Here is a 71,520-nt window from a genome sequence, read left to right on the forward strand (position 1 = left end):
GTCTTACCGCCAGATACAGAAGAAGGCCCTGCCAGCCATCCCTGACCACGACCGTGACCTGGAAGACATCCCTGACCTCCATCATCCCTCGTCCTCCTCTCAGACCCGTCGCCCCACACGCTACCAGCACCGCCGCAACCGCAGCATTGAGGAGGACCATCATCATGATAATAACAGCAGGTCGCCAGAAACACCTTTAGACTGACTGTGTGTGGAGGGGAGTGGGGGTTGTGTGTGTGTGGAGGGGAGTGGGGGTTGTGTGTGTGTCTTCATAGGGGTTGTGTGTGTGTGTCTTCATAGGGGTTGTGTGTGTGTGTCTTCATAGGGGTTGTGTGTGTGTGTCTTCATAGGGGTTGTGTGTGTGTGTCTTCGTGTGTGTGTGTGTGTGTGTGTGTCTTCATAGGGGTTGTGTGTGTGTGTGTCTTCATAGGGGTTGTGTGTGTGTGTGTGTGTGTGTGTGTGTGTGTGTTCTGCATGTTCTAAGTTCCTAATGAGATGTTATGTCCAGGTGGAACCCTCGTTCAGAGCACCTGCAGCGTAAGGCCTTCCTCCTGGGTGGGAAGTCAGGCTCTCTGGATGAGCTGGAGGAGTTTTCCCAGTGCTACAGACAGAGAGGCCCCAGGGAGGAGCTCACTGTCAGGGACATCAGAGACACCGACCAGGAGTACGAGAGACTGGAGCTGCGGGAACGAGAAGGTGACCGGGACAGGGATCGGGAATACTGTCCGCCTTCTTACCGGGACAAGACGACGAAACGTGGTTACCGTGACAACAGAGATCGCGATGACCGCGCAGAGACTTGGCGAGAACGAGATCGCCAAGAGGATTGCCATGGAGATCGTCAGGGAAACCGACAACGCAGTCCGCCACCCTCGCCCAAGAAGAGACGGGGCACGTGGGACAACGAGCTGGAGCAGCGCCCCCCTAAACCCCCCGCCCCTCCTCCCCCTCCTCGCCAGAGCCCCCGGGGGCGGGACTACGATGACGAACTCCTGAGCACTCTTTTGGAGCGCAAGACCAGACGGGGTGGGGCCAGTGACAGTGGAGGTGATAGGGGCAGGGGAGGGGGGCGCAGCGAAGAGGACACGCCCTCAGACACACCCTCTAAGGGTTCTAAAGGCTCTAAGAAGAGCAGCGGCAGTGGCTGCGAGCGTCACCATAGCCGTTGTCCTAGCAACAGGGAGGTGGAGTTGGTATTAGACTCACGGGGAGAAGACTCTCTACCCCCGTACTGCCAGACTGCGTTAGAGCGGTTCAGAGCCGCTGAGCGCCCCTCCCCCTCCCCTCGCCCCTCCACCCATTCTTCCCGCCCCTCCAACGGAGGCTCCACCCATAGCCACGCCCATACCCTACAGCAGGAGAGCGGAGAGGAGCGGGATAAGCCCCGGAAAGTGGTGAGCTACATTTAGGGTACACCCAGTATGGGTTCACTTCATCCACATTAGAAATACACTGAAGAGATACTGTACTATAGTTGAGACTACTGATTTAGGGCAAAGATATCCTTATGCTCATACAGTACTGTAGCTAAGACTGCTTAAAGGAATACTTCAGGATTTTGTCAATGAATCCCTTTATCTACTTCCCCAGAGTAAGATTAACCTGTAGATACCGTTTTTATGTCTCTGCGTACAGTTTGAAGGAAGATGCTAACTAACGTTAGCACAATGACTGGACGTCTATGGTAACTGCTAGCAATGCTAGTTAGCATTGGTTTGCAAAACTACTGAATGCAGAGACATAAAATTGGTATCCATGAGTTAATCTGACTGGGGAAGTAGATAAAGGGCTTCGTTGCCAAAATCCCCAAGTATCCCTTTAAGGTAAGACAAGAGATAAGCTTTATGCCCATTTTTCTCAGGTATGGAGGCTCACCTTAACAGATATACTGTGACTCAGGTGAGAAAGGAATCTGTTTTAGAAGTCATTGCACCTGTGCCTCTTTAGCCAGAGAGATAAGCAGAATCAGACCATAATAAGAAAAGCTGGAAAACTATCGTCAAGATCTGAACCTGAACCACTGCTTACCTTTTATATCGTTCCATTCTGGGGGGGTTCTTATTCCCTGGGTTTGTTTTTCTAATCTAATGGTTTACAACTGTGTTTATATGGACTTTTATGGATCTAATTCCATTTGTCTGCAATCAGTTACAATTAAAAGGCACAGGTGATTAGATATCACATTTGTTCAACTTAACATATTGACTAGCACTACTACTACTACAACTACTACTACTACCACCACTACTACTACTACTACTACTACTACCACTACTACTACTTGGCTAATGCCAGCGTTGTGTTCAGCCTTCTAACAGTTTTTTTGTTTTACCTCAGTTGAAATGGCAGAGCCAGGTCAAATCTCTTTGTAACCTTTGTGCCCCCAATGTGACCCCAGAACCTGACGTCACTTATCCTTCTTATTCTGCCTGCTTGCTGCTCCTCTCCCAACTAACTGACAGAGCTTGGCTTGCTGCCCCTCTCCCAACTAACTGACAGAGCTTGGCTTGCTGCTCCTCTCCCAACTAACTGACAGAGCTGGGCTTGCTGCTCCTCTCCCAACTAACTGACAGAGCTGGGCTTGCTTCTCCTCTCCCAACTAACTGACAGAGCTGGGCTTGCTGCTCCTCTCCCAACTAACTGACAGAGCTGGGCTTGCTTCTCCTCTCCCAACTAACTGACAGAGCTGGGCTTGCTGCTCCTCTCCCAACTAACTGACAGAGCTGGGCTTGCTGCTCCTCTCCCAACTAACTGACAGAGCTGGGCTTGCTGCTCCTCTCCCAACTAACTGACAGAGCTTGGCTTGCTGCCCCTCTCCCAACTAACTGACAGAGCTTGGCTTGCTGCTCCTCTCCCAACTAACTGACAGAGCTTGGCTTGCTGCCCCTCTCCCAACTAACTGACAGAGCTTGGCTTGCTGCTCCTCTCCCAACTAACTGACAGAGCTGGGCTTGCTGCTACTCTCCCAACTAACTGACAGAGCTGGGCTTGCTGCTCCTCTCCCAACTAACTGACAGAGCTTGGCTTGCTGCTCCTCTCCCAACTAACTGACAGAGCTTGGCTTGCTACTCCTCTCCCAACTAACTGACAGAGCTGGGCTTGCTGCTCCTCTCCCAACTAACTGACAGAGCTGGGCTTGCTGCTCCTCTCCCAACTAACTGACAGAGCTTGGCTTGCTGCTCCTCTCCCAACTAACTGACAGAGCTTGGCTTGCTGCTCCTCTCCCAACTAACTGACAGAGCTTGGCTTGCTACTCCTCTCCCAACTAACTGACAGAGCTGGGCTTGCTGCTCCTCTCCCAACTAACTGACAGAGCTGGGCTTGCTGCTCCTCTCCCAACTAACTGACAGAGCTGGGCTTGCTGCTCCTCTCCCAACTAACTGACAGAGCTGGGCTTGCTGCTCCTCTCCCAACTAACTGACAGAGCTTGGCTTGCTGCCCCTCTCCCAACTAACTGACAGAGCTTGGCTTGCTGCTCCTCTCCCAACTAACTGACAGAGCTTGGCTTGCTGCCCCTCTCCCAACTAACTGACAGAGCTTGGCTTGCTGCTCCTCTCCCAACTAACTGACAGAGCTGGGCTTGCTGCTACTCTCCCAACTAACTGACAGAGCTGGGCTTGCTGCTCCTCTCCCAACTAACTGACAGAGCTTGGCTTGCTGCTCCTCTCCCAACTAACTGACAGAGCTGGGCTTGCTACTCCTCTCCCAACTAACTGACAGAGCTTGGCTGAGACGAGCGGGGTATTTTCACCATTACACTGGGCCAAATGAGCACAAAGCACAGCTTCCATCACTCTGCACACACGTGACTAACGTGAAGCTCTCTTGCTGTTTTCTTTTAACAGAGCACTCTTCTTAGCAGAGACTCTCTCATAGTTTGATGCCTGGAGAGGACACATACAGACTCTGGGAAAGACACTGGGGATCATCCTCTACCCTCCCCATCACCCCACACAGGGGATCATCCTCTACCCCCCCCATCACCCCACACTGGGGAGGAGAGAGGTTCTCAGAGCACACTAGGCAAGCAGAGAACCCCATGGAGAGGTCAGTGACCAGCAGAGGGAATGGCTACCTCTGAGTGACAGGCAGTACAACAACTGGACTGACCATGGCACAGGACGTGGGACGGTCTGATCAGACTTTAGATACACATCAATCACCATGACCTAAGAAGAAGCGTAATGTTCAGAGCTGTGACAAAGACCTCTGGATGCACAGGACAAATAGCACTGTGTGTGTGTGTTGGTGGATGTGTGTATTGGTGTGTGTGTGTGAGACGAAGTATGGTGCTTATTCCTGTCTGCTCTTTTGTGTGTGAGAGTGAATAGTTTCTCCATCTCCCTCTCCATTCTATTCTCCTCTCTCACTAACAACACACACTGAATGACGATGTCATTCCGGAGTTTCTGTCACTGCCACCTCTACACAGTGCAACGCTCTCTCTGTGAAGTCGCTGAATGATGATGTCACTCTGGAGTTTCTGCCACAGCCTGCACCACCACTGCCCAGTCAAGGTCGAAGGCCGCCGTTGAGACAACGTTTGGATTCTGTTGTGTGAATGGTGTGGATCCCTCATACCATTGTGTTTGTCAGTGCCATTGTAAAGCACCTGTTGGCCTTGCTTGGCCTTGACTCTGTGGATAGAGGACACAGTGTTTCTGAATCATTGTGTTTAATGCAATGATACAATGTGGGTTATACCCAGTAAGTTTGGACTAGAGGGTACTACTAACAGAGCCGGGGAGAGAAACTGGAACTTTAGGGACGGCAGGTAGCCTAGCGGTTAAGAGCGAAAGGTCGGTAGTTCAAATCCTCGAGCCGCCTAGGGTGAAAAGAAATGTGTTGATGTGCCCTTGAGCAAGGCACTTAACCCTAGTCGCTCTGGATAAGAGCGTCTGCTAGATGACGTAAATGTACTGGGTTGTGATTATGTGCCATCTATCCTTCGAAGACTGTATTTGGTTTATAATAGTTTTATACATAGTTTATCAACTCTGCCTGTCTCTGTGTTAAATCATGTTGTGATTACAATGCAGTAAATGATTGTGCAAGTGTAACTGAAAGCACTTGTGGGTATGTCTGTGTGTGTTTAAGATAAGATAACCAAGGTGTGTTTAGTTTTCTTATCATTGTTGTGTAAACCGCTAAACACACAACTTTATCTCCACTCATTAGCACTTGCACACACACACACACACACACACACACACACATTTACTGACCTTCATGCAAACATACTGGCTGTCAACTTACCACAGCTCTTTCTCGCGCCTTGTAGAAGGATTCGTTACAATTGTTCATGTTTAGTGTTGTTTTTTTCCACTTCTTTCAGTGTAGTTATTGTTCATAGCTTTTGTGCTTTTCTATGTTATTTTCTTTCTATGCTTGTTCTACGTCATCGTGTTCCTGTGTTCCATTTATCTGTCTGTCAATGAGACGGTTGTTTCACAGCCCAGCTCCCTGTCTGTCAATGAGACGTTGTTTCACTGAGTTGAAGTCATAGGCGACAGGCAACAATGGCTTTGTCTATTTATGATCATCACCAACTGACTGTTACTCTAAGAGATCTGGTAATCACACACACACACACACACACACACACACACACACACACACACACACACACACACACACACACACACACACACACAGTATCTTGGAAAGTGCATGTTGGTGAACACTAAACGGCGGCAGGGTAGCCTAGTGGTTAGAGTGTTGGACTAGTAACCGAAAGGTTGCAAGTTCAAACCCCCGAGCTGACATGGTACAAATCTGTCGTTCTGCCCCTGAACAAGGCAGTTAACCCACTGTTCCTAGGCCGTCATTGAAAATAAGAATGTGTTCTTAACTGACTTGCCTAGTTAAATAAAGGTAAAATAAATAAACACTTAAGTTGTATTTCTCCTGTTATAATAATTTATAACATAACTGGGGCTTTTTGCAATAACACTTACCGTCCGTTTCAAACTAATGCCTAATTAACTATTTATTATTTACCTCCAGAGTTTAACCACAGCCTTTACCTCAAATACTGTTGACCAGGCAGCTTCAATCTCATTCAATAAAGTCTACTTAATCTACACATCTTCTCCACTGTCCTTCATTCAGTTTATAAGGACCTTTTGTCATCCTTCAGGTGTTATGTCTTTATGGTAGTAAAGTATGTCTTATAAATCACTGTAGTAAAGTATGTCTTATAAATCATTGTAGACTTGTAAACTGTGGTATGTTTTATAGACTATTTGTGAATCAACAATTTAGTTATTATGAAGACTATATGAATGCTCTAGAAAGTCTTGATATAAGTGGGTCAGTTAATTGTTCTGTTTTCTGATACACATGTCCTCTGTTGTGTCTGAGGCGCTGGCTGTTTTCCGCCCGGCGACTCATGATGTGGCTTGGGAGGTTGGGGAGGGGCTGACCACTCAGCTCAGGGTTGTATGTGAGGAATGTGGTTGAGCAAGTCCTTCCTAGGCCTGAGAGTCTCAGAGCTTACACACACGCTAGCCTGAGGGGAGTGATGACATCACTTCTATGAGAGGATAACAACAAATATGTCAGCTAGATAACAACTATGTCAGCTAGATAACAACTATGTCAGCTAGATAACAACAACTATGTCAGCTAGATAACAACTATGTCAGCTAGATAACAACAACTCTGTCAGATAACAACAACTCTGTCAGCTAGATAACAACTATGTCAGCTAGATAACAACAACTATGTCAGCTAGATAACAACAACTATGTCAGCTAGATAACAACAACTATGCCAGATAACAACAACTCTGTCAGCTAGATAACAACTATGTCAGATAACAACAACTATGTCAGCTAGATAACAACAACTCTGTCAGCTAGATAACAACTATGCCAGATAACAACAACTATGTCAGCTAGATAACAACTCTGTCAGCTAGATAACAACTCTGTCAGCTAGATAACAACTATGCCAGATAACAACAACTCTGTCAGCTAGATAACAACTATGTCAGCTAGATAACAACAACTATGTCAGCTAGATAACAACAACTATGCCAGATAACAACAACTCTGTCAGCTAGATAACAACTATGCCAGATAACAACAACTATGTCAGCTAGATAACAACAACTCTGTCAGCTAGATAACAACAAATCTGTCATCAGATAGATAACAACAACTATGTCAGCTAGATAACAACAACTATGTCAGATAACAACAACTCTGTCAGCTAGATAACAACAACTCTGTCAGCTAGATAACAACAACTCTGTCAGCTAGATAACAACAACTCTGTCAGCTAGATAACAACAACTATGTCAGATAACAACAACTCTGTCAGATAGATAACAACAACTCTGTCAGATAACAACAACTCTGTCAGATAGAAAACAACAACTCTGTCAGATAGAAAACAACAACTCTGTCAGCTAGATAACAACAACTCTGTCAGCTAGATAACAACAACTCTGTCAGATAGATAACAACTATGCCAGATAACAACAACTCTGTCAGCTAGATAACAACAACTCTGTCAGATAGAAAACAACAACTATGTCAGATAACAACAACTCTGTCAGCTAGATAACAACAACTCTGTCAGCTAGATAACAACAACTCTGTCAGATAGATAACAACAACTCTGTCAGATAGAAAACAACAACTCTGTCAGATAACAACAACTGTCAGATAACAACAACTCTGTCAGATAGATAACAACAACTCTGTCAGATAGATAACAACAACTCTGTCAGATAGATAACAACAACTCTGTCAGATAGATAACAACAACTCTGTCAGATAACAACAACTCTGTCAGATAACAACAACTCTGTCAGATAGAAAACAACAACTCTGTCAGATAGAAAACAAAAACTCTGTCAGATAGAAAATAACAACTCTGTCAGATAGATAACAACAACTCTGTCAGATAACAACAACTGTCAGATAACAACAACTATGGCATCAGATAGATAACAACAACTCTGTCAGATAACAACAACTGTCAGATAGATAACAACAACTATGGCATCAGATAGATAACAACAACTATGTCAGATAACAACAACTCTGTCAGCTAGACAACAACAACTCTGTCAGATAACAACAACTCTGTCAGATAGAAAACAACAACTCTGTCGTCAGATAGAAAACAACAACTCTGTCGTCAGATAGATAACAACAACTCTGTCAGATAACAACAACTCTGTCAGATAACAACAACTCTGTCAGATAACAACAACTCTGTCAGATAACAACAACTATGTCAGATAGATCATAACAACTATGTCAGATAGATAACAACAACTCTGTCAGTTACACCAGTAGCACACAAGGGGTCTGGTTCCTGGACACAGAAGCAGCATGCTTTTAGTCTAAGACTAAGCCCAAACTGGTTCCGGGAAACTGGTCCAAGAAGTCAAACCGCTTCGGAGGTTTTATTTCCATTACAAATAATAACATCTGGTCCATATTGGAAACCCAGGGACAGGATACAACTGAGTACTGAGTAGGAAAGATAGAGTAGCTGCTGTCATCCTCTGTGGATGAGAATACAATAGCAGGAAACCACCAGTGGTAAAGCTGGGCAGGTGCAGAGTAGAGTGGGTGTGCTCATGGGAGAGAAACAATCTGTTAAGGAATTCCTAGATCCACATACCTTACCTACACAGACAGAGACACAGACGTTTGCAAGCATGCACGCACAAAAACACACACACACACTTCCATTTGTGGACATGTCTATGAGTACTACCAAGTGGTGTAGTGAGAGTGGTTGGTTGGTCTGGGTGAGAGACAGAGAGTGCGTCTCAAATGGCACCCTACTTCCTATATAGTGCACTACTTTTGACCAGGGCAAATAGCAACCTATTCCCTGTATAGTGCACTACCTTTTAATGAGGCAAATTGCACTCTATTTCATATATAGTGCACTACTTTTTACTGGGGCAAATGGCACCCTATTCCCTACATAGTAAATTATTTTTGACCAGAGCCCAAAAAGTAGTGCACTACATAGGGAATATAGGATGCCATTTTGGGGCAACCTGGCTCCGCCCTAAGTCCTGTCGTCTCCTCAGAGTTGAACAAGCAGCCTGTCGGTCTCTGGCTGGGGGGGACCAGGGGGCCGCTGGCTCTGCCCTAAGTCCTGTTGTCTCCTCAGATTTGAACAAGCAGCCTGTCGGTCGCCGGCTGGGGGGAACCAGGGGGCCGCTGGCTCTGCTCTGAGACCTGTTGTCTCCTCGGAGTTGAACAAGCAGCCTGTCGGTCGCCGGCTGGGGGGAACCAGGGAGCCGCTGGCTCTGCTCTGAGACCTGTTGTCTCCTCGGAGTTGAACAAGCAGCCTGTCGGTCGCCCGCTGGGGGGAACCAGGGGGCCGCTGGCTCTGCTCTGAGACCTGTTGGCCCCAGGCCTGTGGGGCTTTATAGGCTTTACATTCACATGGTAATGTTCTGGGGTTGCATGCTTTGTCCATTGGGAAACTATGTTCACAGGGCACTAAAACATTGCTAAGAGGTCTACACAAGACAGTGCCAGATAACACACAAAACAGGGGGGAGGGGAGGGAGGGAGAGAGAAAGAAGGGGGGGAGGGAGAGAGAGAGAAAGAAGGGGGCAGGGAGAGAGAGAGAAAGAAGGGGAGGGAGGGAGAGAGAGAGAAAGAAGGGGAGGGAGGGAGAGAGAGAGAAAGAAGGGGAGGGAGAGAGAAAGAAGGGGGGGAGAGAGAAAGAAGGGGAGGGAGAGAGAAAGAAGGGGAGGGAGAGAGAAAGAAGGGGGGAGAGAGAAAGAAGGGGAGGGAGAGAGAAAGAAGGGGAGGGAGAGAGAAAGAAGGGGAGGGAGAGAGAAAGAAGGGGAGGGAGGGAGAAAGAAGGGGAGGGAGGGAGAGAGAAGGGGGGGAGAGAAAGAATGGGAGGGAGAGAGAGAGAAGGGGAGGGAGGGAGAGAGAAGGGGGGGAGAGAAAGAAGGGGAGGGAGAGAGATGCTAAGCCACTGGTTGCTTAGTTTACAGGTGTTAGGCTGCTACACTGTTTGCTTAGTTTACAGGTGTTAGGCTGCTACACTGTTTGCTTAGTTTACAGGTGTTAGGCTGCTACACTGGTTGCTTAGTTTACAGGTGTTAGGCTGCTACACTGGTTGCTTAGTTTACAGGTGTTAGGCTGCTACACTGTCTATCATCAAACAGCTAGAATGGGATTATTTCCATCAAATGAATGAACAAGTATTATGATGTGGACTGAATGGATTCCCACCCTCGTCTACAACCGCCACAAAGTCAGCAACGTTCGCGTCAGCACAGGGTCTAGGCTACTGGGAACATCCAGTGTTTTAATACTAGGCCTCCAGTCCCCTGGATCACTTCACCTCTTGTAGGCTACAGGGTCTAGGCTACTGGGAACATCCAGTGGTTTCATACTAGGCCTCCTGTCCCCTGGATCACTTCACCTGTTGTAGGCTACAGGGTCTAGGCTACTGGGAACATCCAGTGGTTTCATACTAGGCCTCCTGTCCCCTGGATCACTTCACCTGTTGTAGGCTACAGGGTCTAGGCTACTGGGAACATCCAGTGGTTTAATACTAGGCCTCCTGTCCTCTGGATCACTTCACCTGTTGTAGGCTACAGGGTCTAGGCTACTGGGAACATCCAGTGGTTTCATACTAGGCCTCCTGTCCCCTGGATCACTTCACCCGTTGTAGGCTACAGGGTCTCGGCTACTGGGAACATCCAGTGGTTTCATACTAGGCCCCCTGTCCCCTGGATCACTTCACCTGTTGTAGGCTACAGGGTCTAGGCTACTGGGAACATCCAGTGGTTTAATACTAGGCCTCCTGTCCCCTGGATCACTTCACCTGTTGTAATCTACAGGGTCTAGGCTACTGGGAACATCCAGTGGTTTCATACTAGGCCCCCTGTCCCCTGGATCACTTCACCTGTTGTAGGCTACAGGGTCTAGGCTACTGGGAACATCCAGTGGTTTCATACTAGGCCTCCTGTCCCCTGGATCACTTCACCTGTTGTAGGCTACAGGGTCTAGGCCTTTTAAATTATATTCATTCTAACATTAAAAATGAACCTTTTGAATGAATGTATTCCAAACGAAGTAAAAACATCTCACTGTAGGCTAATTATTGCCTAACAATGTCATGTGTAAAAAAAAAAGACCCTAAATCACATTTAAAAAAGGCTGAATATTGATGTATGTATTAAAGTAATTATTTAAATATCGAATGAATTAACATATTACAGATTTACCGTCGCTTTCATTCTGTATTCTCATAGCGGCTTCCTGTCATTCTGCGGTAGGAAGCACCTGTCTACGTCACATACAGCACCTGTTTCGGGGTGGGGTCTGTCTGTCTCCGCAGCCAGCAAACCAAATTCCCGAAAGGTGTCGGACAAGGAACACAAAACACAAGACAGACAGAACAATGGGGAGTCTGTTTAGGAGGATAATTTAGGTCTTTCCTTTTTTTTAATAGATAATAAATTGGGCGAGATAATATTTATTAGTTTAATGGATCAATCATCAACGATGAGGAGGTTGATACTGGCCGCGTTCGTCCTCTCTTCCCTACCGACAGGTGAGTTTTTGTTGATGAAAATGAGCAATTTATATTTGAATCGTTAAATGTTGTCAATTCGTCCTGTTCTTGCATTAGAGCTTCGTTTCATTAAGTCGCGTCAAAAGTTTATGCTATTCTAATATCCATCCACAACCCAAAAAGTTCCAATGACTAGCCAGTTAGGCAGGAGCCGGGGTATCGGTCACATGATGGACAGATACCGATGAGTTCTCACGATGACTCGCACTGTCGTCCTGTCAAGTTACAGATACTGATCCTTATCTAGATTTAGACCTACTCATAATGAAATACTGTAGATTGAAAATGGAATTCACCTTTTTTTTAGAGCAAAACTCCTGTTGTTTTGGCTCCAGCTGGGGGGGGGGGGGGGGGGGGGGGGGGGGAGAATGGGTGTTAGTTATCCTGACATTGCACCTCAATAATAGTAATTATGTAGGGTATTTAAGGACATAGACCCCGACAGTTACAGAGTAACCTGACTAACCTAAATGGCAACCTGGTCTCAGAGCATTTCGTATTATTCTGTACGTAAATCCGGGACACTCCATTTAGTGTGATATGTTATGTTTGGTATGGTTACAGAAGACAAACTGTTACTTAAGGCAAAAACGAAAGTAGGGTGGATGGGTGGGTGTATAATGCAAACGTCTAGCTCTAGCAACCCAAAGGTTACGAGTTCATCACAGACAACTTCAGCATTTTAGCTAATTAGGAACTTTAACTACTTGCTACTTTGCATCTACTTAGCATGTTAGCTAACCCTTCCCCTAACACTAGCCTTAATCCTTTAACCTAACTCCTAAACTCAACCTTAACCCCTAGCCTAGCTAACGTTAGCAAGCTGTCTAACGTTAACCACCTAGCTAGAATGTAACATATCATACTGTTTGCAAATTCCTAACATATTGTACTTTTTGCAAATTCGTAACACGTAATATGAATTGTAAGTTTTAACATATCATAGGTAATGTGTGATGGACATACACAAATGTAATACATACCATATGAAACTTAACATATGATACTAAATGGAGTGTCTCGGATTTACATACAGAATAATACGGAATGCTTTACAACCAGGTTGTAAAGGGTGGTCTATTGCCGATATCCCTCAACTCTGGACCTCAACGCCAGTTCCACTGCGTTTTGTCAGGGCTCTCCAAAACTGTCCCTGGGGAGAAACCGTCCCGTCGGTTTTCACTCTAACCTTAATCTAGCACACCTGATTCTAATAATTAGCTGCTTGATAAACTGAACCAGGTTAGTTATACTTGGACTTAGAATGAAAACCTACAGGAGGGTAGCTCTCCAGGAACAGGGTTGGAGAACGCTGTCGTACGGTAAGAGTTGAATACACCTGGCCTATACTGTAGAGGTGTTTTTACAATCAAAATGGAAGTTGAGTCTATTTGAATCAAACTGTTTCCTGTGGCAGGCTGTCTCTTGCTTTCAGTCACTAGTTTTTCTGGTTGAACCACCTTCAGCAGGGCTCTGTCACACACACGTACACATACTCTATCCCATTCTTTTATTCTCTCTATCTCATTCAATATGTTTTAACCCAATGATTCCCACCGGAACGCCAGCGCATTTTGGTACCAACGATTCGTCTGTGATTTAACGGGGGCTGAGCTAGAGCGGTGTTTGTGAGACCAGGGCAGTCCGAATGGATTGAGCTACAAACTATTTAAAGCGATCTCTGAAAAGCTGAGGCTCTCAGGAACACGCACGTGTGACATGTTTAGGTCCATGACCTCACAAGCTACAGAAGAGTCGTTAGAAGGTAAGGTTCTTCTACATAGATCATAGGAAATCCCAGGACATAGTGTCTCTAATACTGTAAGGGGTTCTTCTACATAGATCATAGGAAATCCCAGGACATAGTGTCTATAATACTGTAAGGGGTTCTTCTACATAGATCATAGGAAATCCCAGGACATAGTGTCTCTAATACTGTAAGGGGTTATTCTACATAGATCATAGGAAATCCCAGGACATAGTGTCTATAATACTGTAAGGGGTTCTTCTACATAGATCATAGGAAATCCCAGGACATAGTGTCTATAATACTGTAAGGGGTTCTTCTACATAGATCATAGGAAATCCCAGGACATAGTGTCTATAATACTGTAAGGGGTTCTTCTACATAGATCATAGGAAATCCCAGGACATCGTGTCTATAATATTGTAATAAGCTGACATAGTTGCTGTCACAAACTCCACCCAGTTGTCACTGACTAGTTGGATATTTCCCAGTGAGCAAACCATTTCTGTACTTGTTTTTGCTTTGGTGGACCTTATGTTTTGTATTGGCATTTGTCAATAAAACTCATGAATACAACTGTTTATGTCAAATAGTTTTGTGTTCTACTTGTAGCCCTGGTTGTCCTGAAAATACAATGTTAAAACACTTCATGGTGAGAATAAATATAAGGGCTGGCCGTGCAGAAAGTCAGATCAATGAGAAGCTGATTTTTGCTGTGGCCTCGGGACTGATGGAGTTAACGCACATCTGAGCAAGAGAACAAGGACATTAGAATGTCTAGTTGTAGAAACCGACGCCTCACAAAGCAGCTTCATTAAATAGTACCCACAAAACACCAGTCTCAACGTCAACACTGAAAAGGCGACTCCGGGATGCTGGCCTTCTAGGCAGAGTTCCTCTGTCCAGTCTCAGCATCAACAGTGAAGAGGCGACTCCGGGATGCTGGTCTTCTAGGCAGAGTTCCTCTGTCCAGTCTCAGCATCAACAGTGAAGAGGCGACTCCGGGATGCTGACCTTCTAGGCAGAGTTCCTCTGTCCAGTCTCAGCATCAACAGTGAAGAGGCGACTCCGGGATGCTGGTCTTCTAGGCAGAGTTCCTCTGTCCAGTCTCAACTTCAACAGTGAAGAGGCGACTCTGGGATGCTGACCTTCTAGGCAGAGTTCCTCTGTCCAGTCTCAACTTCAACAGTGAAGAGGCGACTCTGGGATGCTGACCTTCTAGGCAGAGTTCCTCTGTCCAGTCTCAACATCAACAGTGAAGAGGCGACTCCGGGATGCTGGCCTTCTAGGCAGAGTTCCTCTATCCAGTGTCTGTGTTCTTTTGCCCATCTTAATCTTTTATTTTTATTGGCCAGTTTGAGATATAGCTTTTTCTTTGCAACTCTGCCTAGAAGGCCAGCATCCCGGAGTCGCCTCTTCACTGTTGAAGTTGAGACTGGTGTTTTGCGGGTACTATTTAATGAAGCTGCCAGTTGAAGACTTGTGAGGCGTCTGTTACTTAAACTAGACACTCTAATGTACTTGCCCTCTTGCTCAGTTGTTCACTGGGGCCTACACTGATTTAATTTAATGTTATTTTAATGGACAAAAATCGACTTTTCTTTCAAAAACTGTACATTCCCCCTTTCTCACACACACACACACACACACACACACACACACGCATACACGCATACACACATACATACATACATACACACTGACATGATGTATTCTCTCCTATCAGAGGTGCAGGGCGTCCAGGTGAATGTTCCTCAGACAGAGAGGAGTACAGCTCTGTTTGCCTCCGTCATTCTGAAGTGTGATTACTCCACCTCCGCTAACCAGCAGGATGTCCAGGTCACCTGGCGATACAAGTCCTTCTGCAAGGACCCCATCCTGGAGTATTACTCCCAAGGTTAGTTATGGACCCTTTCCTAGTCTCCAGGTTAGTTATGGACCCTGTCCTAGTCCCCGGGTTAGTTATGGACCCTGTCCTAGTCCCCAGGTTAGTTATGGACCCTGTCCTAGTCCCCAGGTTAGTTATGGACCCTGTACTAGTCCCAAGGTTAGTTATGGACCCTGTACTAATCCCCGGGTTAGTTATGGACCCTGTACTAGTCCCCGGGTTAGTTATGGACCCTGTACTGTCTCCAGGTTAGTTATGGACCCTGTACTGTCTCCAGGTTAGTTATGGACCCTGTCCTAGTCTCCAGGTTAGTTATGGACCCTGTCCTAGTCCCCAGGTTAGTTATGGACCCTTTCCTAGTCCCCGGGTTAGTTATGGACCCTGTCCTAGTCCCCAGGTTAGTTATGGACCCTGTCCTAGTCCCCAGGTTAGTTATGGACCCTGTCCTAGTCCCCAGGTTAGTTATGGACCCTGTACTAGTCCCCAGGTTAGTTATGGACCCTGTACTAGTCCCCAGGTTAGTTATGGTGGAAGTGAAGGGAACTGGCCTGGAGCTGGGTTTGGGAGTTGGGCTACATGTTAACTAGTTGGGCTACAGTTTGTCGGTGTATATAGGCAAATTCTAAGGTTGTTAGTGGTTGGGTAGATGAGTTTGCTTTAGTGTTTTCTTCAGGTTTGTAGTGAGGCCCAAACTTCCTGTCTCACTCTAGAACCTGAAATATGAATTCAATTACTGGTAATGTACAGTTACTCACTTCTGAATGAAACATATCGCCCTCTATAGCGTACCAGAATGCTCTGCAGCTGGGTCAGGACCCGGCCAATGACTGCCCAGACCGCCAGCGCACGGTGAGGATCATCGTCCAGAAGAGAGGCTCCAACGAGGCCATACTGGGCACAGAGTACCGGGAACGCAAGATCTCCGTCCAGAACAGTGAGTCTAGACAGCCTTGTGTTGCAACATTCCAGTAACTTCCCCTAAATCCCCCAGTTTGATAGAAATCCTGGTGGGAGAATTCCAAATTCCCTGCTTAAATCCCTCCTGATACCGGAAGTCATCCAACCTGGGCATTTCTGGAAAACCTGGGATTTTTAGGAACGTTACTGGAATTCTGTAACTTTAATCCAGTCACAATGTCACACCTGCGTTAACTAATCCAAATAGTGGTGGAATACAACAACAATGTGAAATGACTGGAGGTTCCCAGAAGAATGGATTGAGAAACAACGTGTGAATGTGTGCTGTTTGTTGCTAAGCTGACATGTTTTGACGTTGTTGGGCCTGTCTTCCCCCACAGAGGCTGACCTGGTGATCAATGAGATCATGTGGTGGGACAACGGAGTTTACTACTGTTCTGTGGAAGCCACGGGAGACACCAGCGGCGGCTTGGATGGCGTGATCCAACTCATGGTCTACAGTAGGTTGACCACGACCACAGCTATGACCACAACCTGGGCCGTGTTCATAAAGCGTCTCTGAGTCAGAGTGCTGATCTAGGATCAGGTCCTTCCTGTCCATGTCATCTGATTCGTTAAGATGTCTTTCCTGTCCATGTCATCTGATTCGTTAAGATGTCTTTCCTGTCCATGTCATCTGATTCGTTAAGAGGTCCTTCCTGTCCATGTCTTCTGATTCGTTAAGAGGTCCTTCCTGTCCATGTCATCTGATTCGTTAAGAGGTCCTTCCTGTCCATGTCATCTGATTCGTTAAGATGTCTTTCCTGTCCATGTCATCTGATTCGTTAAGATGTCTTTCCTGTCCATGTCATCTGATTCGTTAACTTCTTACGGCTGAAATCCCGTTAACGGGATCGATTTGACAACAGCCAGTGAAAGTGCAGGGCGCCAAATTCAAACAACAGAAATCTCATAATACTTGAATGTTTGAGGAATTTTAAATATCTTCTTATGGCTGTTGGCAGTATTGAGTAGCTTGGATGAATAAGGTGCCCAGAGGTGCCCAGAGTAAACTGCCTGCTACTCAGGCCCAGTTGCTAATATATGCATATTATTAGTATATTTGGATATAATATAAAACACTCTGAGGTTTCTAAAACTGTTTGAATGATGTCTGTGAGTATAACAGAACTCATATGGCAGGCAAAAACCTGCGAAAAAATCCAACCAGGAAGTGGGAAATCTGAGGTTTGTAGATTTTCAAGTATATGCCTATCCAAGATAGTGTAAATTTGGTCCGATTGCACTTCCTAAGTCTTGGGGATGAGGTAGTTGGGTGTGCTATTTACAGATGGGCTGTGTACAGGTACAGTGATCGATCGGTAAGCTGCTCTGACAGCTGATGCTTAAAGTTAGAGAGTGAGATATAAGTCTCCAGCTTCAGTGATTTTTGAAATTCATTCCAGTCATTGGCAGCAGAAAACTGGAAGGAAAGGAGGCCAAAGTAGATGTTGGCTTTGGGGATGACCAGTGAAATATACCTGCTGGAGCGTGTGCTACGGGTGGGCGTTGCTATGGTGACCAGTGAGCTGAGATAAGGCGGGGCTTTACCTAGCAAAGACTTATAGATGACCTGGAGCCAGTGGGTTAGGCAACGAATATGTAGCGAGGGCCAGCCAACGAGGGCATTCAGGTTTCAGTGGTGGGTAGTATATGAGGCTTTGTTGACAAAACGGATGGCACTGTGATAGACTGCACCTAGTTTGCTGAGTAGAGTTGGAGGCTAATTTGTAAATGGCATCGCCAAAGTCAAGGATCGGTAGGATAGTCAGTTTTACGAGGGTATGTTTGGCAGCATGAGTGAAGGATGCTTTGTTGCGAAATAGGAAGCCGATTCTAGATTTAATTTTGGATTGGAGATGCCTAATGTGAGTCTGGAAGGAGAGTTTACAGTCTAACCAGACACCTAGGTATTTGTAGTTGTCCACATATTCTAAGTCAGAACCATCCAGAGTAGTGATGCTAGACGGGGGTGCAGGCAGCAATCAGTTGAAGAGCATGCATTTAGTTTTACTAGCATTTAAAAGCAGTTGGAGGCCACGGAAGGAGTGTTGTATGGCATTGAAGCTTGTTTGGAGGTTTGTTAACACAGTGTCCAAAGAAAGGGTAGATGTATACCGAATGGTGTCATCTGCGTAGAGGTGGATCAGAGAATCACCAGCAGCAAGAGCGACATCATTGATGTTTACAGAGAAAAGACTATGCCCAAGAATTTAACCCTGAGGCACCCCAGAGGTCCGGACAGCAGGTCCTCCGATTTGACACACTGAACTCTATCCGAGAAGTAGTTGGTGAACCAGGCGAGGCAATCATTTGAGAAACCAAGGCTTATTGAGTCTGCCGATAAGAATGCGATGATTGACAGTTGAAAGCCTTGGCCAGGTCGATGGATACGGCTGTACAGTATTGTCTTTTGTCGATTGTGGTTATGATATCGTTTAGCACCTCAAGCGTGGCTGAGGTGCACCCGTGACCAGCTCGGAAACCAGATGGCATAGTGGAGAAGGTACGGTGGGATTCAAAATAGTCGGTGATCTGTTTGTTAACTTGGCTTTCGGAGATTTGAGAAAGGCAGGGCAGGATGAAGCTAGGTCTATAACAGTTTGGGTCTAGAGTGTCTCCCCCTTTGAAGAGGGGGATGACCGTGGCAGCTTTCCAATCTTTGGGGATCTCAGACGATACAAAAGAGAGGTTGAACAGGCTAGTAATAAGGGTTGCAACAATTTTGGCGGATCATTTTAGAAAGAGAGGGTCCAGATTGTCTAGTCCTGCTGATTTGTAGGGGTCCAGATTTTTCAGCTCTTTCAGAACATCAGCTGTCTGGATTTGGGTGAAGGAGAAGTGGGGAGGGGGGCTTGGGAAAGTTTCTGCGGGGGGTACAGAGCTGTTGGCTGGGGTAGGGTTTGCCAGGTGGAAAGCATGGCCAGCTGTAGAAAAATGCTTATTGAAATGATCGATTATCACAGATTTATGTTTTCATGTCATCTTATTCATTAGGAGAAGCCATAGCTTATATCAGCACTAGTCCTACTGTGAAGCACTTTGTAAATACGGACCCTGGTGGGAATGGACTCTAAATGAAGTGACATGGGTATAAGTGCATGTCTGTTTCCTGACCTAGTAAGTATCATCTGATGTAATGATTTCCTGTGTTGTTGTCTCCAGACTGGCTGACGGTGCTGTTCATAGTGATTGGAGCTCTGCTCCTCATCCTGCTCTTCTGTATCTGCTGCTGCCAGTGTTGTCCTCAGAGGTGCTGCTGCTACGTCCGCTGCCCCTGCTGCCCACAGACCTGCTGCTGTCCTGAGAAAGGTAGGGAAGGGCCTCTGTCTGTCCCTGCTGCCCACAGACCTGCTGCTGTCCTGAGAAAGGTAGGGAAGGGCCTCTCTGTCTGTCCCTGCTGCCCACAGACCTGCTGTCCTGAGAAAGGTAGGGAAGGGCCTCTCTCTGTCCCTGCTGCCCACAGACCTGCTGCTGTCCTGAGAAAGATAGGGAAGGGCCTCTGTCTGTCCCTGCTGCCCACAGACCTGCTGTCCTGAGAAAGATAGGGAAGGGCCTCTCTTCTCTCTTTCTCACACACTTAGGCTCCATCTCACCTCTTCCTCTGTGTCTCTCTCTCTCCAGCGGTGATGCAGCACAGGATGATGAAGGATGCCCAGAGGGCCATGGGTCCATGGATGGGAGGTCAGCCCATCTACAGCCCCATGAGCCACGGATCCTCACAGATGAACCCTCTGCTGTATGCAGGTTAGTCTTACACACACACAGCAGAGCTATGCTTCTGATCTTCTAAATGTGTTTTAAACAAATCCATATTTGTCACTTATCATGGTTTTCTCTGTCCCATCAGGCTCCCAATCAGGGAAGAGCATCGCCATGGCCCCCATGCCCCTACCCCCTCCCCCATCTGGCTACAACATGCCCCCCAGTGTCCACGCTGCCAGCATCTACGGCAACCAACATCCCGGCAACAAGCAGATGCTGGACTACCTGGAGAGCCAGGTGAGGGGCATGGATGGGACCAGCCCCATGATGCAGCCCCAACCCCACCACCAGCAGCTCCAGATGATACCCCCTCCCCCTCAGCACATGATGCCCCAGCACGTCCCCTTCTCAGCGGGTCCTCCCAGCATGCTCTCTGGCCTGGACGACGGGGCCGTGGAGTACCGGGGGATCATCCAGATGCCTCCCATCGTAGAGCAGCCTGGACGAGGAGGTCGGAGAGGGGGCCAGCCGCCGCTTGCTCCTAAAACACGTCCACCCAGCTCCAGAGGAAGCAGCCGCAGCGAGAGTCGCTTCACCAGTCACCGTGACGACCGCAGCGAAGCCAGCGGGCGCCGTTACCCGTCGCCGTCAAGGAGCCGTGGCATGCCAAGGAGCTACAGTGAAGACTTTCTGGACGGGGAGAGCCGGGGGGCGCGGGGTCGAATGGGTTCACGTGACGACCTCAGCGACAGGGTCCCTCGATCCCGCTCCAGAGACGAGCTGTTCGAGGAGCAGCGTCGCGCCCCGCCTCCCAGCAACTACTCCCGCTCCCGCAGAGGGTCGTTCAGTTCAGATGAGGATGAAAACAGCAGGAGAGGAGAGGGCAGAGGTCACAGGAGAGGAGGAGGAGGAGAGATGTATTCAGACATTCCGCCCAGCTATTCTGAATACGAGCCGGGACAGAAACCACCAAGGAGGAATGAGCGTTACTCTGTTAAAACTCTGCTTTAGTTAGTACACTGAATACACACTCCTAAACACACACACACACACACACACACACACACACACACACTCACACAACCCCTTCAAAAACATTTGATTTGATCCATGCCTTCAATTACACATAATCATATAATCACGCAGATATGAAAGAATCACTCACAAAGACACACTGGTGCACACTACTTGGTTTCGTCACTTCTTCCATTCAGGGAGCCTTTAATTAATGTGTCCCGCTACAGGGCAAGAGTTCTGGCAGGGGCACTGTGGTCATCTGATCTGGGCTCTCACTGGCTACCTCTCCTCTCCTTCTGCTGAATGGCATTACAACAGCCCCCTCTGCTGGTTGAACGCTCTCAGTGCAGATAAGTGCCCAATCTTAACAATCTGTTGTGCAAACAAAAGCTGTGTGTGCAGTACAGTAGTCAGCCAGTGAGTCAGCCCTCAACAGTAGATGAGCAGTTTGAAAGGCTCAGCGTTGGGAAATCAGAGACTGTAGAAAGAGCTGAGGTTGGGCAATTTTGCAGAGCTAAGCAACTGTCTCAGGTCACACTGTCATGTCCTCCTCCACCCTCTATCTCCTCATATTGTGCTATTCTAATTAGAGGTTGACCGATTATGGTTTTTCAACACCGATACCGATTATTGGAGGACCAAAAAAAGACGATACCGATTAATCGGCCAACTTTTATTATTTATTTTTTTATTATTTAAAATTTTTAAAAGTTATTTATTTGTAATAATGACAATTACAACAATACTGAATGAACACTTTAACTTAATATAATACATCAATAAAAATCAATTTAGCCTCAAATAAATAATGAAACATGTTCAATTTGGTTTAAATAATGCAAAAACAAAGTGTTGGAGAAGAAAGTAAAAGTGCAATATGTGCCATGTGAAAAAGCTAACGTTTAAGTTCCTTGCTCAGAACATGAGAACATATGAAAGCCGGTGGTTCCTTTTAACATGAGTCTTCAATATTCCAAGGTAAGAGGTTTTAGGTTGTAGTTAATACAGTATTTATAGGACTATTTCTCTATACCATTTGTATTTCATATACCTTTGACTATTGCATGTTCTTATAGGCACTATATATTGCCAGTGTAACAGTATAGCTTCCGTCCCTCTCCTCGTCCCTACCTGGGCTCGAACCAGGAACACATTGACAACAGCCACACTCGAAGCAGCGTTACCCATCGCTCCACAAAAGCCGCGGCTCTTGCTAGGCAAGGGGAATAACTACTCCAAGTCTCAGAGCGAGTGACGTTTGAAACACTATTAGCGCTAACTAGCTAGCCATTTCACATCGATTACACCAGCCATTAGGCTGATAGGCTTGAAGTCATAAACAGCGCAGTGCTTGCGAAGAGCTGCTGGCAAAACGCACGAAAGTGCTGTTTGAATGAATGCTTACGAGCCTGCTGCTGCCGCCTACCATCGCTCAGTCAGACTACTCTATCAAATCAGACTTAATTACAACATAACACACAGAAATACGAGCCTTTGGTCATTAATATGGTTGAATCCAGAAACTATCATTTCGAAAACAAAACATTTATTATTTCAGTGAAATACGGAACCGTTCGGTATTTTATCTAACTGGTGGCATCCATGAGTCTAAATATTCCTGTTACATTGCACAACCTTCAATGTATGTCATAATTACATAAAATTCTGGCAAATTAGTTCGCAACGAGCCAGGCAGCCCAAACTGTTGCATATACCCTGACTCCGCTTGCAATGAACGCAAGAGAAGTGACACAATTTCACCTGGTTAATATTACCTGCTAACCTGGATTTCTTTTAGCTAAATATGCAGGTTTAAAAATATATACTTCTGTGTATTGATTTTAAGATAGACATTGGTGTTTATGGTTAGGTACAGTCGTCCAACGATTGTGCTTTTTTCGCAAATGCGCTTTTGTTAAATCATCCCCCAGCGTTGCATCGATTACATGCAACGCAGGACACGCTAGATAAACTAGTAATATCATCAACCATGTGTAGTTAACTAGTGATTATGATTGATTGTTTTATAAGATAAGTTTAATGCTAGCTAGCAACTTACCTTGGCTTCTACTGCATTCGCGTAACAGGCAGGCTCCTCGTGGAGTGCACTGAGAGGCAGGTGGTTAGAGCGTTGGACTATTTAACGATAAGGTTGCAAGATTGGATCCCCCGAGCTGACAAGGTGAAAATCTGTTGTTGTTCCCCTGAACAGGGCATTTAACCCATCTTTCCTAGGCCATCATTGAAAATAAGAATGTGTTCTTAACTGACTTGCCTAGTTAAATAAAGGTATAAAAAATACATTTAAATCGGCAAAATCGTCACCCAAAAATACAGATTTCCGATTGTTATGAAAACTTGAAATCGGCCCTAATTAATCGGTCAACCTCTAATTCTAATGGGGAAAGAGAGGGATGAATGACAACATATGAAAGAGATTAAGTTTGGCAATTATGTAGAACTAAGCAATTGTCTTTGGTCATCGGCCATGTTGTCCTCCTCCTTCACTTTCGCCCTCTGTTTTCCTCCATCCGCCCTACATCTCTCCATCTTGTATTATCCTAACGGGGAAAGAAAGGACTAAACGAGAGAAATGAATGACTACATATGAAAGACTTAGAAAGCACGAATGATAGCTGTCGGCATGCAATTCGACATGTCGATCTGATTTTCCAGATTCATACTCTAGAACGTTTACAATTTCTTTAACGTTTTTGAAGGTACTACACACACCATTTTATTTGTATCATTGCCATAACATTAACAGATGAGAATAATACATAATATGCCTTATTTAATTGTTTGTCAAAAGTAAACCAGAAAACAAAATGTGTTTCCTGTTTGTTTTTAGCCATAGCCTATGTAGGCTTGTACTCCATGATCATTCAGGTCCCTTTTCTACATGTTGTACATGTAAATAGTTTTGAATTTTGTGCTCTGTCTGGACATCTTGACTTGTGAATATTCAGTTATGTATGTATCGATATGGCTCAGGATATTTCAAATGTGAGAAAAATGAGCAAAAACGATGTGCTGTTACGTGAAGTCAGTTTGCTTGGGGACTTATCCTATTAGAGAAAGCAAAACCACCACCATCTCCTCAGGGTGAACTAGGCTTTGATGTGAAGATCACAGCTGTATGATTTGATGTCTCTGGATAGAAAATGGTGTTGGTGTAAGTTACTCCCTCTTAGGGACAATGAAGGAAATGTTTTCAATAAAGTTATTTTATAGATACCTTTGTGTACAGGTGTCTTCTTCACCCAACTGGTTTCCATTTCAAACATGCTGGAGGCAAATTACACTCACACACTGACACCCAACAGGCTGGCCTATAGGACACACAGACACTAGGAAGCTCCTCTATTGTCCAGTAAGTTACACAGACAGTGAATGCCTGCTTCAGACCTATATATGATCACCTTTGTGTTGTGATCAGATTAGCTCAAGGCAAGGTAAAGACAAATTGGCAGAATTGATTTGTCAAATTACATTCAGGGTCAAAGGCCATCCATATAAGATGTGTGCCATGGGATGTCATACTCGCTTGTGATTAATTTATTCAATATAACAAAGTTAGCAGGAATTAAATGCATATTTTTTTTATTTAACATTTACCCTGTGTTGAAAATGTTAACTTGAAAAGCCAGTGCTTTGCAAGAGGATTGTACAATTTGTGTAAATATTCGTCACCAAATTCGTGTGCGGCTGCGTGGCTGAAGAACACGTCGCATGAATGATGACGTTTTGGCAAAACAGGCATCGCTTTGCCACGTCGGTCTCTGTGTGCTACTAGTGACTGTAGCTAGCTACTGTTGCACTGCAAACAGACTCGTTTTTAACCGTATGTTTGTTGTTGGAGGTAAACCGATATAACGTCCTGTGTGTTTATAAGTAGCACACAACCCCCGTCCCCGCTCAAACCTATGAATATATTCCCTTTTAAGACGAGAGAAATGTTCGCTCCTGTCTCGGCTTGTCAACCCACAATTGACTGATGCATCCGTGTCCATACCATCCGCTTTTTGTCAATGTTGTGTGAGTATTCTGTTTAATTCCTGCACGAGTAGCTAATTAGCTAGCTGTTTTTGTATACGATGCATACTATTAAACATAATATACCTAGGCTAGCTAACTTCCCCCATTTGAAATGATGAATCCTGTGCATTGTCTCGTTTCTCTATAATAACAAATAACAGGTCGATCATGTCCAATAACACACAAAAACTAGCTAGCACCGTTCGTTAGGTAGCTCGACAATGTTACTGAAAATATCTAGCTAGCTACAAATTGCTTATACATATCTAGTTAAATGTGTAGTAAGTACAATATGTGTTTAGCTAGCTAACTTTAGCTACGTGTCTTGAAAATACAACTTTTCAACTTCTATGAGAATGTTTCATCTTCTTGAATGTTATAAAGTAGTTAGAAATTCGATGTTCTGCCATTTGGGAATATTGCACTCTTAATACAAGTGTCAGACTTGTGTAACAGTTGCCTATAATATTGTAACAGCTTCTATCAGCCACAGTTTACCACGAACTGTCATAAAGCCGTTACTTTATTGCGCATGCCTTCTGATCTGATTTCCGCATTTTGCAAAGTTGAAAAACTGCAGTTTCGATACAACACTACATACAGTACAGTCATGCTTAAGAAAGTATTGCCTGAGAACAGTAGCTAGCTATGTTTGCAGATAGGCTACTCTGATCTGATGCGAGCATGGCTAAAGTGGATGTTTCTAATGCCGTTATCACTCATCATCACCAGCAACATTAGTACATTGAAGGACAGCCTAGCTAGTCTAAGTTGACTGGCACCTTTGCATCCCTTCCCTGCTCCTCCAGTAGTCAAGGTTGTAGTGTACTGGACTAGCCAGCTACCTTTGTTTTGTGGTTGTGGGCATTGTCTCTCTCCCTAACTCCTTTCTGTTCAGTCTCCCTTAGTGGAATGGCTGTGTGTGGATTGTTCCAGCAAACTATACATTAGCCTATGTACAGCCACTAGGAAGCTCCTCAATTATACACACACACACACACACACACACAGACACAGACAAAGGTAATTGCGATAACCTGGTTTGCTTATCTCTTGTTCTATAACCGTGGCATCTACAGTAGCTACGGTTGTTGTCTCACCTGGCTGCCATTGTAAAGTGTGTTTGGTGACTGTGTGCTTGTACATGCATTCGATACCTGTCTGTGTGTGTTGCCTGTCTGTGTGTGTTGCCTGTCTGTGTGTGTTGCCTGTCTGTCTGTGTGTGATATTTGCCTGTCTGTCTGTGATGTTTGTCTCTGTGTCTGTGTGTGATTTTTGTTTGTCTGTCTGTGTGTCTGGTCTGTTTGTCTGTCTGTGTGTCTGGTATGTCTGTCTGTGTGTGTTTGATGCCTCTGTCTGTCTGTCTCTGTCTGTCTGTGTGTGATGCTTCTCTGTCTGTCTGTGTGTGATGCCTCTCTGTCTGTCTGTGTGTGATGCCTCTCTGTCTGTCTGTGTGTGATGCCTCTCTGTCTGTGTGTGTGATGCCTCTCTGTCTGTGTGTGTGATGCCTGTCTGTGTGTGATGTCTGTCTGTGTGTGATGCCTCTCTGTGTCTGTCTGTGTGTGATGCCTGTCTGCCTGTCTGTGTGTGTGTTTGCCTGCCTGCCTGTCTGTCTGACTGTGTGATGCCTGTCTGTCTGACTGTGTGATGCCTGTCTGTCTGTGTGTGTGATGCCTGTCTGTCTGTGTGTGATGCCTGTCTGTCTGTGTCTGTGATACCTGTCTGTCTGTGTGATGCCTGTCTGTCTGTCTCTGTGTGTCTAATGTCTGTCTGTCTGTCTGTCTGTCTGACTGTGTGTGATGCCTTGTCTGTCTCTGTGTGTCTGTGTCTAATTCCTGTCTGTCTCTCTGTCTGTCTGTGTGTGAAGTCTCTCTGTCTGTCTGTGTGTGATGCCTGTCTGTCTGTGTGTGTGATGCCTGTGTGTGATGTCTGTCTGTCTGTGTGTGATGCCTGTCTGTGTGTGATGCCTGTCTGTCTGTGTGATGTTTGCCTGCCTGTCTGTCTGTCTGTGTGATGTTTGCCTGCCTCTCTGTCTGACTGTGTGATGCCTGTCTGTCTGTCTGTCTGTGTGTGATGCCTGTCTGTCTGTCTGTCTGTCTGTCTGTCTGTGTGTGATGCCTGTCTGTGTGTGTGATGTTTGCCTGCCAGTCTGTCTGTCTGTGATACCTGTCTGTCTGTGTGATGCCTGTCTGTCTGTCTCTGTGTGTCTGTGTCTAATGCCTGTCTGTCTGTGATGTCTGTCTGTCTGTGTGTGATACCTGTCTGTCTGTGTGATGCCTGTCTGTCTGTCTCTGTGTGTCTGTGTCTGTCTGTCTGTCTGTCTGTCTGTCTGTGTGTCTCTGTGATGCCTGTCTGTGATCAGTCTGAGGATGTCGTCTTATGTAAAGTTGCATGACCCTGGGTGCTAGACTGTGGTGATGTTGTCCTACCAGTAACCCAGGACCTATTCACCCACCTCTGTTCTATTGACTCTGACCTAGTCTGGCCTTGTCTTGTCACCATCTTCCCCAGGGCTGCGTTCAGTAGGACACCATGTTCTGGAAAGTTTAGACAGAAATACATTGTTTATCCTACGTCATATCATCCTACGTGCCTCTCCGATGAGAAGAGTAGCGACTCATTCATGGCATGTTTTTTTCAGGAGACGTCTATCTGCAACGTGTGTGTGTACACATTCTGTCCTCTATTGGGACTGTTCTTTATTGCACCTGGGTTGTGTTCATTAGAGCACACACTATAACAAAATGGGTTGCAATGTGCACATGTTCAGATCGTATTCTACCTCCCTGTTTGACTCTGTTTTCTAACGTGTTGTGCCTAATGAACATGACCCTGACGTTGTTTTCTCTCTCTGTCCGTCTCTCCAGTGGCCTGGCTGTGTTGGGCCGGGCTGTGAGGTGGTGCTGGTCTCTGGGTCTAGGTGGAGAGGCAGTAGCAGGGGGTGTTGAGGTGGTGCCTGGCCATGCCCGGGGGCCGCAGGGGGCCAAGTAGACAACAGCTGAGCCGCTCTGCTCTGCCCTCCCTGCAGACTCTGGTGGGGGGCAGCCTCGGCAACGGACTCAGAAACAGGTTAGGATAAGAACACAGATATTGTCCACACACACACACACACACACACACACACACAGATGGGGTAAAGTAGTGTACTACAACAAGCAGACATAACCCTCCTACCCCACCAAACACAAACAGGCCTACATGATTTATTGAGCCAAGCCTTATGGGAAGTTAAATGTGTAGTTCTAGGCTATTTGATCACACCTTCTGTTTTTAAAATGTTACTGTGTCTCCATCTACCATGAGACGGTCACAGCTTCTTCCTTCCCGTCCTGACTGTGATTTAACATTCAAACATAATTAGTGTTAGTCCTGTAGATGATTGGTGTGAGTGAGGGGGGTGGAGTCAGATTATTAATACCACACCTCCTCTGAGGAGGAAGAAGGTATGCCAGCTCAGATCAACACCGATGAGGAAGAGGCATCGAGATCATTTCACTTCCTTTGTTCTGTTCTTTTCTCGCCACAACATGTTCTCCTTTCCCTGACTGTTAATCACATTCCTGCGTTCTCCAGTAGTAGCCTGGTGGACTCGTTCTCCAGTAGTAGTCTGGGGGACTCGTTCTCCAGTAGCAGTCTGGGGGACTCGTTCTCCAGTAGCAGTCTGGGGGACTCGTTCTCCACTAGTAGTCTGGGGGACTCGTTCTCCAGTAGTAGTCTGGGGGACTCGTTCTCCACTAGTAGTCTGGGGGACTCGTTCTCCAGTAGCAGTCTGGGGGACTCGTTCTCCACTAGTAGTCTGGGGTACTCGTTCTCCAGTAGTAGTCTGGGGGACTCGTTCTCCAGTAGTAGTCTGGGGGACTCGTTCTCCAGTAGTAGTCTGGGGGACTCGTTCTCCACTAGTAGTCTGGGGGACTCGTTCTCCACTAGTAGTCTGGGGGACTCGTTCTCCACTAGTAGTCTGGGGGACTCGTTCTCCACTAGTAGTCTGGGGGACTCGTTCTCCAGTAGTAGTCTGGGGGACTCGTTCTCCAGTAGCAGTCTGGGGGACTCGTTCTCCACTAGTAGTCTGGGGGACTCGTTCTCCAGTAGCAGTCTGGGGGACTCGATCTCCAGTAGCAGTCTGGGGGACTCGTTCTCCACTAGTAGTCTGGGGGACTCGTTCTCCACTAGTAGTCTGGGGGACTCGTTCTCCACTAGTAGTCTGGGGGACTCGTTCTCCACTAGTAGTCTGGGGGACTCGTTCTCCACTAGTAGTCTGGGGGACTCGTTCTCCACTAGTAGTCTGGGGGACCCGTTCTCCAGTAGCAGTCTGGGGGACCCGTTCTCCAGTAGTAGTCTGGGGGACTCGTTCTCCAGTAGCAGTCTGGGGGACTCGTTCTCCAGGGAGCAGTCTGGGGGACTCGTTCTCCAGGGAGCAGTCTGGGGGACTCGTTCTCCAGGGAGCAGTCTGGGGGACTCGTTCTCCAGGGAGCAGTCTGGGGGACTCGTTCTCCAGGGAGCAGTCTGGGGGACTCGTTCTCCAGGGAGCAGTCTGGGGGACTCGTTCTCCAGGGAGCAGTCTGGGGGACTCGTTCTCCAGGGAGCAGTCTGGGGGACTCGTTCTCCAGGGAGCAGTCTGGCGGACTCGTTCTCCAGGGAGCAGTCTGGCGGACTCGTTCTCCAGGGAGCAGTCTGGCGGACTCGTTCTCCAGGGAGCAGTCTGGCGGACTCGTTCTCCAGGGAGCAGTCTGGCGGACTCGTTCTCCAGGGAGCAGTCTGGCGGACTCGTTCTCCAGGGAGCAGTCTGGCGGACTCGTTCTCCAGGGAGCAGTCTGGCGGACTCGTTCTCCAGGGAGCAGTCTGGCGGACTCGTTCTCCAGGGAGTGGTTGTCCGGCGGACTCAGATGCTCAGCACACTAACACTCAAGCTCAAGGCTACTCCAGAACCACAACACACCAGTAACCCCAGCTTCTCTCTATGCCCCCCTCCCTCCAGAACCACAACACGCCAGTAACCCCAGCTTCTCTCTATGCCCCCCTCCCTCCAGGAGCAGTAACTGTGTGGGTCTCTCTGCCCCGCCCCTCTCGGCCCTCATCACGCCGGAACCCGTCCGTCACTACCGGATCCCTGACCTCCCATTGGACAGCAGCCTGCTGTTTGAGTTCCTGCTCTTCCTCTACCTGCTGGTGGCGCTGTTTGTTCAGTATATTAATATCTACAGGACTGTGTGGTGGTACCCTTATAGTCACCCTGCTGCCTCCACCTCTCTGGTGAGTAGTAGTGAACACACACACACACAGAGATAACCTACAACTCTGGTGAGTAGTAGTGAACACACACACACAGAGATAACCTACAATTCTGGTGAGTAGTAGTGAGCACACCTTCAGTCCGTTTGTTGTCTCCTCTCTGCAGAACTTCCATCTGATGGACTACCACCTGGCTATCTTCATCACAGTGATGCTGGCCAGGAGACTGGTGTGGACTATAGTGTCAGAGGTATCTTTCTCTACCTCTCTACCTCTCTCTCGTGTTATCTCTCTATCTATCTCTTTCTACCTCTCATCTTCTCTCTCTTTACCTCTCTCTCTCTTTACCTCTCTCTCTCTTTATCTCTCTCTCTTTCTACCTCTCTCTCTCTTTCTACCTCTCTCTCTTTATCTCTCTCTCTTTATCTCTCTCTCTTTATCTCTCTCTTTCTACCTCTCTCTCTCTCTACCTCTCTCTCTCTCTATCTCTCTTTCTCTCTTTCTTCCTCTACCTCTCTCTCTTTCTACCTCTCTCTCCCTTCCTCAACTTTATCTGCCTATTCATCAGCTGTTTCTAAACTGGTTGCATCATGTTTGTGGTGTAGTAGTAGGGATGGGAGTGAACTCGTTTCTAGTATTTAGGCCTACGCTGATCCTCCTTGTTGCATCGTTCGTGTGTGACTGGCTTAGTATTGTTGTGTCTGGACTCTGGCCAGGGTTGTGTGTGTTTGACTGACTTGTGCTTTATATTGAGGATTGTGGTCTTGTTATGTTCGAGTTAAGAGCTTAGTGTGTAGCAATGCATTGTGGTTGATTGTGCTGTCTGTCGGTGGATCGTGTTTGTATAACCTCTAACCTGTGCGTGTGTTTCTCTGTCTGTCTCCCCCCCCCTCCCCCCCCACCAGGCGTCTCAGACCAGTCCATGTTCCTTGGTGCGGTACGTGGTTCTGATCGCAGCACGGCTCAGCCTCCTCACTCTGTGTGGCTGGGTTCTCTGTTGGACCCTGGTCAACCTGTTCAAGAACCACTCGGTGCTCAACCTGCTCTTCCTTGGATACCCGTGAGTGTCTGTGTTGAGAGAGCGGAGCTACCAGAGGTTTCAGACTAGTTACTGTAGGACAGCAGCTCTACAGTTGATGTGTCAGTAGTCTGGTGGTTTGATTCAGAGATGGTGTGTTTACTGGGAAGTAGTGTGTTTTATTGTTCTCCATTATCTAGTTGATCAGTGTCATATTCTCCATTATCTAGTTGATCAGTGTCATATTCTCCATTATCTAGTTGATCAGTGTCATATTCTCCATTATCTAGTTGATCAGTGTCATATTCTCCATTATCTAGTTGATCAGTGTCATATTCTCCATTATCTAGTTGATCAGTGTCATATTCTCCATTATCTAGTTGATCACAGTGTCATATTCTCCATTGTCTAGTTGATCAGTGTCATATTCTCCATTGTCTAGTTGATCAGTGTCATATTCTCCATTATCTAGTTGATCAGTGTCATATTCTCCATTATCTAGTTGATCAGTGTCATATTCTCCATTATCTAGTTGATCAGTGTCATATTCTCCATTGTCTAGTTGATCAGTGTCATATTCTCCATTGTCTAGTTGATCAGTGTCATATTCTCCATTATCTAGTTGATCACAGTGTCATATTCTCCATTATCTAGTTGATCAGTGTCATATTCTCCATTATCTAGTTGATCACAGTGTCATATTCTCCATTGTCTAGTTGATCAGTGTCATATTCTCCATTATCTAGTTGATCAGTGTCATATTCTCCATTGTCTAGTTGATCAGTGTCATATTCTCCATTATCTAGTTGATCAGTGTCATATTCTCCATTATCTAGTTGATCAGTGTCATATTCTCCATTGTCTAGTTGATTTAACACATGGTTCTTTATCTCCCATTGTCCTCTCTCTCTCTTTCTCTCTCCTCTCTCTTTCATTTTTCTCTTTCGCTCTCTCCTTTTTCTCTCTCTCTCTTTCATCCCTGTCTCTCTGTGCGACAGGTTTGGGGTGTATGTTCCCCTGTGTTGCTTCCATCAGGAGAGTAGGGCCCAGCCAGTGCCTTCAGACTGTGGTTACTCAGACCAGGACCTGTCCCATGGGCCCTTCTTCAGGTAAACATAAACACACACACTCCCCTTATTCAGGTAAACATAAACACACACACTCCCCTTATTCAGGTAAACACTCAAACACACACTCCCCTTATTCAGGTAAACACTCATAAACACACACACTCCCCTTATTCAGGTAAACACTCATAAACACACACACTCCCCTTATTCAGGTAAACATAAACACACACACTCCCCTTATTCAGGTAAACATAAACACACACACTCCCCTTATTCAGGTAAACATAAATACACACACTCCCCTTATTCAGGTAAACACTCATAAACACACACACTCACTCCCCTTATTCAGGTAAACATAAACACACACACTCCCCTTATTCAGGTAAACACTCAAACACACACTCCCCTTGTTCAGGTAAACACTCATAAACACACACACTCCCCTTATTCAGGTAAACACTCATAAACACACACACTCCCCTTATTCAGGTAAACATAAACACACACACTCCCCTTATTCAGGTAAACATAAACACACACACTCCCCTTATTCAGGTAAACATAAACACACACACTCCCCTTATTCAGGTAAACATAAACACACATGCTCCTCTTATTCAGGTAAACATAAACACACACTCCCCTTATTCAGGTAAACACTCATAAACACACACACTCCCCTTATTCAGGTAAACACTCATAAACACACACACTCCTCTTATTCAGGTAAACATAAACACACACGCTCCCCTTATTCAGGTAAACATAAGCACACACACTCCCCTTATTCAGGTAAACATAAACACACACACACTCCCCTTATTCAGGTAAACAAATGAAACCCCAGACTTCACTGTTGTCTCCCCCAGCCAAACACACCCTTCTGCTCAGACTGGGGGACAGAACATTGATTTAAAAAAAATGTCAATTAAAGTTCCCTGTGAAGTGGGTGGAATCAGAGGCAGTCAGGAACTCCTGATTTCTTCTCTCTCACAGCCTGGGACAGATTCCTCTTTGTTTGATTGTGTGAGTTTAGTCCGTGGTCTTTTCAGCTGACACCCCACCTAAAGGGTGGGCATTTTAAAGTACCATAGAGAGTACACTGCAAAGAGACAACAATGTGATATTCCTGTCATGTGACGTTTTCATAAATGCAATAATAGTGTCATTTGGCTTTTGTCTGATCTGTTTTATTTCTGTGTCTGTATTAATAATGTCAGTAGGAGCGCTGGGCCCCGTATCCACAAAGAGGCTCAGAGTAGAAAATTGCTCTTAAGTGCTGAGAATAGAGAATCTCCTGCTCTTATGGTTCAGTATACGAGCTATTGATGAAACCTCTAGTCGTAAGAGTCCTACCTAGTTGACAGATCTTTAGGACACCAGCTGTCCTAATCAATTACCAGTTACCAGCAGGCTTCTTCTTTATCAGAACCATTGTTTTAAAACAAGCTTCTTGATAATAGAGAAGGGCAGTGAGTCAGTGGTACCTGCGCCTTAGTCAGGCAATTGCTTTGTAGATGTTGAAAGAATGTTTTGATATTTCTGTATGATAAATCTAGACTTAAATGCAACATTATTTTCAATTGTCATTTTTATTACAAAAAATGTACACCTTTTTCTCCCCAATTTTGTGGGATCCAATTGGTAGTTACAGTCTTGTCTCGTCGCTGCAACTACCGTACTGACTCGGGAGAGGCAAAGGTCAAGAGCTGTGCGTCCTCCGAAACACAACCCAACCAAGCCGCACTACTTCTTGACACAATGCCCGCTTAACCCGGAAGCCAGCCGCACCAATGTGTCGGAGGAAATGCCATACACCTGGCCACCGTGTCAGCGTGCACTGCGCCCGGCCCGTCACAGGAGTCGCTAGTGCGCGATGGGACAACGACATCCCTGCTGGCCAAACCCTTCCCCTAACCCGGACGACGCTGGGCCAATTGTGCGCCGCCCCATGAGTCTCCCGGTTGCGACACAGCCTGGACTCGAACCCAGAATCTCTAGTGGCACAGCGATGCACTGCGATGCTGAGCCTTAGACCGCTGCTCCGCTCATGAGGCGACGCAGCAGTATCTTTGACAGTGATTTCACACGAGGCCTATTTCACATAATATAATAAATCACATATTGTAGTTTTATTATTTCATTAACCTACATCATGTTACTTCTAGTTATCCCTTTGGAGCACAATATCACATTGTTAAAAAAGGTGCCCAAATTGGACATGCCTATAAGTTGGGCAGTTGAAGGCATCTAGGGCCTAATTATCGACCTTTCAAATGTCGTATGCAACATTATCATACATGATCAGAATGAGTTTTTTTTTTTTTAAATGGTTATGCTTGCCAACATATTCATCCACAGTTAAGAGAAGGAAGTGATCGTGTCATGTGACAAGGATATCAAACGTTTTATCAATGTTTTAATTGGGTTCAGAGCGAGGTATTATTCTCCATCCACTGTGGTTGTCTGACACATGCTATTGGGTTCAGAGCGAGGGATTATTCTCCATCCACTGTGGTTGTCTGACACATGCTATTGGGTTCAGAGCGAGGTATTATTCTCCATCCACTGTGGTTGTCTGACACATGCTATTGGGTTCACAGCGAGGGATTATTCTCCATCCACTGTGGTTGTCTGACACATGCTATTGGGTTCACAGCGAGGGATTATTCTCCATCCACTGTGGTTGTCTGACACATGCTATTGGGTTCACAGCGAGGGATTATTCTCCATCCACTGTGGTTGTCTGACACATGCTATTGGGTTCACAGAGATTTGATTATTCTCCATCCACTGTGGTTGTCTGACACATTCTATTGGGTTCAGAGCGATTTGATTATTCTCCATCCACTGTGGTTGTCTGACACATTCTATTGGGTTCACAGCGATTTGATTATTCTCCATCATTGGATGTTGCCAATTATTTTAATGATTACTTAATGGAAAACTTAGGCAGGAAATGCCAACAACGAACAGTGAGTGAGTCCATCGTATTCATACATAAAAAAAACTAATAATGAAACAATGTTTTTCTAAGTTATAATTTTGTGAAGTTGGTCTGGGAGAGGTGGAATAATTGTTATCGTTCAATAATGACAAACCTCCTGGCATTGACACCTTAGATGGAAAGCTACATAGGAGTGGCTCTAGAGTCGGCTACCATCCCATCTGTCATATCTTTAATCTGAGCCCCGAGGAAAGTCTTTGTCCTCAGGCCTGGAGGGAAGCCAAAGTCATTCCTCATCCCAAGAGTGGTAAAGTGGCTTTTACTGGTTCTAACAGCAGACCAATCAGCTGGCTGCCAGCTCTTAGCAAACTGTTGGGGGAATTGTTTTTGGCCAAATACAATGCTGTTTCTCTGTAAACAAATGAACAACAGACTTTCAGCATGCTTATAGAGAAGGGCACTCAATATGTACTGCACTGACACAAATGACTGACTGGTTGAAAGAAATTGATATTAAGAAGATTGTGGGAGCTGTACTGTTAGATTTCAGTGCAGCCTTTGATATTAAGAAGATTGTGGGAGCTGTACTGTTAGATTTTAGTGCAGCCTTTGATATTAAGAAGATTGTGGGAGCTGTACTGTTAGATTTCAGTGCAGCCTTTGATATTAAGAAGATTGTGGGAGCTGTACTGTTAGATTTCAGTGCAGCCTTTGATATTAAGAAGATTGTGGGAGCTGTACTGTTAGATTTCAGTGCAGCCTTTGATATTATTGACCATAACCTGTTTTTGAGAACTTGTGTGTTGTGGCTTTTCAACCTCTGCCATATTGTGGATTCAGAGCTATCTATCTAATAGAGCTCAGAGGGTTTTCTTTAATGGAAGCTTCTCTAATGTCAAACATGTAAATTGTGGTGTACCGCAGGGCAGCTCTCTAGGCCCTCTACTCTTTTCTATTTCTACCAATGACCTGGCACTGGCATTAAACAAAGCATGTGTGTCTATGTATGCTGATGATTCAACCATGTACACATCAGAAACCACAGCTAGTGAAGTCACTGAAACCCTTTACAAATAGTTGCAGTCTGTTTTGGAATGGGTGGCCAGTAATAAACTGGTCCTGAACATCTCTAAAACTAAGAGCATTGTATTTGGTACAAATCATTCCCTATGTTCTAGACCTAGTTAACCTGCAGCTGGCCCAGAACAAAGCAGAACGTCTTGCTCTTCATTGTAATCAGAGGGATAATATTAAAACTATGCATGCCCTATGCATGCCAGTCTCTCTTGGCTAAGAGCTGAGGGAAGACTGACTGCTAGGGCTGGGCGGTATACCGTATTTGACTATATACCAGTATTGATGCACGGACCGGTTTGGGTTTTTACTTTACCTTCTATAACGGTATTGAATGTTTGGTTTGTAAAAAGGGATACGCCGTGTGACACGCTCTTACCCCACCAGACATGCCACCAGGGGTCTTTTCACAGTTCCGAGGTCCAGAACATATTCAAGGAACCGTACAGTATTATACAGAACCATGAGCGCATGGAACTCCCATCTCATAAAAAAATAAAAAATAAAATAAAATATTTCACCTTATTTAACCAAGTAGGCCAGTTGAGAACAAGTTCTCATTTGCAACTGCGACATGGCCAAGATAAAGCAAATCAGTGCGACACAAACAACAGAGTTACACATGGAATAAATAAACATGCAGTCAATAACACAATAGAAAAGTCTATATACAATGTGTGCAAATAAGATAAGGGAGGTAAGGCAATAAATAGGCCATAGTGACGAAGTAAATTTCAAATTAGCAATTAAACACGAGTGATACCTGGAGACTGAAGAAAAAACTGGTCCTAGATCATTATTACTTCTCTCTTCTCCCTCCAGGCCTAAGGACTTCCTAGCATTACTAAGGGAGAACCTGAGAGAGCAGTTTACCACTCCAGGCCACATCCCCCACCACACCTGTCCCCAGCCCCCGTCTCCAGAACTCATCCGCAGCGAGGTGGAGGAACTCCGGAGCGACTTCAACCGTCGCATCAAGGAAGTCCTCTTCAACTCCCTCTTCAGCGCTTACTACGTAGCCTTCCTCCCCCTCTGCTTCGTCAAGGTACAAACCCTAACCCTTACTACGTAGCCTTCCTCCCCCTCTGCTTCGTCAAGGTACAAACCCTAACCCTTACTAGGTAGCCTTCATCTCTGCTTCGTCAAGGTACGTCACACTTCCTCTCCCTCTCCTTCCTCCACTCTTTCCCTCCCTCTAGCAGGTTGCTGCTTTCCTTCTCCTCCCCTCCCCGTTATCCAAGGAACTGTCAACCCTCCTGGTACTCATCTCCCCTCCCCGTTATCCAAGGAACTGTCAACCCTCCTGGTACTCATCTCCCCTCCCCGTTATCCAAGGAACTGTCAACCCTGCTGGTACTCATCTCCCTCTCCGTTATCCAAGGAACTGTCAACCCTCCTGGTACTCATCTCCCCTCCCCGTTATCCAAGGAACTGTCAACCCTGCTGGTACTCATCTCCCCTCCCCGTTATCCAAGGAACTGTCAACCCTCCTGGTACTCATCTCCCCTCTCGTTATCCAAGGAACTGTCAACCCTCCTGGTACTCATCTCCCCTCCCCGTTATCCAAGGAACTGTCAACCCTGCTGGTACTCATCTCCCCTCCCCGTTATCCAAGGAACTGTCAACCCTGCTGGTACTCATCTCCCCTCCGCGTTATCCAAGGAACTGTCAACCCTGCTGGTACTCATCTCCCCTCCCCGTTATCCAAGGAACTGTCAACCCTCCTGGTACTCATCTCCCCTCCCCGTTATCCAAGGAACTGTCAACCCTCCTGGTACTCATCTCCCCTCCCCGTTATCCAAGGAACTGTCAACCCTCCTGGTACTCATCTCCCCTCCCCGTTATCCAAGGAACTGTCAACCCTCCTGGTACTCATCTCCCCTCCCCTGAGTCTTTGTGTGTTCACAGTTTCCTCCTTCAGTCTCCAGGTATCCTAGGTGCTGTCTCCTGCGTTTGTGTTAAGGCCCCTGAACCCTAAAACGTGGTCTTCTCTCCCCCTCCAGAGTACCCAGTACTATGACATGCGCTGGTCCTGTGAGCACCTGATCATGGTGTGGATCAATGCATTTGTGATGCTGATGAGCCAGCTGTTACCTCCCAGCTACTGTGACCTGCTGCACCGCTCTGCAGCCCACCTGGGGCGCTGGCAGAAGCTGGAGCACGGCTTCTACAGCAACGCGCCACAGCACGTGTAGGTGGTTCCCACACACACACACACACACACACACACACACACACACACATACTTCTACAGCAACGGCCCACAGCACGCTTAGGTGGTCCCCACACACACACACCCACACACACATACACACACACACACACACACACACACACACACACACACATACTTCTACAGCAACACGCCACAGCACGCTTAGGTGGTTCCCACACACACACACACATACTTCTACAGCAACGCGCCACAGCACGTGTAGGTGGTTCCCACACACACACACACACTTCTACAGCAACGCGCCACAGCACGTGTAGGTGGTCCCCACACACACACACACACACACACATACTTCTACAGCAATGGCCCACAGCACGTGTAGGTGGTCCCCACACACATACTTCTACAGCAATGGCCCACAGCACATGTAGGTGGTCCCCACACACACACACATACTTCTACAGCAACGCGCCACAACACTTGTGTGTCAGTACGTAACCCAACCTTTTCTCCTGGAGAGCTAGACATATGCAGGATTTTGTTCCAACACATCTGACTCTAATCAACTGTTCTTCAGGACTCTACCAGGAGCGTTAGAGCAGGGATGGAGCAAAGCCCTGCATAAGGAGGCTGTCTCCAGGAAGAGGGTTAGCCACCCTGCTGTCCACCAGACTGTCTAGTCTTCTAGGCAGGGTTCTATTGGATCTGTCGGCTGTAGGATCAATCTCCACCTCTTCGTTGTGTGTTGCAGGTGGTCTGAGAGTACAGTCTGGCCCCAGGGGGTGTTGGTACGTCACAGTCGTAGCCTGTACAAGGCTGTAGGACCCTACAACGTGGCCCTGCCCTCAGACGTCTCCCACGCTAGGTTTTACGTGAGTCGCTGTCTTTCACTAGACCCTGTAGTCTGTGTGTGTTTATGTACTGCCTTTCACTAGACCCTGTAGTCTGTGTGTGTCCATGTACTGCCTTTCACTAGACCCTGTAGTCTGTGTGTGTTTAGGTACTGCCCATGTACTGCCTTTCACTAGACCCTGTAGTCTGTGTGTGTTTATGTACTGCCTTTCACTAGACCCTGTAGTCTGTGTGTGTTTATGTACTGTCTTTCACTAGACCCTGTAGTCTGTGTGTGTTTATGTACTGCCTTTCACTAGACCCTGTAGTCTGTGTGTGTTTATGTACTGCCTTTCACTAGACCCTGTAGTCTGTGTGTGTTTATGTACTGCCTTTCACTAGACCCTGTAGTCTGTGTGTGTTTATGTACTGTCCATGTACTGCCTTTCACTAGACCCTGTAGTCTGTGTGTTTATGTACTGTCCATGTCCTGCCTTGAGATGTCCCTTTTATTTACAAGTCTAACTATAGATACATGTTAGTAAATAAATACCAGTTGTGATGTTATTTATTGTGTTGCAGTTCCTTTTCCACAAGCCGTTGCGGATCCTGAACCTGTTAATCTGGATCGAGTCCAGCGTAGTCCTGTACCAGTTGTACTCCCTGCTCCGCTCTGACAGCTGGAACCACACCCTGTCCCTGGGCCTCATCCTGTTCTGTAACTACTACGTCCTCTTCAAGCTGCTCCGGGACCGCATCGTGCTGGGCAAGGCCTACTCCTACCCTGTTACCTCCAGTACCGGGTCCAGCACCAACAACAGCACCGCCACCAACGGCCTGGGGCTCAAGTCCCAGTGACACCCCAGGAGAGGGTTCTGGAGCTGGGGGACGTGGGTTCGGATACTCCCTAGCCTCCCTGCCACTATGGCTGTACGGAGGGATGGGTGGAAGGGGTGGAGGTGAGAGAGGGGTGCGGCGTGCAGCAGGAGGGACTGACTGTGAACTCATATTGTTTTGATACGGTTCTATTTTTCATGCAATGTTTATACCTATTTAAATAATATTTTATTTTGTATACTGTTTTCAAAAGTAACAGGGCATTACGGTAGTATTGTCATGTGATGTTTGTTGTTGCTTCATGGTGCAAAGCGATTGGATGGGAGAGAGTGAGTTGTGTTCTTAATGCCATGAGGCCCCGCCCTCGTGCTGTGCTAAGCTCTTCCTCCTATGCTCACCGCGTTCCGACTTCCACCAAAGATGCTTAAAGAAGGCTTCAGAGCCAATCAGATGGCGCCGGCGGCCAATCAAGGAAGAGACTTTGGCTCGGTTGGCCAATCAAGGAAGCGACTGAGGAGACCCCGTCTCTCCCTGCACACTGCCTCTTTAGAGAACATATTCATCCCTTTACGGTGTTTTATTAGGATTCGTTTCGTAGCAAGACCGTCTGCAGTTTGGCCATGAGCGCTGACTCTGGTGCCTGTAGAACATACCACATCCCAAATGGCACCCTATTCCCTACATAGTGCACAGCTTTTGACCAGAGCCTTATTAGCCCAGGTTAAAAGTAGTGCACTATGTAGGGAATAGGGTATAATTCGGGACAGGCCCAATGTCTTCTTTGCAGCGTCATGTTCATTCAGGTCATTAATTTACCACAAATAGCCGCTCTTCATTTCACTGTGCCCGAGAAGCGAAAAACATAGATATAGTCTGAATAGAATGGACACCACCACCGCAACAGATTGAATGGCCGTTTTTCTAGATGGGAGACGAACCGCGTTGAATGTGCAGACGTGTGTATGTGCTTTACTTTCCAGTGTGTGTTTGAAATTAAATTACAAATGACACTTGGTATCTTCAATGCTACACGTTGTGCTCCGCTGCCAGCAGTGTTATTTTAAACAGCTTGCCTTGTTGCCAGTCCCAGATGACCATGTGGGATGGCTTCTAGTGCCATAACTGTCCGCTCATCCATTCTATCTTGTTCCTTTTCTATGAGCAGCTGATCTAGAATGATTCATGTTTTATTAACGTGCCAAAATCCCAGGTTGCCTGTATGATCACGTTTGTTCACGGGCGCGTTCCAACCTTGTCTTTTAATGCAGTCCTGTTGTAGGCGCCTCTCAGCAGATTGCTATATGAAATGAATGATGAATGTGGTACCTGCGATGTTGTGAGATCTGATATGTGCAGGATGACTGCAATAAAGATGACCTGGAACGTTAGCTGTGTGTTTATATTTTCAGTGGGTGAGGTGGAAGGAAGATGGAGGGGGGGGGGACATGGACCATCGTATGGCTCACAGTGTTGGATTTTCGATGAGCATTTTTCATGCTGTTGAAATATGAAATAAACTAAAATAACGCTGTTAAACTGACTTGTGAAATGTTTCTGTTTGTCCATGACACCGTGTAGATAAGAGATGAAACCACAAAGACCACAAAACCACATTATGCATTTTATTCCAAAGCATTATAAAGTTGATATATATATATATATATTGCTGCACAGTTGTTTTTGAAACAGAAAAATAGCTCACCCATAAGGTTTGACAAAGTGCATATCATGAGTAGTTGAGGGTCAGTGTTCCAGAGTCAACACTCTGCTGTCATCAAAGTGGCCTGTAGTGTTGTATTTGGCCCAGCAGAGGGAGCTATGGATATTTGACTTGGGTCCATTTGAAACACCAACCGTTTGTACTGTGACAGTCTATACCTTGAGTTGACATTTTTTAAGAGCAGGGTAGCACCTTTGGTTGATGACAGGGTTACATTCATTGGCAATAACAGAAGAAAAAAAAGTTGTCCCAAAAAGTTGTCCCAGCTCTGACAATCTATAGAATTAGCAGTGAAACTGCATCTGTCTCTCCACCAATCTCTTACACATCTTCTTGTTCCTCCTCCTATTTCATCCTTTCTTTCAGTGCATTAAATGTTCTCTTCACCATCATAACACGCTGGTCCAGGGAGTCCCTGGTCAAAGCCATCTTCTGAAGTCCAGGGAGTCCCTGGTCTAAGCCATCTTCTGAAGTCCAGGGAGTCCCTGGTCAAAGCCATCTTCTGAAGTCCAGGGAGTCCCTGGTCAAAGCCATCTTCTAAAGCTCAGTCATAACATGCTGGTCCAGGGAGTCCCTGGTCAAAGCCATCTTCTGAAGCTCAGTCATAACACGCTGGTCCAGGGAGTCCCTGGTCAAAGCCATCTTCTAAAGCTCAGTCATAACATGCTGGTCCAGGGAGTCCCTGGTCAAAGCCATCTTCTGAAGCTCAGTCATAACACGCTGGTCCAGGGAGTCCCTGGTCAAAGCCCTCTTCTGAAGTACAGGGAGTCCCTGGTCAAAGCCATCTTCTGAAGCTCAGTCATAACGCGCTGGTCCAGGGAGTCCCTGGTCTAAGCCATCTTCTGAAGTACAGGGAGTCCCTGGTCAAAGCCATCTTCTGAAGTACAGGGAGTCCCTGGTCAAAGCCATCTTCTGAAGCTCAGTCATAACACGCTGGTCCAGGGAGTCCCTGGTCAAAGCCATCTTCTGAAGCTCAGTCATGACATGCTGGTCCAGGGAGTCCCTGGTCAAAGCCATCTTCTGAAGTACAGGGAGTCCCTGGTCAAAGCCATCTTCTGAAGTACAGGGAGTCCCTGGTCTAAGCCATCTTCTGAAGTACAGGGAGTCCCTGGTCAAAGCCATCTTCTGAAGCTCAGTCATAACACCTTTCAGTTGTGTTTCAAAGCACAGTGTTGATCATGCAGTAAGAAGGGCACGAATACATGTTTTACATTTGATTTAATGTACGACGGAAAGGGTTAGTGAGGATGTATGTATGTACAGTAGGACTTCCTGGATGTGAATGTGAGTCGTTCTAGTTGTGTGTTGTGTGGGATGTCTCTGCATGCAGAACGATGGTATGTATTAGTAATGAAACAGTATTAATGCATGATGAAGTGTGTTCTGCATGTGTATGAACAACATGTCCACTTGTAAACTTCCTCAGCAAGGGAAGTGAAGACCCCCTTTGTCCTCCATCAATCCTCTGTGTGTGTGTGTGTGTACAGTATGTGCATGACATGTCCACCTCTTCCTCATCCTTCTCGGCAGTCTACATAGTTTCCTTTGATCCAGTAGCAGATCTGGGCGTATTTCAGAGGCGTCACCCTCACCGCCACGTTAAACTCTTGCGACGCCCCGTCTCGATCCACCCACTGGTGCCCTGAGAACACCCCGATCACCTTCCTCTCCCAGCGCCGCCTCCTCCGGTCCCACATACGAGCGTAGATCCCCGAGCCGCTGGCCCCGGGCTGGGCGTCACAGTGCTGGTAGAGCAGGTCTGGCGTCTCCTCTCCAGCCCGGCAGAACCGGTAGACCAGCTGGCCCGGCCGGTCGTTGTCATAGCCGGAGAATTGGACCCTGCGCCCGGGCAGCTGCTTCGCCGGCGGGGAGACGCCCAGCTTCATGTGGCGTCGTTTGTGGGCCTTCTTGAGCTCTAACAAGGCGTAGTCGTAGTCCATTCCGATGTCGTTGCCGTTGCCCTTGATCCAGCCTTTGGGCACGTGGGTGCGCTTGGCACGAATCCACTGGAACTTCATCTTATCTGGGGGTGATGGATGGGTGTTGGATGCATTGGTGGCAGAGGCCGGATTGGGAGAGTCACGCTGCTTTGGCTTCAGGAAACCCACCCGGAGCTTTTGCGCCCCCTTCACGTAGTTCTTCCCGTCGTGGACGCAGTGGGCGGCGGTCAGAACGTGCCGGTCGCCCACCAGTGTTCCGGAACACCCGGTGGACAGCTTGACCGCTGCAGAGAATGGGTAGTTCAACAGGAAGTCTTGCCCTACAATGCTGAAACGCCCGTCATGGCCAAAGATCTGACGTTTGCGTCGGGAAGGCAGTGCCGGCGTGGTCTGGGTGCGGGCAGTGTACCCGTAGATCCCCACGGCGGTTTCCGTGAGGCGACCGTTGCTATGGAGTGTCTCGTATGACAGGATGCTACGCAGGTCCCAGTAGCTGGGGGGAAGAGCCTTCTTGTGACATTCTGGGTCACATGGGGAGGCGACGTCCAATCGGGCGTCAGCCTGGAAGTGAGGGGCGGGTCGGTCCTCTGTCACCTGGGGTAAGACCACAGGGACGCGTTGCTGGGGCCATTGGGGCTGGATAGGAGCCACTGGAGGGATGGAGAGGAGGAGGAAGAGGGAGAGGAGGGGAAGGGGGGATGGGATGGAGGGAAAAGAGGTCATAGAGGAGGGAGACCTAGAAGAGGAGAGAAGGAGAGGACAGGTGAGATGTGATGTCACTAAATACCTAGACAGGTGAGATAAAATCTAACTTCATTTGTCACATGCGCCGAATACAACATGTGTAGGTAGACCTTACCGTGAAATGCTACTTACAAGCCCTTAACCAACCATGCAGTTCAAGAAGAGTTAAGAAAATATTTACCAAATAAAAATAATCAAAAGTAACACAATAACATAACAATAACGAGGCTCTATACAGAGGGTACTGGTACAGAGTCAATGTGGAGGCTATATACAGAGGGTACCGGTACAGAGTCAATGTGGAGGCTATATACAGAGGGTACCGGTACAGAGTCAATGTGGAGGCTATATACAGAGGGTACCGGTACAGAGTCAATGTGGAGGCTATATACAGGGGGTACCTGTACAGAGTCAATGTGGAGGCTATATACAGAGGGTACCGGTACAGAGTCAATGTGGAGGCTATATACAGGGGGTACCGGTACAGAGTCAATGTGGAGGCTCTATACAGGGGGTACCGGTACAGAGTCAATGTGGAGGCTATATACAGGGGGTACCGGTACAGAGTCAATGTGGAGGCTATATACAGGGGGTACCGGTACAGAGTCAATGTGGAGGCTATATACAGGGGGTACCAGTACAGAGTCAATGTGGAGGCTATATACAGGGGGTACCAGTACAGAGTCAATGTGGAGGCTATATACAGGGGGTACCGGTACAGAGTCAATGTGGAGGCTATATACAGGGGGTACCGGTACAGAGTCAATGTGGAGGCTATTTACAGAGGGTACCGGTACAGAGTCAATGTGGAGGCTATATACAGGGGGTACCGGTGCAGAGTCAATGTGGAGGCTATATACAGGGGGTACCGGTACAGAGTCAATGTGGAGGCTATATACAGGGGGTACCGGTGCAGAGTCAATGTGGAGGCTATATACAGGGGGTACCGGTACAGAGTCAATGTGGAGGCTATATACAGGGGGTACCGGTACAGAGTCAATGTGGAGGCTATATACAGGGGGTACCAGTACAGAGTCAATGTGGAGGCTATATACAGGGGGTACCAGTACAGAGTCAATGTGGAGGCTATATACAGGGGGTACCGGTACAGAGTCAATGTGGAGGCTATATACAGGGGGTACCGGTACAGAGTCAATGTGGAGGCTATTTACAGAGGGTACCGGTACAGAGTCAATGTGGAGGCTATATACAGGGGGTACCGGTGCAGAGTCAATGTGGAGGCTATATACAGGGGGTACCGGTACAGAGTCAATGTGGAGGCTATATACAGGGGGTACCGGTACAGAGTCAATGTGGAGGCTATATACAGGGGGTACCAGTACAGAGTCAATGTGGAGGCTATATACAGGGGGTACCAGTACAGAGTCAATGTGGAGGCTATATACAGGGGGTACCGGTACAGAGTCAATGTGGAGGCTACATACAGGGGGTACCGGTACAGAGTCAATGTGGAGGCTATATACAGGGGGTACCGGTGCAGAGTCAATGTGGAGGCTATATACAGGGGGTACCGGTGCAGAGTCAATGTGGAGGCTATATACAGGGGGTACCAGTACAGAGTCAATGTGGAGGCTACATACAGAGGGTACCGGTACAGAGTCAATGTGGAGGCTATATACAGGGGGTACCGGTGCAGAGTCAATGTGGAGGCTATATACAGGGGGTACCGGTACAGAGTCAATGTGGAGGCTATATACAGGGGGTACCGGTACAGAGTCAATGTGGAGGCTATATACAGGGGGTACCGGTGCAGAGTCAATGTGGAGGCTATATACAGGGGGTACCGGTACAGAGTCAATGTGGAGGCTATATACAGGGGGTACCGGTACCGAGTCAGTGTGGAGGCTATATACAGGGGGTACCGGTACCGAGTCAGTGTGGAGGCTATATACAGGGGGTACCGGTACCGAGTCAATGTGGAGGCTATATACAGGGGGTACCGGTACAGAGTCAATGTGGAGGCTATATACAGGGGGTACCGGTACAGAGTCAATGTGGAGGCTATATACAGGGGGTACCGGTACAGAGTCAATGTGGAGGCTATATACAGGGGGTACCGGTACAGAGTCAATGTGGAGGCTATATACAGGGGGTACCGGTACCGAGTCAATGTGGAGGCTATATACAGGGGGTACCTATACAGAGTCAGTGTGGAGGTTATATACAGAGGGTACCTGTACAGAGTCAATGTGGAGGCTATATACAGGGGGTACCGGTACAGAGTCAATGTGGAGGCTATATACAGGGGGTACCGGTACAGAGTCAATGTGGAGGCTATATACAGGGGGTACCGGTACCGAGTCAGTGTGCGGGATACAGGTTAGTTGAGGTAATTTGTACATATAGGTAGGGGTGAAGTGTGATGTCACTAAATACCTAGACAGGTGAGATGTGAGTCAGTAATACCTAGACAGGTGAGATGTGGTGAGTCAGTAATACCTAGACAGGTGAGATGTGGTGAGTCAGTAATACCTAGACAGGTGAGATGTGGTGAGTCAGTAATACCTAGACAGGTGAGATGTGGTGAGTCAGTAATACCTAGACAGGTGAGATGTGGTGAGTCAGTAATACCTAGACAGGTGAGATGTGGTGAGTCAGTAATACCTAGACAGGTGAGATGTGGTGAGTCAGTAACACCTAGACAGGTGAGATGTGGTGAGTCAGTAATACCTAGACAGGTGAGATGTGGTGAGTCAGTAATACCTAGACAGGTGAGATGTGGTGAGTCAGTAATACCTAGACAGGTGAGATGTGGTGAGTCAGTAATACCTAGACAGGTGAGATGTGGTGAGTCAGTAACACCTAGACAGGTGAGATGTGGTGAGGTAGTAATACCCAGACAGGTGAGATGTGGTGAGTCAGTAATACCTAGACAGGTGAGATGTGGTGAGGTAGTAATACCTAGACAGGTGAGATGTGGTGAGTCAGTAATACCTAGACAGGTGAGATGTGGTGAGTCAGTAATACCTAGACAGGTGAGATGTGGTGAGTCAGTAACACCTAGACAGGTGAGATGTGGTGAGGTAGTAATACCTAGACAGGTGAGATGTGGTGAGTCAGTAATACATCAAGGGTCTTTCAGCTGATAAAACAGACCCTTCTCTCACTGTTACAGATGATTTAGTGTTTGTTTATATGATGATGCTATTTCTTATACTAGTCATGCAGTCTATAGACAATGTAGTTCTACTGCAGTGACCAGAGATCTGTAGTTCTGCTGCAGTGACCAGAGAGACCTGTAGTTCTGCTGCAGTGACCAGAGAGACCTGTAGTTCTGCTGCAGTGACCAGAGAGACCTGTAGTTCTGCTGCAGTGACCAGAGAGACCTGTAGTTCTGTTGCAGTGACCAGAGAGACCTGTAGTTCTGTTGCAGTGACCAGAGAGACCTGTAGTTCTGCTGCAGTGACCAGAGAGACCTGTAGTTCTACTGCAGTGACCAGAGAGACCTGTAGTTCTGCTGCAGTGACAAGAGAGACCTGTAGTTCTGCTGCAGTGACCAGAGAGACCTGTAGTTCTGCTGCAGTGACCAGAGATCTGTAGTTCTGCTGCAGTGACCAGAGAGATCAGAGAGACCTGTAGTTCTACTGCAGTGACCAGAGAGACTTGTAGTTCTGCTGCAGTGACCAGAGAGATCTGTAGTTCTGCTGCAGTGACCAGAGAGACCTGTAGTTCTGCTGCAGTGACCAGAGAGACTTGTAGTTCTGCTGCAGTGACCAGAGATATCAGAGAGATCTGTAGTTCTGCTGCAGTGACCAGAGAGACCTGTAGATCTGCTGCAGTGACCAGAGAGATCAGAGAGATCTGAAGTTCTGCTGCAGTGACCAAAGGGACCAGAGAGACCTGTAGTTCTGCTGCAGTGACCAGAGACCTGTAGTTCTACTGCAGTGACCAGAGAGATCTGTAGTTCTACTGCAGTGACCAGAGAGATCAGAGTGATCTGTAGTTCTGCTGCAGTGACCAGAGACCTGTAGTTCTACTGCAGTGACCAGAGAGATCTGTAGTTCTACTGCAGTGACCAGAGAGATCAGAGTGATCTGTAGTTCTGCTGCAGTGACCAGAGACCTGTAGTTCTACTGCGGTGACCAGAGAGATCTGTAGTTCTACTGCAGTGACCAGAGACCTGTAGTTCTACTGCAGTGACCAAAGAGTTCAGAGAGATCTGTAGTTCTGCTGTAGTGACAAGAGAGACCTGTAGTTCTACTGCAGTGACCAGATAGGTCAGAGAGATCTGTAGTTCTGCTGCAGTGACCAGAGACCTGTAGTTCTACTGCAGTGACCAAAGAGTTCAGAGAGACCTGTAGTTCTACTGCGGTGACCAGAGAGACCTGTAGTTCTACTGCAGTGAGCAGAGAGACCAGTCGTTCTGCTGCAGTGACCAAAGGGACCAAAGAGATCTGTAGTTCTACTGCAGTGACCAGAGAGATCTGTAGTTCTGCTGCAGTGACCAGAGAGATCTGTAGTTCTGCTGCAATGATCAGAGAGATCTGTAGTTCTGCTGCAGTGACCAGACAGACCTGTAGTTCTGCTGCAGTGACCAGAGAGACCTGTAGTTCTACTGCAGTGACCAAAGAGATCAGAGAGATCTGTAGTTCTGCTGCAGTGACAAGAGAAACCTGTAGTTCTACTGCAGTGACCAGAGAGACCTGTAGTTCTGTTGCAGTGACCAGAGAGATCAGAGAGATCTGTAGTTCTGCTGCAGCGATCAGAGAGATCAGAGAGATTTGTAGTTCTACTGCAGCGACTAGGGAGATCTGTAGTTCTGCTGCAGTGACAAGAGAAACCTGTAGTTCTACTGCAGTGACCAGAGAGATCAGAGAGATCTGTAGTTCTGCTGCAGCGATCAGAGAGATCAGAGAGATTTGTAGTTCTACTGCAGCGACTAGGGAGATCTGTAGTTCTGCTGCAGTGACCAGAGAGATCAGAGAGATCTGTAGTTCTACTGCAGCGACCAGAAAGACCTGTAGTTCTGCTGCAGTTACCAGAGAGACTTGTAGTTTTGCTGCAGCGATCAGAGAGACCTGTAGTTCTACTGCAGTGACCAGAGAGACCTGTAGTTCTGCTGCAGTGACAAGAGAGACCTGTAGTTCTGCTGCAGTGACCAGAGAGACCTGTAGTTCTGCTGCAGTGACCAGAGAGATCAGAGACATCTGTAGTTCTGCTGCAGTGACCAGAGAGACCTGTAGTTCTGCTGCAGTGACCAGAGAGATCAGAGAGATCTGTAGTTCTGCTGCAGTGACCAGAGACCTGTAGTTCTACTGCAGTGACCAGAGAGATCTGTAGTTCTGCTGCAGTGACCAGAGACATCTGTAGTTCGGCTGCAGTGACCAGAGGCCTGTAGTTCTGCTGCAGTGACCAGAGAGACCTGTAGTTCTGCTGCAGTGACCAGAGACATCTGTAGTTCTGCTGCAGTGACCAGAGAGATCTATAGTTCTTCTGCAGTGACCAGAGAGACTTGTAGTTCTGCTGCAGTGACCAGAGATATCAGAGAGATCTGTAGTTCTGCTGCAGTGACCAGAGATATCTGTAGCTCTTCTGCAGTGACCAGAGACCTGTAGTTCTACTGCAGTGACCAGAGAGATCTGTAGTTCTGCTGCAGTGACCAGAGAGATCTGTAGCTCTTCTGCAGTGACCAGAGAGACCTGTAGTTCTGCTGCAGTGACCAGAGAGATCAGAGAGATCTGAAGTTCTGCTGCAGTGACCAAAGGGACCAGAGAGACCTGTAGTTCTGCTGCAGTGACCAGAGACCTGTAGTTCTACTGCAGTGACCAGATAGATCAGAGAGATCTGTAGTTCTGCTGCAGTGACCAGAGACCTGTAGTTCTACTGCAGTGACCAGAGAGATCAGAGAGATCTGTAGTTCTGCTGCAGTGACCAGAGACCTGTAGTTCTACTGCAGTGACCAGAGAGATCTGTAGTTCTACTGCAGTGACCAGAGAGATCAGAGTGATCTGTAGTTCTGCTGCAGTGACCAGAGACCTGTAGTTCTACTGCGGTGACCAGAGAGATCTGTAGTTCTACTGCAGTGACCAGAGACCTGTAGTTCTACTGCAGTGACCAAAGAGTTCAGAGAGATCTGTAGTTATGCTGTAGTGACAAGAGAGACCTGTAGTTCTACTGCAGTGAGCAGAGAGACCAGTCGTTCTGCTGCAGTGACCAAAGGGACCAAAGAGATCTGTAGTTCTACTGCAGTGACCAGAGAGATCTGTAGTTATGCTGCAGTGACCAGAGAGATCTGTAGTTCTGCTGCAGTGACCAGACAGACCTGTAGTTCTGCTGCAGTGACCAAAGAGATCAGAGAGATCTGTAGTTCTGCTGCAGTGACAAGAGAAACCTGTAGTTCTACTGCAGTGACCAGAGAGACCTGTAGTTCTGTTGCAGTGACCAGAGAGATCAGAGAGATCTGTAGTTCTGCTGCAGTGATCAGAGAGATCAGAGAGATTTGTAGTTCTACTGCAGCGACTAGGGAGATCTGTAGTTCTGCTGCAGTTACCAGAGAGATCAGAGAGACCTGTAGTTCTACTGCAGCGACTAGGGAGATCTGTAGTTCTACTGCAGCGACCAGAGAGACCTGTAGTTCTGCTGCAGTTACCAGAGAGACTTGTAGTTTTGCTGCAGCGATCAGAGAAACCTGTAGTTCTGCTGCAGTGATCAGAGAGCCCCCGTAGATCAGCTGGAATGACCAGAGAGACCTGTAGTTCTGCTGCAGTGACCAGAGAGTCCTGTAGTTCTGCTGCAGTGACCAGAGAGTCCTGTAGTTCTGCTGCAGTGATCAGAGAGCCCCGTAGATCAGCTGGAATGACCAGAGAGACCTGTAGTTCTACTGCAGCGACCAGAGAGACCTGTAGTTATGCTGCAGCGACTAGGGAGATCTGTAGTTCTGCTGCAGTGACCAGAGAGACCTGTAGATCAGCTGGAATGACCAGAGAGACCTGTAGTTCTGCTGCAGTGACCAGAGAGATCAGAGCCCTTCTGAATGTGACCGGATGTCTGGACCGTCAGTCACAGCGGCTGGGAAACATTCTCCAACCCAGACCCAGCGAGCCCTGCATCGTATTTTTAGCCACCAGACTGGAGCTGGGGGAGGGAGGGGGGGTTGTGTGCACAAGGGACCAAGATTTCTGCCTTAGGAATTTAGAGCTGCGGTGGAATTCAGCCAAGCAGTTACACAACGTCCACTGTTTTAATATGGCTTAAAAATGTCCTTCCCCTGGGGTTAAAGGTTAGAGGTCAGGTGCTCTCTTCAGCGCTGAGCAGTGCTGGAGGAAGGTTCCAGAGGCTGGGAGGGTGAGGATGCTGTGTAGTAGGAGGAAACTCTGGATACGTCCCAAATGGCACCCTATTCCCTATATAGTGCACTATTTTTTGACCAGTTCTCTATGGGGTTCTGGTCAAAAGTAGTGCACTTCATAGGGAATAGGGTACTATTTGGGATGCGACCTCCATCTCTCATTTGCCCCCAGTACAGACCGGAAACAGGAACTGTATAGTAGTCTTTCAGTACAGACCGGAAGCAGGAACTGTACAGACTGGAAGCAGGAACTGTACAGACTGGAAGCAGGAACTGTACAGACTGGAAGCAGGAACTGTATAGTGGTATATCATACAGGTTCTATCAACTAGATTTCTCCATAGGAATAGGGCAGGCTGTAGGGCAGTCTGGGGGGGGGGGGGGGGCTTGTCTGTGGTAAAAAATACTTAGATTTGTAATGCACAGTGGTAGGATCAGACGTAGGATCACCCCTAAAGTGATGGTTCATTAATAAACATGTAATACCTTCCTATGAACTAAGTTCATTCTGAATAAGGAAATGTGTATAAACTAGAGCCAACAGTAGCCTACTCTGTAGGCCGTCATGTCCTAGACAGTAGAAACGTCCTGAACCTGTTTTATGAACAAACAAACGGGAAGTACTGGTTAAAACAGTATCTCTTCTCTTCTGATTATCTCTTATCTCCATGACGTCAGCCAATACTTTGGGGATCTGATGTATCGATGTATTGCACTTTGTTATTAACAGATATCAACACAGTGTCCAAAACACTTCGTTCATAGGAAGGTATTACATGTTTATTAATGTTTATTAATATTAATGTTTATTAACGTTATTGAATTATAAATGTTGATGAAATTATGTTTCACCATCACTCATAGATATACATTTAAATCTGCTTGGGCATGAACTACTCCAGAACTTCTCAATAAATCTCGCTCAGATGCTCCCCGTGGTCATTAGCCTACATTGGACGCCTGAATAGGTAATTATATAGGAATTATGTTGATGAATAATAACCTAGATTACGCAGACATGAAATAATAGGCTATAAAATGTGAAAATCCTTACCCACGGAGCGCTTCTCCCCACTTACGCTTGGTTTGCATTGGCAAGTGGCACGCGATGGGGGTCTGGGGAAGCTGCGGTTGTTACTGCTACCGGGCGGACATCAGAGGGGTATCGGTGCGATAACGCGGGTGCTGCGAAGGGGTGGAAGTTAAACTAGTCCTTTCAAAAAGTAGATCCTTACATCAGGAGAGAGGAGGTCCAATGAAAAAGATGTATTCTCTCAAAAGATTTCCGAAGGCAACCGGTCCGCTGTAGACGCTCCTCCATTGGGACAGGCGCTCGCTCGGTGGATACTAACCAGAGTTCAATTTAATGACCACCAGCGAAAGCTACTGCCTCTGCTATAACCGGTCCGGTCACGTGACTGATGATATTTTGCTTGTCATTTGCATGGCAACGATTTAAACGCTGACAAACAATATCAGAGATGAGGAAACTATTTGTTGTTGATTTATTTATGAACCTTCACCAACTGAATTCTGATATTATTTCCAGAATTGTTGTATCCAGACTAAAGGCATGCCTCAGTGAACAATCAGTTACAGTATGACCCCATGTCATCAATAATCATCATCAATCATCATCATAATTCTTTGTACCTGCTAGTGTTTTCAGATTATGATTTTGTGATACTGAATGTGAAGCTGGAGGTAGTGGTGCCCTGCAGTGTTAAAACAATTAGGGTGTGGACTGGAGGAATGGAGAAAGAGAATGAGAGAAGAATAGAGAGAGCAAAGGTGAGGAAGAGTGAAGAATAAAAGGAGGAGAAGGGAGGGAGGAGTACATAGCAGGAGAAGGGAGGGAGGAGCACATAGCAGGAGAAGGGAGGGAGGAATACTTAGCAGGAGAAGGGAGGGAGGAATACTTAGCAGGAGAAGGGAGGGAGGAGTACTTAGCAGGAGAAGGGAGGGAGGAATACTTAGCAGGAGAAGGGAGGGAGGAGTACACAGCAGGAGAAGGGAGGTAGGAGTACTTAGCAGGAGAAGGGAGGGAGGAATACTTAGCAGGAGAAGGGAGGGAGGAGTACTTAGCAGGAGAAGGGAGGGAGGAATACTTAGCAGGAGAAGGGAGGGAGGAGTATATAGCAGGAGAAGGGAGGGAGGAGTACACAGCAGGAGAAGGGAGGGAGGAGTACTTAGCAGGAGAAGGGAGGGAGGAATACTTAGCAGGAGAAGGGAGGGAGGAGTACTTAGCAGTAGAAGGGAGGGAGGAATACTTAGCAGGAGAAGGGAGGGAGGAGTACACAGCAGAGACATTAGATGAAAGACTTCTCTGTGTTCTAGAACTGTCTCTGTCTCCATGGTAGCACTGAAGACTGCATACTGCAATCCCAAGCTTCTATTGTCACCCACCTACTCCTAGTTACGGCTCTGTCACAACACGCACATACACTCTGGCAGGACACCCACACACGGAACAAAGCACGCACACACACACACACACACACACACACTCACACACACTCACACACACACACACACACACACACACACACACACACACACACACACACACACGGACCGAAGCGCGCGCACACACACACACACACACACACACACACATACACACACACTCCTAACTCACAGATTTGGCAGGACACGCACATTCCTCTCTGCACACATACACACAATGCAGAATCTGCAGTCCTTCAGATGCATATTATACATACACAACACACAAACACACATGTTGTTTTACGACCAGCAACAGAGCGCGTATGTGTGCCCAAGGTCGGCAGGCACAGTTTATTGGTTTCAGGTGTTAGCCTCCGTGACAGTCAACACACAGCAGGGTTTCTCCAACTATACAACACACATGTTGCCCTTCTGGCCTGAATCCAGAACTAAAACTACATTTACGATGACAACAAGGTCATAAAACTGATCACAGTTTACAGAGGTGTAAAGTGTTGTTTATACAGTATCATACTGTCGTTATCCATATCTAGTGTTTATACAGTATCATACTGTCATTACCCATATCTAGTGTTGTTTATACTGTATCATACTGTCGTTACCCATATCTAGTGTTTATACAGTATCATACTGTCGTTACCCATATCTAGTGTTGTTTATACTGTATCATACTGTCTTTACCCATATCTAGTGTTTATACAGTATCATACTGTCGTTACCCATATCTAGTGTTTATACAGTATCATACTGTCATTACCCATATCTAGTGTTGTTTATACAGTATCATACTGTCTTTACCCATATCTAGTGTTTATACAGTATCATACTGTCGTTACCCATATCTAGTGTTTATACAGTATCATACTGTTGTTACCCATATCTAGTGGTGTTTATACAGTATCATACTGTCTTTACCCATATCTAGTGTTTATATCAAATCAAATCAACATTTATTTATATAGCCCTTCGTACATCAGCTGATATCTCAAAGTGCTGTACAGAAACCCAGCCTAAAACCCCAAACAGCAAGCAATGCAGGTGTAGAAGCACGGTGGCTAGGAAAAACTCCCTAGAAAGGCCAAAACCTAGGAAGAAACCTAGAGAGGAACCAGGCTATGTGGGGTGGCCAGTCCTCTTCTGGCTGTGCCGGGTGGAGATTATAACAAAACATGGTCAAGATGTTCAAATGTTCATAAATGACCAGCATGGTCGAATTATAATAAGGCAGAATAGTTGAAACTGGAGCAGCAGCACAGTCAGGTGGACTGGGGACAGCAAGGAGTCATCATGTCAGGTATTCCTGGGGCATGGTCCTATGGCTCAGGTCAGTTGAAACTGGAGCAGCAGCACAGCCAGGTGGACTGGGGACAGCAAGGAGTCATCATGTCAGGTAGTCCTGGGGCATGGTCCTAGGGCTCAGGTCCTCCGAGAGAGAGAAAGAGAGAAGGAGAGAATTAGAGAACGCACACTTAGATTCACACAGGACACCGAATAGGACAGGAGAAGTACTCCAGATATAACAAACTGACCCTAGCCCCCCGACACATAAACTACTGCAGCATAAATACTGGAGGCTGAGACAGGAGGGGTCAGGAGACACTGTGGCCCCATCCGAGGACACCCCCGGACAGGGCCAAACAGGAAGGATATAACCCCACCCACTTTGCCAAAGCACAGCCCCCACAACACTAGAGGGATATCTTCAACCACCAACTTACCATCCTGAGACAAGGCTGAGTATAGCCCACAAAGACCTCCGCCACGGCACAACCCAAGGGGGGGGGGGGGGCGCCAACCCAGACAGGATGACCACATCAGTGACTCAACCCACTCAGGTGACGCACCCCCTCCAGGGACGGCATGAGAGAGCCCCAGTAAAGCCAGTGACTCAGCCCCTGTAATAGGGTTAGAGGCAGAGAATCCCAGTGGAAAGAGGGGAACCGGCCAGGCAGAGACAGCAAGGGCGGTTCGTTGCTCCAGAGCCTTTCCGTTCACCCTCCCACTCCTGGGCCAGACTACACTCAATCATATGACCCACTGAAGAGATGAGTCTTCAGTAGAGACTTAAAGGTTGAGACCGAGTTTGCGTCTCTGACATGGGTAGGCAGACCATTCCATAAAAATGGAGCTCTATAGGAGAAAGCCCTGCCTCCAGCTGTTTGCTTAAAAATTCTAGGGACAATTAGGAGGCCTGCGTCTTGTGACCGTAGCGTACGTGTAGGTATGTACGGCAGGACCAAATCAGAGAGATAGGTAGGAGCAAGCCCATGTAATGCTTTGTAGGTTAGCAGTAAAACCTTGAAATCAGCCCTTGCTTTGACAGGAAGCCAGTGTAGAGAGGCTAGCACTGGAGTAATATGATCAAATTTTTTGGTTCTAGTCAGGATTCTAGCAGCCGTATTTAGCACTAACTGAAGTTTATTTAGTGCTTTATCCGGGTAGCCGGAAAGTAGAGCATTGCAGTAGTCTAACCTGGAAGTGACAAAAGCATGGATTAATTTTTCTGCATCATTTTTGGACAGAAAGTTTCTGATTTTTGCAATGTTACGTAGATGGAAAAAAGCTGTCCTTGAAATGGTCTTGATATGTTCTTCAAAAGAGAGATCAGGGTCCAGAGTAACGCCGAGGTCCTTCACAGTTTTATTTGAGACGACTGTACAACCATTAAGATTAATTGTCAGATTCAACAGAAGATCTCTTTGTTTCTTGGGACCTAGAACAAGCATCTCTGTTTTGTCCGAGTTTAAAAGTAGAAAGTTTGCAGCCATCCACTTCCTTATGTCTGAAACACATTCTTCTAGCAAGGGCAATTTTGGGGCTTCACCATGTTTAATTGAAATGTACAGCTGTGTGTCATCCGCATAGCAGTGAAAGTTAACATTATGTTTTCGAATGACATCCCCAAGAGGTAAAATATATAGTGAAAACAATAGTGGTCCTAAAACGGAACCTTGAGGAACACCGAAATTTACAGTTGATTTGTCAGAGGACAAACCATTCACAGAGACAAACTGATATCTTTCCGACAGATAAGATCTAAACCAGGCCAGAACTTGTCCGTGTAGACCAATTTGGGTTTCCAATCTCTCCAAAAGAATGTGGTGATCGATGGTATCAAAAGCAGCACTAAGGTCTAGGAGCACGAGGACAGATGCAGAGCCTCGGTCCGATGCCATTAAAATGTCATTTACCACCTTCACAAGTGCCGTCTCAGTGCTATGATGGGGTCTAAAACCAGACTGAAGCATTTCGTATACATTGTTTGTCTTCAGGAAGGCAGTGAGTTGTTGCGCAACAGCCTTTTCTAAAATTTTTGAGAGGAATGGAAGATTCGATATAGGCCGATAGTTTTTTATATTTTCTGGGTCAAGGTTTGGCTTTTTCAAGAGAGGCTTTATTACTGCCACTTTTAGTGAGTTTGGTACACATCCGGTGGATAGAGAGCCGTTTATTATGTTCAACATAGGAGGGCCAAGCACAGGAAGCAGCTCTTTCAGTAGTTTAGTTGGAATAGGGTCCAGTATGCAGCTTGAAGGTTTAGAGGCCATGATTATTTTCATCATTGTGTCAAGAGATATAGTACTAAAACACTTGAGCGTCTCTCTTGATCCTAGGTCCTGGCAGAGTTGTGCAGACTCAGGACAACTGAGCTTTGAAGGAATACACAGATTTAAGGAGGAGTCCGTAATTTGCTTTCTAATAATCAAAATCTTTTCCTCAAAGAAGTTCATGAATTTATCACTGCTAAAGTGAAAGTCATCCTCTCTTGGGGAATGCTGCTTTTTAGTTAGCTTTGCGACAGTATCAAAAAGGAATTTCGGATTGTTCTTATTTTCCTCAATTAAGTTAGAAAAATAGGATGATCGAGCAGCAGTAAGGGCTCTTCGATACTGCATGGTACTGTCTTTCCAAGCTAGTCGGAAGACTTCCAGTTTGGTGTGGCGCCATTTCCGTTCCAATTTTCTGGAAGCTTGCTTCAGAGCTCGGGTATTTTCTGTGTACCAGGGAGCTAGTTTCTTATGAGAAATGTTTTTAGTTTTTAGGGGTGCAACTGCATCAAGGGTATTGCGCAAGGTTAAGTTGAGTTCCTCAGTTAGGTGGTTAACTGATTTTTGTCCTCTGGCGTCCTTGGGTAGACAGAGGGAATCTGGAAGGACATCAAGGAATCTTTGTGTTGTCTGTGAATTTATAGCACGACTTTTGATGATCCTTGGTTGGGGTCTGAGCAGATTATTTGTTGCAATTGCAAACGTAATAAAATGGTGGTCCGATAGTCCAGGATTATGAAGAAAAACATTAAGATCCACAACATTTATTCCATGGGACAAAACTAGGTCCAGCGTATGACTGTGACAGTGAGTGGGTCCAGAGACATGTTGGACAAAACCCACTGAGTCGATGATGGCTCCGAAAGCCTTTTGGAGTGGGTCTGTGGACTTTTCCATGTGAATATTAAAGTCACCAAAGATTAGAATATTATCCGCTATGACTACAAGGTCCGATAGGAATTCAGGGAACTCAGTGAGGAACACTGTATATGGCCCAGGAGGCCTGTAAACAGTAGCTATAAAAAGTGATTGAGTAGGCTGCATAGATTTCATGACTAGAAGCTCAAAAGACGAAAACGTCATTTTTTTTTTTGTAAATTGAAATTTGCTATCGTAAATGTTAGCAACACCTCCGCCTTTGCGGGATGCACGGGGGATATGGTCACTAGTGTAGCCAGGAGGTGAGGCCTCATTTAACACAGTAAATTCATCAGGCTTAAGCCATGTTTCAGTCAGGCCAATCACATCAAGATTATGATCAGTGATTAGTTCATTGACTATAATTGCCTTTGAAGTAAGGGATCTAACATTAAGTAGCCCTATTTTGAGATGTGAGGTATCATGATCTCTTTCAATAATGACAGGAATGGAGGTGGTCTTTATCCTAGTGAGATTGCTAAGGCGAACACCGCCATGTTTAGTTTTGCCCAACCCAGGTCGAGGCACAGACACGGTCTCAGTATCATACTGTCGTTACCCATATCTAGTGTTTATACAGTATCATACTGTTGTTACCCATATCTAGTGGTGTTTATACAGTATCATACTGTCGTTACCCATATCTAGTGTTTATACAGTATCATACTGCCATTACCCATATCTAGTGTTGTTTATACAGTATTATACTGTCATTACCCATATCTAGTGTTGTTTATACAGTATCATACTGTCATTACCCATATCTAGTGTTGTTTATACAGTATCATACTGTCTTTACCCATATCTAGTGTTGTTTATACAGTATCATACTGTCGTTACCCATATCTAGTGTTTATACAGTATCATACTGTCTTTACCCATATCTAGTGTTTATACAGTATCATACTGTCGTTACCCATATCTAGTGTTTATACAGTATCATACTGTTGTTACCCATATCTAGTGGTGTTTATACAGTATCATACTGTCGTTACCCATATCTAGTGTTTATACAGTATCATACTGCCATTACCCATATCTAGTGGTGTTTATACAGTATCATACTGTCGTTACCCATATCTAGTGTTTATACAGTATCATACTGCCATTACCCATATCTAGTGTTGTTTATACAGTATCATACTGTCATTACCCATATCTAGTGTTGTTTATACAGTATCATACTGTCATTACCCATATCTAGTGTTGTTTATACAGTATCATACTGTCTTTACCCATATCTAGTGTTGTTTATACAGTATCATACTGTCGTTACCCATATCTAGTGTTTATACAGTATCATACTGTCGTTACCCATATCTAGTGGTGTTTATACAGTATCATACTGTCGTTACCCATATCTAGTGTTGTTTATACAGTATCATACTGTCATTACCCATATCTAGTGTTGTTTATACAGTATCATACTGTCTTTACCCATATCTAGTGTTGTTTATACAGTATCTTACTGTCGTTACCCATATCTAGTGGTGTTTATACAGTATCATACTGTCGTTACCCATATCTAGTGTTTATACAGTATCATACTGTCATTACCCATATCTAGTGTTGTTTATACAGTATCATACTGTCTTTACCCATATCTAGTGTTTATACAGTATCATACTGTCGTTACCCATATCTAGTGTTGTTTATACAGTATCATACTGTCTTTACCCATATCTAGTGTTGTTTATACAGTATCATACTGTCTTTACCCATATCTAGTGTTGTTTATACAGTATCATACTGTCGTTACCCATATCTAGTGTTCATACAGTATCATACTGTCGTTACCCATATCTAGTGTTTATACAGTATCATACTGTCGTTACCCATATCTAGTGGTGTTTATACAGTATCATACTGTCGTTACCCATATCTAGTGTTCATACAGTATCATACTGTCGTTACCCATATCTAGTGTTTATACAGTATCATACTGTCATTACCCATATCTAGTGTTCATACAGTATCTTACTGTCGTTACCCATATCTAGTGTTCATACAGTATCATACTGTCGTTACCCATATCTAGTGTTGTTTATACAGTATTATACTGTCATTACCCATATCTAGTGTTGTTTATACAGTATCATACTGTCGTTACCCATATCTAGTGTTCATACAGTATCATACTGTCGTTACCCATATCTAGTGTTTATACAGTATCATACTGTCATTACCCATATCTAGTGTTCATACAGTATCTTACTGTCGTTACCCATATCTAGTGTTTATACAGTATCATACTGTCGTTACCCATATCTAGTGTTTATACAGTATCATACTGTCGTTACCCATATCTAGTGTTTATACAGTATCATACTGTCATTACCCATATCTAGTGTTCATACAGTATCATACTGTCGTTACCCATATCTAGTGTTCATACAGTATCATACTGTCGTTACCCATATCTAGTGTTTATACAGTATCATACTGTCGTTACCCATATCTAGTGTTTATACAGTATCATACTGTCATTACCCATATCTAGTGGTGTTTATTCTGTAACACAGACCATTTGTCAACCCGTACCAGCTGTCTGTTTGAGATGAATCATAACCACACATACGTTTTGATTTAATTAGGATCTTTTTTTAATCAAACGCACCCAACTGTTGATCTCGTTAAAGGCTTGCGGTTTCTGATCAGTTCAATATGCAATGAATATGTCTGAAGGCTGTTAAAGCACAGGATGTTGAATAGCTGCAGAGCCCCAGGAAAACTACCATGACGTTTCAGTCCAACATGCAATGATTGTTTATAGTTAAAGCATCAGAGAAGTTGAGGACAATAGGTGGAGCCACATCCCCCGGTCAAGACCATGAGTCAGGCATGATTCAGGGCCACCAGAGAGCCTGGTGTCATATTGTTGGAGAGGTAGCCAGCACCAGAGAGCATGGTGTCATATTGTTGGAGAGGTAGCTAGCACCAGGGAGCATGGTGTCATATTGTTGGAGAGGTAGCTAGCACCAGGGAGCATGGTGTCATATTGTTGGAGAGGTAGCTAGCACCAGGGAGCATGGTGTCATATTGTTGGAGAGGTAGCTAGCACCATGGAGCATGGTGTCATATTGTTGGAGAGGTAGCCAGCACCAGAGAGCATGGTGTCATATTGTTGGAGAGGTAGTCAACACCAGAGAGCATGGTGTCATATTGTTGGAGAGGTAGTCAGCACCAGAGAGCATGGTGTCATATTGTTGGAGAGGTAGTCAACACCATAGTGCATGGTGTCATATTGTTGGAGAGGTAGCTAGCACCAGGGAGCATGGTGTCATATTGTTGGAGAGGTAGCTAGCACCAGAGAGCATGGTGTCATATTGTTGGAGAGGTAGCCAGCACCAGAGAGCATGGTGTCATATTGTTGGAGAGGTAGTCAACACCAGGGAGCATGGTGTCATATTGTTGGAGAGGTAGCCAGCACCAGAGAGCATGGTGTCATATTGTTGGAGAGGTAGCCAGCACCAGAGAGCATGGTGTCATATTGTTGGAGAGGTAGTCAACACCAGAGAGCATGGTGTCATATTGTTGGAGAGGTAGTCAACACCAGAGAGCATGGTGTCATATTGTTGGAGAGGTAGTCAACACCAGAGAGCATGGTGTCATATTGTTGGAGAGGTAGTCAACACCAGAGAGCATGGTGTCATATTGTTGGAGAGGTAGTCAACACCAGAGAGGTTCATACCGTTTATGATAGGTGAACAAACGCGTGTTCATGCACAAACACACCCACACAACAATGTGAGAGCATGGAGATAGTTGGGTGAACTGGCTCTGTGAACACACACACCCACACAACAATGTGAGACATGGAGATAGTTGGGTGAACTGGCTCTGTGAACACACACCCACACAACAATGTGAGAGCATGGAGATAGTTGGGTGAACTGGCTCTGTGAACACACACCCACACAACAATGTGAGAGCATGGAGATAGTCCGGTGAACTGGCTCTGTGAACACACACCCACACAACAATGCAGCAACATGGTGCTGGGTGAACTGTGTTCTGTCTGTGAATGATTAGTAATCAGGTTGTTGGCCAGGTCCAGGGTGGGTTCTACTTTACATCGCACGCTGGATCACCTAACAATGACACTTCCTACACTGCTCCCCCTCTTTATCTCTCTCTCTCTCTCTCTCTCTCTCTCTCTCTCGCTATCTCTCTCTCTCTCTCTCCCCCCCTCTCCCTTTCCATCTATCTATCACTCTCCCTTCGCTCTTTCTCTCTCTCTCTCTCTCTCTCTCTCTCTCTCTCTCTCTCTCTCTCTCTCTCTCTCTCTCTCTCTCTCTCTCTCCCCTCTCCCTTTCCATCTATCTATCTCTCTCCCCCACTCTTTCTCTCTCTCCCCCACTCTTTCTCTCTCCCTCTCTCTCTGTCTCCCTCTCTCTCTCTCTCTCTCTCGGTTTGCTGTGTAACTGGGTCAGCAGCCCTGCCAACTGAGCCTAACCCCCATTCACTCCCAACGCCAATTCTACAGCCTTGGACAGAGCTGACCTCAAACCTTGAATTAAGTATTCAAATACACAAGAATATTCATCCATGGTTGGACTTCTGCATCATAGAAAGTGTAATTGGGCCTCCGTTGGTTAGCAACGTTGACTACAGTATGCACAATAAGTGGTCACTATGTTGGATAAAAATCTCCATGATACTTTTGGTTGAATCTAAAGGGGTTGAGTGTGTATCTCTGACACAGCCTGTGTGTTTGTTCATTTGTTTGTGTGTGTGTGTTTATGATGTTGTTTGTCCTCCAGCCAATCACATGTCCTGAGTTATAACGAGTATTCTCTGCAGCTGGATCAGTAGACAGACTAGGGGACAGGCGGACTAGGATACAGGCAGACTAGGAGACAGGCAGACTAGGAGACAGGTGGACTAGGATACAGGCAGACTAGGAGACAGGCAGACTAGGAGACAGGCGGACTAGGATACAGGCAGACTAGGAGACAGGCGGACTAGGATACAGGCAGACTAGGAGACAGGCAGACTAGGAGACAGGCGGACTAGGATACAGGCGGACTAGGATACAGGCGGACTAGGAGACAGGCGGACTAGGATACAGGCGGACTAGGAGACAGGCGGACTAGGATACAGGCAGGCTTGGAGGCAGGCAGGCTTGGAGACAGGCGGACTAGGAGACAGGCAGACTAGGAGACAGGCGGACGAGGAGACAGGCGGACTAGGATACAGGCAGACTAGGAGACAGGCAGGCTTGGAGACAGGCGGCCTGGAGACAGGCGGACTTGTATACATGCAGACTAGGATATATGCAAACTAGGAGACAGGCAGACTAGGATACATGCAGACTAGGAGACAGACAGACCAGGAGACAGACCAGGACACAGACAGACCAGGAGACAGACAGACTGGGAGACAGACAGACCAGGAGACAGACCAGGAGACAGACAGACAACCTCATTTGGTCAATGGGAGAAAGGTTATTTGAGTGGGCTGATATGGTGAGACATGCTGTTTGTTTTGAGTTGTTATGAAAGAGGCCATCTTGTTTGAGCTAATGGCTTGTCGTTGCCACGGGGACACACATTCTCCAGAGTGGTGTTCATGTACATTTTTCCCCTCCTCTTCGTTCTCCCCACAGAGCTGAACTGAGCAGACACAATCAAACAAGTGTGATGCTGATCCCCCTCTCTGTGTATCTGTATCTCTCCCTTTCCCCTTTCCCTCCCTCCTCTTCACTCTTCCCTCACTTCCTCTCCCCATCTCTCTCCCTCTCTCTCTTTTCCTCTCTCTGTCTCCCCCTCTCTCTTTCTCTCTCTTTCTCTCCCCCCCTCCTGCTCTCTCTCTCTCTCTCTCTCCCCCTCCTGCTCTCTCTCTCTCTCTCTCTCTCTCTCTCTCTCTCTCTCTCTCTTACTCTCTCTCTCTCTCTCTCTCTCTTCCCTCCTGCTCTTTCACCCTCTCTCTCTCCCTCCCTCCCTCTCTTTCTCCACCTCCCCCTCTTTCTCCCTCCCTCTCTCTCCCTCCCTATCCCTCCATGTCTGTCCATCCCATCATCTGTCCTCTTTCTCTCTCTCCGTCTCTCTCTCCCTCCTCACTCCTTTCTTCCCTCTCTCCTCCCTTGTTTGTCCATCCCCTCCTGTGTCCTCCCACTGATCCTTCCATCCTCTTGTTCTCTCCTGGCAACGAGGGAAGCAGCTGTTCAAGAATCACAAGACCCGTTGGAAAAGTAGAACATTGGATGTGAAATCAGGGTGAATGCAAACGTTGAAATGGGAGAATAACTGTAAGCGAGGTTAACTATCCAAAACAATGGAGTGTGAGAGGAGGTCCACCAAGTCGAGAGCAAGCTGTTTCCCCGCTAGTCTGATCTGAAGGGCTTGCGTACCAAATGGCACCCTATTCCCTATTTAGTGCACTACTTTTGACCAAAAGGAGGGCGTAGGGGGCCATTTGGGACACACAGGGTGTTGATCTCTGAGCTGGTCCAAATGGTTGGAGGGTCACGGGAAAGGAAACGTCTGTTCTCTGCGTGACTAGCAGGGTAATCCTATCAGACTAAGGTGGCTGTGTTTGGTTAGTCTCTGCGTGACTAGCAGGGTAATCCTATCAGACTAAGGTGGTTGTGTTTGGTTAGTCTCTGCGTGACTAGCAGGGTAATCCTATCTGACTAAGGTGGTTGTGTTTGGTTAGTCTCTGCGTGACTAGCAGGGTAATCCTATCTGACTAAGGTGGTTGTGTTTGGTTAGTCTCTGCGTGACTAGCAGGGTAATCCTATCAGACTAAGGTGGCTGTGTTTGGTTAGTCTCTGCGTGACTAGCAGGGTAATCCTATCTGACTAAGGTGGTTGTGTTTGGTTAGTCTCTGCGTGACTAGCAGGGTAATCCTATCAGACTAAGGTGGCTGTGTTTGGTTAGTCTCTGCGTGACTAGCAGGGTAATCCTATCTGACTAAGGTGGTTGTGTTTGGTTAGTCTCTGCGTGACTAGCAGGGTAATCCTATCTGACTAAGGTGGTGCCTTAGACCTCTGAACCAGGGTGTGTAGTGACGCCTCTAGCTCTGAGATGCAGTGGCTTAGACCTCTGAACCAGGGTCTGTAGTGACGCCTCTAGCTCTGAGATGCAGTGCCTTAGACCTCTGAACCAGGGTCTGTAGTGACGCCTCTAGCTCTGAGATGCAGTGGCTTAGACCTCTGAACCAGGGTCTGTATTGACGCCTCTAGCTCTGAGATGCAGTGCCTTAGACCTCTGAACCAGGGTCTGTAGTGACGCCTCTAGCTCTGAGATGCAGTGCCTTAGACCTCTGCTCCACTTGGGAGCTCTGCTGGACAGTGACGTCATAATGAGTCATAACGAGTAAATTCACTAAACATAATTTGATCATAACATTTAATTGAGTTATGACCTGTCCGTCCGATGCTGTCCTGTCTCTGCCGTATCATCACCTGACCTTGGCATTTAGAGCGGCCATCACTTCTCTCTCTGCTCCTCTTCAACAAGCTCCGTTCTGGTTGTCCAGAGTGGCTTCGTCCCAAAATGTATCCCTATTCCCTGTATAGTGCACTAAATAGGGCGTTGGGTACCATTTGTGACACAGACGTAGCTACATAGCTCAGATAAAAGCAGAGCAGCAGTTTGTTTATGCAGCTGAAGATTTCGCTGGAGCGCCTTGAATCCTTCCTGCCCTGAGGGCATAGTAACAGAAACAACAACAGCCAGTATAGGATAGGCACCAGTCCTGGCTCTGGTAACATATACACTAGATAGGCGTTTCCTCAAGTTAATGTTTAGTCAAGATGTATGCGTTTTATGAGGGACTTTGTGAGGATCATTGTGCAGAGGTGTAAGACTCAGAGCTACATAAGTGTATTTCAGTGTTAGTATGTGTCTCTGGTAAGACTGTGATGTCACGAAGGGCAAGGAGAGCCTTCAGCACGCCACCCAGGAGTATTGATGCAGGACTAGAGTCACCCAGTAGGCTACTTTATGTTACTGGGAGCGAGAACAAGAAGAGAAGTTATTTATTGTGTGAGGCGTTGTGCTTGCAGCTGTCCTGAACACGTTGGTTTGTCATGTGGTCCTGTGACGGTCCCAGCCTCGTCGGCAGGAGGAGAAACATGGCGTTCAGCGCGGTGGTGGCGCCGGGCGGGGAGTCAGAGGCACTGACATACTGAACATGTACCTGGTATTCATGCAGGAATCCATTTACCCACTACACTACTTTATGTTACTGTCAAAGAACAAGAAGATTCATTGTTTTCCTGAACTCGTTGTCTTGTGGACCTGGGATAGTCCCGATTCTGCATTAAAAACACCCTGTTTCCTATATAGTGCACTGCTTTAGACCAGGGTTGGCAACCTATTCCCTTTATAGTGCCCAGGTCAAAAGTAGTGCACTAAATAGGAAACATGGTGCCATTTGGGACGCATATCTAGCCTCCCAGCCTTCAGGACATGGGTTGGGTGTGGTGCGGTGTGGGTGGTGAGTCAGAGGCGTTGGACAGAGCAGGACAGAGCAGAGAAGAACTGAGCATAACAGAGACGAACAGAACTGAGCATAACTGAGACGAACAGAACTGAGCAGAACAGAGACGAACAGAACTGAGCAGAACAGAGACGAACAGAACTGAGCAGAACAGAGACGAACAGAACTGAGCAGAACAGAGACGAACAGAACTGAGCAGAACAGAGACGAACAGAACTGAGCATAACAGAGACGAACAGAACAGAGCAGAACAGAACAGAACAGAGCAGAGCAGAGAAGAACTGAGCAGAACAGAGACGAACAGAACAGAACAGAACAGAGCAGAGCTGCCTGGATGAGTTCTGTCTGTGTCATAGATCAAGAGAGACAGCTGTGGGCTCAGTGCTTGTGAGGCCCTGTAACAGGAAGTGGGCTTGGCTTTACACGGCGGCTCACTGCCCGGGCTGGGCTGGCATGTCTGTTGTGTTTTCCCCCTATGACAGACAGACAGAGCTCACTGTTCTGATCCATTGGGACACCCAGTTAGACCGTGACACATATTTGTTCTATTCCAGCACTAATCAAGGATTTAAACTAACTTGATGATTAGTTTACCAGTTATGCTGGCATTGTAATAGAAACAATATATGATGGATATGACAGACGAGGAGGATATGATGGTGCAACCTGGTCTCAGAGCATTTCATATTATTCTGTATGTAAATCCGAGAACAGTGTGATATGTTACACAAATACACAAATAAAATTACCATATGAAATGTATGTCCATCATCCATTTCGTATGATATGTTACGAATTACAATTCGTACAATATGTTAGGAATTTGCTTACGACGCTTGGCATTGGGTATGGGGAACAAAGGCTTGTGTGTGGCTGCTCAGCCATGGAAACCCATTTCATGAAGCTCTCGGTGAACGGGTCTGTTGCTGACGTTGCTTCCAGAGAAAGCTTGGAACTCGGTAGCGAGTGTTTACGCGCTTCAGGACTAGGCGGTCCCATTCTGTGAGCTTGTGTGTTCTACCACTTCGCGGCTGAACCGTTGTTGCTCCCAGATGTTTTCACTTCACAATAACAGCACTTACAGTTGACCTGGGCAGCTCTAGCAGGGCAGAAATGTTATGATCTGACTTGTTGGAAAGGTGGCATCCTATGACGGTGCCACGTTGAAAGTCACTGAGCTCTGCAGTAAGGCCATTCTACTGCCAATGTGTGTCTATGGAGATTGCATGGCTGTGTGCTCAATTTTATACACCTGTCAGCAACGGGTGCGGCTGAAATAGCCAAATCCACTACATTTGAAGGGATGTCCACATACCTTTGTACATAAAGTGTATGATGGATCTGACAGACAAGGACATGATGATGCTGAGATAACCCACCTGCTGCCACTAGAGGGTCAAAGGTTAACAACCTGCTGCCAGGCTAAAGAAAATACACACACAGCTACTCAGCAGACAGTCAAAATAGCACATTGAGTTGTTCAGTCTCTGTGTCCAACTGAAGATAGATTCAGGATCCTCCCTATCCTGGGAGAAATCAAGCAAAACCAAGAGCTGAGTCGGCTGCAAATACAAAACAGATTCTCCTTGGATGATTAATGAACACTTTTCTGGGTCTCTCTCACTGTCATATATCAGACTCTCAAAGCATACTGACTAGTGTATACTGACTAGTCCATATTAACATACTGACTAGTCCATATAAACATACTGACTAGTCCATATTAACATACTGACTAGTCCATATAACCATACTGACTAGTGTATACTGACTAGTCCATTCTGACTAGTCCATACTGACTAGTCCATATTAACATACTGACTAGTGTATACTGACTAGTCCATACTGACTAGTCCATACTGACTAGTCCATATAAACATACTGACTAGTCCATATAAACATACTGACTAGTCCATATTAACATACTGACTAGTCCATATAAACATACTGACTAGTCCATATAAACATACTGACTAGTCCATATAAACATACTGACTAGTCCATATAAACTAGTGCATATAAACATACTGACTAGTCCATATAAACATACTGACTAGTCCATATAAACATACTGACTAGTCCATATAAACATACTGACTAGTCCATATAAACTAGTGCATATAAACATACTGACTAGTCCATATAAACATACTGACTAGTCCATATAAACATACTGACTAGTCCATATTAACATACTGACTAGTCCATATAAACATACTGACTAGTCCATATAAACATACTGACTAGTCCATATAAACATACTGACTAGTCCATACTGACTAGTCCATATAAACATACTGACTAGTCCATACTGACTAGTCCATATAAACATACTGACTAGTCCATATAAACATACTGACTAGTCCATATAAACATACTGACTAGTCCATATAAACATACTGACTGGTCCATATAAACTAGTGCATATAAACATACTGACTAGTCCATATAAACATACTGACTAGTCCATATTAACATACTGACTAGTCCATATAAACATACTGACTAGTCCATATAAACATACTGACTAGTCCATATAAACATACTGACTAGTCCATACTGACTAGTCCATATAAACATACTGACTAGTCCATATAAACATACTGACTAGTCCATATAAACATACTGACTAGTCCATACTGACTAGTCCATATAAACATACTGACTAGTCCATATAAACATACTGACTAGTCCATATAAACATACTGACTAGTCCATATAAACATACTGACTAGTCCATATAAACATACTGACTAGTCCATATAAACATACTGACTAGTCCATACTGACTAGTCCATATAAACATACTGACTAGTCCATATAAACATACTGACTAGTCCATATTAACATACTGACTAGTCCATATAAACATACTGACTAGTCCATATAAACATACTGACTAGTCCATATAAACATACTGACTAGTCCATATAAACATACTGACTAGTCCATATAAACATACTGACTAGTCCATATAAACATACTGACTAGTCCATATAAACATACTGACTAGTCCATATAAACATACTGACTAGTCCATATAAACATACTGACTAGTCCATACTGACTAGTCCATATAAACATACTGACTAGTCCATATTAACATACTGACTAGTCCATATAAACATACTGACTAGTCCATATAAACATACTGACTAGTCCATATAAACATACTGACTAGTCCATATAAACATACTGACTAGTCCATATAAACATACTGACTAGTCCATATAAACATACTGACTAGTCCATATAAACATACTGACTAGTCCATATAAACATACTGACTAGTCCATATAAACATACTGACTAGTCCATACTGACTAGTCCATATAAACATACTGACTAGTCCATATAAACATACTGACTAGTCCATATTAACATACTGACTAGTCTATATAAACATACTGACTAGTCCATATAAACATACTGACTAGTCCATATAAACATACTGACTAGTCCATATAAACATACTGACTAGTCCATATAAACATACTGACTAGTCCATATTAACATACTGACTAGTCCATATAAACATACTGACTAGTCCATATAAACATACTGACTAGTCCATATAAACATACTGACTAGTCCATATAAACATACTGACTAGTCCATATAAACATACTGACTAGTCCATATAAACATACTGACTAGTCCATATAAACATACTGACTAGTCCATATAAACATACTGACTAGTCCATATAAACATACTGACTAGTCCATATAAACATACTGACTAGTCCATATTAACATACTGACTAGTCCATATAAACATACTGACTAGTCCATATTAACATACTGACTAGTCCATATAAACATACTGACTAGTCCATATAAACATACTGACTAGTCCATATAAACATACTGACTAGTCCATATAAACATACTGACTAGTCCATATAAACATACTGACTAGTCCATATAAACATACTGACTAGTCCATATAAACATACTGACTAGTCCATATAAACATACTGACTAGTCCATATAAACATACTGACTAGTCCATACTGACTAGTCCATATAAACATACTGACTAGTCCATATAAACATACTGACTAGTCCATATTAACATACTGACTAGTCTATATAAACATACTGACTAGTCCATATAAACATACTGACTAGTCCATATAAACATACTGACTAGTCCATATAAACATACTGACTAGTCCATATAAACATACTGACTAGTCCATATTAACATACTGACTAGTCCATATAAACATACTGACTAGTCCATATAAACATACTGACTAGTCCATATAAACATACTGACTAGTCCATATAAACATACTG

At 46.0% G+C, this 71,520-nt stretch overlaps 4 protein-coding genes across 6 annotated transcripts in view; 3 read left to right on the top strand and 1 right to left on the bottom strand.

Annotated features, from left to right (window-relative positions):
- Positions 1–6,088, top strand: part of LOC139372914 (immunoglobulin-like domain-containing receptor 2) — a 42,293-nt gene extending 36,205 nt beyond the window's left edge. The window contains exons 8-10 of the mRNA XM_071112773.1: positions 1–180; positions 509–1,394; positions 3,846–6,088. The exon at positions 1–180 is cut by the window's left edge and continues 58 nt beyond it. Of these exons, the coding sequence (XP_070968874.1) occupies positions 1–180; positions 509–1,394; positions 3,846–3,881 (1,102 nt within the window). The 3' untranslated portion in view covers positions 3,882–6,088. The remainder of the gene's footprint in view (positions 181–508; positions 1,395–3,845) is intronic.
- A 5,316-nt stretch (positions 6,089–11,404) lies between these two features.
- On the top strand, positions 11,405–20,910 carry LOC139372248 (immunoglobulin-like domain-containing receptor 1). Its single transcript, XM_071112016.1, has 7 exons — positions 11,405–11,562; positions 15,057–15,227; positions 16,003–16,152; positions 16,517–16,636; positions 19,341–19,487; positions 19,800–19,922; positions 20,026–20,910. Exons 1-7 carry the CDS (start codon positions 11,496–11,498, stop codon positions 20,889–20,891), a joined length of 1,644 nt encoding a protein of 547 aa, XP_070968117.1. The 5' UTR covers positions 11,405–11,495; the 3' UTR covers positions 20,892–20,910.
- Positions 20,911–24,666: 3,756 nt separating this feature from the next.
- Positions 24,667–41,656, top strand: LOC139372915 (transmembrane protein 39A-like). 2 transcript variants are annotated; one of them, XM_071112775.1, is made up of 11 exons: positions 24,675–24,759; positions 24,845–24,935; positions 27,803–28,004; positions 29,963–30,185; positions 30,331–30,414; positions 31,070–31,224; positions 32,181–32,291; positions 37,099–37,321; positions 38,280–38,467; positions 39,204–39,324; positions 39,866–41,656. In XM_071112775.1, exons 3-11 carry the CDS (start codon positions 27,898–27,900, stop codon positions 40,139–40,141), a joined length of 1,488 nt encoding a protein of 495 aa, XP_070968876.1. In that variant the 5' UTR covers positions 24,675–24,759; positions 24,845–24,935; positions 27,803–27,897; the 3' UTR covers positions 40,142–41,656. The 2 variants fall into 2 exon arrangements, with proteins under 2 accessions (XP_070968875.1, XP_070968876.1); XM_071112774.1 differs by having other exon boundaries at positions 24,667–24,935.
- Positions 41,657–41,728: 72 nt separating this feature from the next.
- LOC139372916 (serine protease 23-like) lies at positions 41,729–53,199 on the bottom strand. Of its 2 annotated transcripts, XR_011627502.1 has the most exons (4): positions 52,888–53,199; positions 42,986–44,516; positions 42,452–42,827; positions 41,729–42,398 (listed from the first exon to the last, which is right to left on the bottom strand). XR_011627502.1 is itself a non-coding variant. In XM_071112776.1 (2 exons), the coding sequence occupies exons 1-2, from the start codon at positions 52,923–52,925 to the stop codon at positions 43,355–43,357; spliced, it is 1,200 nt and encodes a 399-aa protein (XP_070968877.1). In that variant the 5' UTR covers positions 52,926–53,193; the 3' UTR covers positions 41,729–43,354. The 2 variants fall into 2 exon arrangements, 1 of the variants encoding a protein (XP_070968877.1); XM_071112776.1 differs by having other exon boundaries at positions 41,729–44,516; positions 52,888–53,193.
- Between the last annotated feature and the right edge of the window lie 18,321 nt (positions 53,200–71,520).

The sequence above is a fragment of the Oncorhynchus clarkii genome, chromosome 18 (genome assembly GCF_045791955.1).
Source record: "Oncorhynchus clarkii lewisi isolate Uvic-CL-2024 chromosome 18, UVic_Ocla_1.0, whole genome shotgun sequence".
NCBI classification, from domain to species: domain Eukaryota; kingdom Metazoa; phylum Chordata; class Actinopteri; order Salmoniformes; family Salmonidae; genus Oncorhynchus; species Oncorhynchus clarkii.

Bases quoted from the DNA above. Each gene is read 5' to 3' on its own strand.
- LOC139372915 (XM_071112774.1), top strand. From the start codon at position 27,898: ATGCCCGGGGGCCGCAGGGGGCCAAGTAGACAACAGCTGAGCCGCTCT. The intron at 30,415-31,069 runs GTATCTTTCTCT...CCCCCCCACCAG, and splicing joins TGTGGACTATAGTGTCAGAG to GCGTCTCAGACCAGTCCATG. The intron at 37,322-38,279 runs GTACAAACCCTA...CTCCCCCTCCAG, and splicing joins TCCCCCTCTGCTTCGTCAAG to AGTACCCAGTACTATGACAT.
- LOC139372248 (XM_071112016.1), top strand. From the start codon at position 11,496: ATGGATCAATCATCAACGATGAGGAGGTTGATACTGGCCGCGTTCGTC. The intron at 16,153-16,516 runs GTGAGTCTAGAC...CTTCCCCCACAG, and splicing joins CAAGATCTCCGTCCAGAACA to AGGCTGACCTGGTGATCAAT. The intron at 19,923-20,025 runs GTTAGTCTTACA...CTGTCCCATCAG, and splicing joins GAACCCTCTGCTGTATGCAG to GCTCCCAATCAGGGAAGAGC.
- LOC139372916 (XM_071112776.1), bottom strand. From the start codon at position 52,925: ATGCAAACCAAGCGTAAGTGGGGAGAAGCGCTCCGTGG. The intron at 44,517-52,887 runs GTAAGGATTTTC...CTCCTCTTCTAG, and splicing joins TGGGGAGAAGCGCTCCGTGG to GTCTCCCTCCTCTATGACCT.